This window comes from Malaclemys terrapin, chromosome 2 (genome assembly GCF_027887155.1).
Source record: "Malaclemys terrapin pileata isolate rMalTer1 chromosome 2, rMalTer1.hap1, whole genome shotgun sequence".
NCBI lineage: Eukaryota > Metazoa > Chordata > Testudines > Emydidae > Malaclemys > Malaclemys terrapin.
In genome coordinates this window covers 43,511,367-43,583,455 of record NC_071506.1, presented here as the reverse complement: position 1 = coordinate 43,583,455, position 72,089 = coordinate 43,511,367, and positions in this window count along the sequence as shown.

Genomic DNA, 72,089 nt, shown 5'->3' with positions numbered 1-72,089 from the left:
CCCCCTTTTAGCATAGCACTGCTTGGAGTGGGTACTTCTATACAGATTCTATGAAAAACCAAGATCCATGTGGGTTCCGTAGTGGCGCCAACAATAATGAGGGGTTATTTGGTCAGCACGAGTGAGGAGGGACCACCACCGGTGGGGGAAAATAAGGGCAAAAGTAGCAAAATGTCCAGCAAGATGACCAGCACATTAAAGACAGATTTCTTAATCTGTTTAGCCAGTAAATACCAAAGATCTTTTAAAATCTTGTTAGTTCTCTCTTCCTCCACCTTAATGCTTCCACAAGTAGCATACCCAGGCATACAGTACACTATAACAAATGCAGAGTGTTAACAAAGATACTGCCATGTCCTCCAAGCACTTCCTTAAAACACTCTGTCAAGGCTGCTTCCCCACTTTGAACTTTAGGGTACAAATGTGGGGGCCTGCATGAAAACTTCTAAGCTTAACTACCAGCTTAGATCTGGTCCGCTGCCACGACTCTCAAAATGCTAATTCCCTTCCCTGGGTAGCCTTGAGAGACTCTTCACCAATTCCCTGGTGAATACAGATCCAAACCCCTTGGATCTTAAAACAAGGAGAAATTAACCATCCCCCTCCTTTCTCCCACCAACTCCTGGTGGATCAAGATCCAATCCCCTTGGATCTAAAAACAAGGAAAAAATCAATCAGGTTCTTAAAAAGAAGGCTTTTAATTAAAGAAAAAGGTAAAAATCATCTCTGTAAAATCAGGAGGGAAAATAACTTTACAGGGTAATCAAACTTAAAGAACCCAGAGGAATCCCCTCTAGCCTTAGGTTCAAAGTTACAGCAAACAGAGATAAACACTCTAGCAAAAAGGTACATTTACAAGTTGAGAAAACAAAGATAAAAACTAACACGCCTTGCCTGGCTGTTTACTTACAAGTTTGAAATATGAGAGACTTGTTCAGAAAGATTTGGAGAGCCTGGATTGATGTCTGGTCCCTCTCAGTCCCAAGAGCGAACAACCCCCAAAACAAAGAGCACAAACAAAAGCCTTCCTTCCCCCCCACCACCAAGATTTGAAAGTATCTTGTCCCCTTATTGGTCCTTTGGGTCAGATGTCAGCCAGATTACCTAAGCTTCTTAACCCTTTACCGGTAAAAGGATTTTGGAGTCTCTGGCCAGGAGGGATTTTATAGTACTGTACACAGGAGGGCTGTTCCCCTTCCCTTTATAGTTATGACACACTCCTCTGCCCTGATGCCTACAAAAACAAACAAACAAACAAAAAACCCTCAACAATAGTCAGTCAGCTTCTGTGCTGTGACTACTGCTTATCGTGGTACTGGGCTTCTCATTGTATTGTAGCAATCAATTTGTGCTACAGGAAGCTGCAGAACAATCTGAGTACAACACAATTTAATGGAGGCCAGGCAGTGATACCATCATGCTGTCACATTTAACGAGAATAACAAATTCAGTGCAACTTCATGGAGCATCGTTGTGCTGCTAACACTTTAATAATGGCTCCTACCAAGCCTGTGAGGATCCAGGGGTAAATCTGCTGACAGAAGAGAGAGATGAAGAAGTGGGAAATACAGTTTTTCTTTTAAAACAAACATGTTTTCTCATAATCATAACCAAGGAAGGAGGCAAGATTATTCAAGCCAACAGGTGTATATGGAGTGCACTTTACTTCAAGTGTTTATACTGTACTTTGTGACTGAAAAATATGCTGAGCATAGCAAGGCCATAATACGCTGCTTGATTCATGTCATTTGAAAGGGAAGTGAAGACCTATGGGATGCAAGATTATCAACCCGAGGCTATTTTTTGCAAACAGCTGACACTTTGTGCAATGTACTCCAATGCAAAGGCACAAAGTTTGCTCTTCCGAAATATTTTATGGGCCACAAAGGACAAACCATCTTTGCCAAGATGGATAAACAGTGGTCAAGGAGGGGCTGAACTCTATCAAGAGGCAGGGAAGTCATCCAAAGCATAATATCAGTTTAGTAGCAAAATTTTAACAAGGGGCTCCGGGGAGCCCCTGAAAATCCCCACCAGACCATCCCTGTCATGGAGTCCTGAAGTAATGTCATGTAGCTACAACCAAGAAGCCAAAGCCAAGACTCAGAGGTGTCACTAAAACTTCAATGTCCATCAGCACATCAGGGCACTGTGTCACAGAGCCACATAGTACTTATTTCCCAAGGGCCCTGCCCTGCAGCCCTTCCCCTCAATCCCTTCTCAGACAAGTCACGTAATGACATCAATGGGAGTTTTCCTGTGTGAGGACTGACAGTAAAATTCAAACCAGTACCAAGTACCCACAAGGGGCAATATCTCCTATATCAACCCCGCATATGCTCTACATCAAAGCTGATATGAGGACGTTGGGCCTTGTGCAGACACTGTGCACAGGAATGAATCTCACTCTGTGTCAGTTCCTATAGGTGATTCTCCCCACATGTTGTAAGATCTATACAGCCAATCTGGGCTGTATAGATCTTGAAACTGCAGTTGCTTGCTAGAGGAGAGCACAGATCATATCACAGCGGGGTCGAAGGCTGCCAGACCTAGCAATCAGAGCCAGAGTCTGCAATCAAGACAGAAGTCAGCCAGGTCAGGATACTGGGAGGTCAGAAACAGGAGATAAACTGGAGGTCAGGAACCACAAGTTGGATGCCAGGAGTCAAGCTGAGTTGGGATTCCAGGAAATCGAGCTGGGGGAGCAAGAAGCACAAGGCCCACAGTTCAAAGCAGGGTGAAGCCCAGTTGCTCAGAGATCTTCTTGTTCCTGCTTCAGTAGGGCCAGCTGGCCAATCAGCCGCTCTGGGACTCTAGCAATTTGACCTTTTTGGTGGAGCCTCTCACTGGGCCCGTGCTTTGTGGGTCCCAGGTAAGTTATTGTCAGTAGGCTGCCAGGTGGAAGGTTGGTGCAGCTGTTCCCATGACCCTTATGGGCCTGGGTTTGAGACCTATGGATCATGACAGACTATAGAAATAAATGGAGATCTTTGTTTGCTTTAGGCAGAGTTGTGTTGTATTTGATTTATACCAGTTTAGTAACTTTCACCCAGAAAGCTATTGAGGGACCCCAGTGCAAGAAAGGAGAGAAGAACCGTGACATTTATATCACTTTTACAAATAACATCACGTAATTGCCACAGTTTTAGAGCCACTGCAGTGCACCAGCAGCTTTACATCATTCTGACTTAATGCACAGACAACAGACAAGTTTCAGCACAAGCAGCACCTGTCTCTGCAATTCCTCTTATGCTTCCTCAGACTCGGTGATCATACACCTTACATTGCATCTGGGCGATAGTTAGTTCAAATCAAGCTGTTTCCATCCATACCAATGTATTTCCCAGGGACTAACTACTTACAGCCCCTTTGGTCCTGCAATCACTTTAAACTCCACAGAGCAGAGTTTTCAAGCTGTATTTTACCCATTTAATGCTGTAGGGCTTTAATTGCATGAAAACAGGTGTTCTGCTCAGATTCATCCCCCAAATAACTAAACTACAATTGTTAAAACCTACATTAAAAAGACACGATTAGCATATTGCACAATACAGTTTTAAAAACAGTAAGACGGAGCCTTGAAGCTGAACAGAGTGGGAGCTGAACATTTTCAAATCTACAAACCAATATATTAACAGAACATGAACTAAAAGAGAAATCTGATTACACCAAATTGCCAGCCAGATGCCAAGAATACTATCATCATAGTTAACAAACATTTACTAACTTCACACCTTTGCTCTAAAAGCCATTCTATTTTTTAAAAAAATCTATTTTTTCCTCCAACTGCAGTGTCTAACTGGCACAACCAGGATGCAAGTTGTGTTACTAGCAAGCTAGACTTCCTAACATGCCAAATTCTCCTAGCACAGGCAAGGCATTAAAATATCCATGAAACAATTTTGGCACATTGAACAGAGTTCCCAGAAGATCATGAGCCATATTAATCAGAAACTACCACAACCCAGCCAGGCCTGGGCACACAATTGTGTAGCACATTTTTATCTTCTTTTAAAAAATATGGATTGTGCATCCAAACCAAGTTATGTTCTTTCACTTGGTCTAGAACTGGATAGTGAAGAGGATAGGGTAAAGGGCAAAAGACAAAAATCCCCATCTCAACCCTGATACTGCATAAGTGTCTCGCACTCTGCATAAGTCTCAATGTTTTCTGATAAGAGCAGCATCTTCAGAAAGGCAAGTCATGATGCCTGTGTACCACAAAAATATATCAGACATCTACAGAATTAAATTTCTATATTGTGGCCTTAGGTAGCCACAATAATTTCCTAATGTGCAACTGGAGCACAACCACTGCAATACCTTTGACAGGGAGTAGCCTGTCCTCTATTCTGTATAGGTTCTTATATCATGCCCATCACTTTAGTATCTGCTCCCCTACCAAAGAGACAGTTTGGAACATGAAGGTGGGCTATGGCTGTGGCTCCTCCCACCCACTTGGGGAATTCAAGTGCTACAGGAAGAAAGTCTGCATGGAATTCAAGGACTGCAATTGGTCTATGCCCCAGCAGTTTGTTTCACAAAAACGGTAACAAAACAGTGATTTTACTAGAAGAGTAAATTATGTTTAAACACTACATTTGTGTCATTGGAGCAGTTTCTGTAGATTTTGGATTCTGATAAACTAGCTATTTGATTGTACTAGGTCCTTTGGAGCAAGTCACGCTCCAAATAGTAATGATGCTTTTACTTATAAATGACAAAGAGCCTCTGGCTTATTTTTTAACCACACATTAAGTTTTGGCAGAAGGTAGATTTTATGCTGTTTTATACCAACCACCTGTAAGGTATTATTAAAACATAATAGAAGATGGCTTCTCTTCCTGGTTCTAATGCATTTTCTTTGGATGATATGTAAACCTCAAAATTATCTGCAGCTCTATGTCTGTTTTTATTATGGTTGAAATGACCCTTATTATTTGTATAGTTCTGTCTCTCTCAACCTTCAGGAAATTCTAAAAGAGCCTCCATAGACAGGCAAATACTACATGTGTGTGATAGTGGGCATGATTCCTGAATAGTGGCTTTTTCTCGGAGCTCCTGTAAGAATTCTCTCATTTGAAGAGACTCAGTTACAAATCAATGCCACAGATTCACTTTCTGCTTAAATATCAAATTCACCTGATATGTGAAGGACTCATACCATAACCACTAGTGCATAGTGTGATGTGTATGGATTTAGCATTTAGTGGATTTGGAAACAATAGAGTAGTTAATATTCATCTGAGTGGTCATTTATTTTGGTAATATACCGAGCTTACCCTAACTAAATATTACATTTCTTATGATGACATTTACTCTTCTTTTAATACTTTATATTATATCCCTCCAAAGCATAACCTGTTCAGTAGACCTTTAAGCACGCTAACTTTTGTCTGGATTAATTTATGAAGTCTATATTATGTGCATAAAATCTAGAATCCAAAATTCAGTGATTAAAAAGATCACAGCAAATATTGACACTGAAGATGATCACCCTAAATCCACAGCAGTTTTCCCTGTTGTGGACATAAAACAATGTTCTATTCAGGTTTTAAAAGAAATTCTGGCACATCTCAAGCTGAGGAGGTTATATTCCATGGTCTATAGATGAATAAGTGGGGCAGGGCTGCAATTTGTCCCTGTGTTCTCACCCCGAGAGATGGTGCCTCTTTGTCAGGACTGAAGCATATAAGTAGACTGACATGGGGACACTTAAATTGCTGCTGTCCATGTTAGACATCTGTGTCACTAAACAGAGAATTTCAGCTTCCATTCTGACACCTTTCGAAAGGAATAAATTCATTTTTAAGAGAGTCATGCACAGGTTTAATTAGATTGTTCCAATTCTAAATACAGTAAAAAAAAAACAAAATCACATTCATAATTTGAACTGCAATTATTACATGACAAAGATCAGTGCAGACCAGTTTCCTGTTTCCCAGGGATATAGCTACATACTAATATGCACTGAGCAGAGTCAGTAGCATTGAAATCAGAGTATCTCTGCCATTGTATCTAGTCAGAAATTATATATTCGACTGTCTGGGGAAATGTTACACACAGTTATGGGGCATAGTTTTTAAAAGAACACCACCTGGAAAACAAAGGAAAACACTATGGCCACCCCACTCATTTGGAATAACTGTTGTGATGGTTCCCCCCCCCCCTTTGGGGTGCCACCTGGAACTGGGGTACCACTGAGCCAGCCTGACCCAACAGCCTGGGCTCCCTTTCACCCTGTAATGCTGTGACAAGCTGCAGACACGCTCCTGGTCTCACACTTTCACCTGCACACAAGTAGGGACACACTCAGATGCAGAAACACAAAGACAATGAAATCAGCTCTGCATGGGAAGGCTCAGCTAAGGAATTGTCCAGTACTCAAGTGCACACCCCCTCTAAAGAGTAAACCCAAAATTGTACCATCTTCCACTGCACAGAAAACTGTACAGCGTACGCGCATGAAATTCACCCCCCTCCCTCAAAGTGGAGCGGAATATACACAGCTTTCTGCCCCAAATTATGATTTCCACACACACCGGTTTTAGACAAAACAATAACAAGTCTATTAACTACAAGTCTATTAACTATTAAGTGATTATAAGGGATAGTAAACAGATCAAAGCAGATTACCTAACAAATAAAACAAAAACACAATCTAAGCTTAATATTATATAACGGTTATAAGTAGCAAATTTTTCTCACCCTAAATGTTGTTTTAGGCAGATTGCAGAGCTTCTTAAAGGCAAACTGCACTTGCTTGCAGCTTAAAACTCCAGTTATTCCTTTCACAGGCTAGATAACTCACTAGCCTGGGTTCCGCCCTTCCCCCCTGGTTTTTGTATCTCAGATGCTTCCAGTGTCTTCTTTCTTGGGTGGAGAGTCAGTGAAGAACGGCCCACGATGATGTCACTCCCCTGCCTTAAATAGCATTTGTATATGGCGGGAACCCTTTGTCTCCCAGTTTGATTCCCATCCCCGGTCAGTGGAAAAACACTAGCATTATGATGGAGTCCAGGACCAGGTGACTTGGCCATCTGTCCCTATAAGATCAGAACAGATATAACTTGGAGGCTGTTTGCAGCATCCCCAGGAAAGCTTCCCCGGAAGGCTCCCTGGTGGGAGGTTGGCATCTTCAAAGACCTATATAGTTTTCCCTAATGGCCCTTCCTAGCTAGCCATTCAGACTGATTGCATTCTGTCTAGTGGGCATTCCCCAGGTGTAAACACATTTGTAATAGATGCATAGACAATATTCCTAACTTCGGATACAAAAATTATACATGCATACAAATAGGATAATCATATTCAGTAAACTATAACCTTTTCAGTGATATCTGACATGACCTATCTAGTACAAAATATATCATAGTTATGCCATAATTATATCACAACAATATCTCTATGAAGAATATGGGGTGAAGTGTCACAACTGTAACAGCACAGGAGCATATTCAGCCAGCCAAAGCATCTAAACCAGGGGTTCTCAGACTTTTGTACTGGTGACCCCTTTCACACAGCAAGCTTCGGAGTGTGACCCCCCCTTATACATTAAAAACACTTTTTTATATATTTAACACCATTATAAATGCTGGAGGCAAAGCAGGGTTTGGGGTGGAGGCTGACAGCTCACGATCCCCCCCATGTAATAATCTCATGATCCCCAACCCGCAGTTTGAGAACCTCTGATCTAAACTGTCTCATCCTTCTGGTTTTGAAAAGAAAGGATTGCTAGGCAATAGAAGAATATCTATAGCACAGGGAGTTGATTGGAGCCTAAGCAAAGCCTGCAAGCTCTTAAAAGCAAATATAAATATCTGGCTTTTTTGGGAAGAAGAGTGTGGGAAAAGTTCTAAACCTATTTTCAAGAGTGCTTGATAGCAGCTGTGTAATGTTACTTGGGCTTAACGTTGCCATATTATTGCCTCCCAAGAACTTGCAAGTATTAAACTATTCAGGTTGGTTTCAACATCCTAAGCCTTCCTAGGACCTGATCAGGTAATATAAGTAGGAGCCAACCAAGGAGATATGATTGGATCCATATCCAGCTTAGATTAGATTTAGGTGTAGATGCAAAAGCATCAAAATCTTACAAGCTGTTTCCATAAGCTCTTGAGTCAGACAGGCAGAAATTTTTGCAAGTTCTACTGAACTCAGGAGTTAGTGGCCACATTCAAAACAGAATTGAAAAACAGGCCCCTTCTGTTTTTTGCTTCCAACCTTAACCAAGTCCACACAGACAAGTTTATATCCAGGGATTCGAATCTGAAAGTTGAAGGTTTTCAGATTCAAAGTTTTGATTTTGAATCTTCTCCAGTTAAGGATCCCCCATTCCTAGTTCAATTGAAATAAATGACAAAACACCAATTGACTTTCAATGGGAGCAGGATTAGGCCCATAAGTAAGAGCTACTAAGCTTGTGAATATAGAAAGAACACTCTTCTCCCTCACTTGTTAGGCAATGGGAGCATATACTAACGAAAGGCAAAAAAGGAATAGGAACTTCAGAAATGTCTAAAGGTCTAGCTATAATTGTGTATCATGGTCTTGCCAGTTAAAAAGCATGAAGAAATACCTGGTTTCTGTGCTAAGCAAGAGCTTTTGGCTGAATCTGGCATTGGGTCATGAAAAGAGATTTTGAACTTCCAGTTTCCTTGCTGAAGAGGGTTTGTATTTTAATTTCCTATTACTCACTTTCAAGTTAAACACAGGCACACTCACCTTTGAATCTTGAAGATGTATTTTAATTGATTCTCTGAATATTTTAAGGTCAATTAATTCCATGGATGTTGCAAACACTGCATTTTCTTTATTCCAACTGCTGTTCTAATCATGTTCATTAACAGGATTACTTTTACCTGCCAGCTAATGTTTTACGTTACATTAATAAATCTTCTGTTTGCTATCTGAGCTGAGTGGACAAATAAAATGAATTACCCAATCCTATGATTTTCCACGAGTCTAGCACTATTCTATCATTAGAATGTCATTCTATCAAGGGAATGAACTAGATAAAGGTGACAAAATGAAAAATATATGCATATATTTTTATTTTAAAGTGTACTGTTAACACAACCCTTTCCTTGTTATAAGTCAACAAGGTTTTTGCTTGTGTTCTTTGTTGTGGTGGAAGCCTTATGGAATGTTTAGCTTTCATTGTTTATTATAGCTGTCAATCATTCATATATTGCACGTGTTTATGGACTTTATGTCCTATTCATATTTGTAGGAAACACCAACAAAGCGATCTAATAAGAAATACATCATGCCATCCTACTGATTGACTGGATAGACATATATTCTAGAAAGGCCAACTGCAAAAATAATTTGCACTTGTACTATTTCCATGTAGTTCTAATTTAATTTTTAAAAAGCTCTGAACTACTGCCAGCAGCACATGTGCACTGAAGATAAAATGTAACTGCAATTAATCCAATCCTTTTTGATTTAGTGTTAATTTAACCCAGTGGATTATGCTTTGCTTTACATGCAATTGTGTTGATCCTACTACATATCAGAGAGCCCCCAAATCAACCAAGCTGCAACCCAAAATTGGAATTAAAATGGTGAATCCCTTTCTCCTTCTCTGAAGCATCTATTCCTCCAAAGAAAGAAAGGCAAGTCATGAAGAGTGGCATCTTTAATACAAGGTTGATAAAATTGCATCTGAAAAACGTCAAGATAAGCAGGTGGGTGCAACAGAGCCTGCCAATAGACTCAACTGTGCATTGGTCAGTTACAGATTAAATACGTCAAAGTAAAAGGAGAAAATGGCATCATCAATATGCTCTGACACAAACTGTTAGTACAGTAAGCTCCCGATCCAGCAAACATTTATGCACATGCTTTACTGTGCGTAGTTCCTTGGAGCTCAATCGGAGTTACTCAGGATATTAAAGTTAAATACACCTCTACCCCGATAGAACGCGACCCAATATAGCATGAATTTCGGATATAACACGGTAAAGCATTGCTCCGGGGGGGCAGGGCTGCACACTCCGGCGGATCAAAGCAAGTTCGATATAACACGGTTTCACCTATAACGCGGTAAGATTTTTTGGCTCTCAAGGACAGTGTTCTATTGGGGTAGAGGTGTACATGCACTGGTTTTTGGGGCCTGACTACTGAGAATCCCCCTTTGTTTTCAAAATAATACTAAAAGGGTTCAAAATGATGAATTTTGTTGTAATGGCAACCAATGAGTTAAGAACTACTAGGACTAATTGTATAATACTTCCGTTCTAACACAATTCCTAAACTGCAGGACTAATTCAGATACTTGTTGTGGCCTATCTGATTAGTGTCTGGCTGCTTTATTTTCTGTTACACACAGCTTTCATTGCCATTTCAAGCATATAAGGTTTTCTGGGCATACGTCCCTTTATTATACTCCCATTATCAACATGTTTTGGCGTTTACGGGAAGGCCTAGATTCAGAAATGATGTCATTTGTTCACATGGACACCAAGTAAAGTTCAACTGTAGTTCAGGCTTAGTTAAGGATTCATTAATAGACACTTCACATAAAGTGCTACCATGTTCTCTTTCATATTTCTTCCCACCACCACCACCCTTTTTTTTTTTTTTTTTTTTTTGCAGCTGAGAATAATTAACTGTTCCTTTGTGAATGTCATTTGTTCTCAAGGAATTAAATGCCACCTTATTTCCCAGAACAAGGATTCAACTGTCATAATTATAGCTTCATTTCAGGAGAAAAAAAATCATAATTTATTACAGATTGTTGAGCATGTGCGATAGGTTTAAACCTCTTTGAAAGTAAATTGTGGCATGCCATGAAGGGCTTTTGCCATCACTGTAATTGATTTATAATTTTGCATTTAAAATTAACAACATTCACCCATTGTTCTTTTATTATGTAAGACTCTGGCAGGGAATTTAGAATTGCGTGTTCAATTCAGGTCACCACAGTACTGTTATGATAATAATAAATGTATACTAGTTTAAAAAATAAAAATGATACAGGAAGGGACACTGAGGCCAACCCCAGCACTAAAAAGATGAGCTTGAGATTGAAAACTGTTAAAAAACTAAATCTCTGTGGCCTTGAAAAAGGAGATTTAAGAGGGATTTATTTGAATTATATTAACTTTAAAACACAAAAATAACCAAGATTACTTTAATGTCACAGCCATGATTTAAAACCCCCCCAATAAAAGACAATTCAGAGTTAATGTGGAACTACTGGGACAAATTCTACACTCTTACACACCAATTTAAAGCCACAGTAATTCTGTGGCAAAATATAGCTGTGCAATTGTATCCTTCCTATAATTCCTAAACTTAGCCTGGGATTTCAGTTTCAGAAGATATCTTCACTTTGCCCTGAACAATCCTATAAAGTTACACACTGTTAAATGTCTAATGAATCCATCCTAGAAGTGGCTGTGTTTTTGTGGCAGCTACAATAATGTGGGCATAATTCTGATCTTCATTGCACTCGTGTATATCCAGAGTAACTCTATTTAGGTCGAACTGAATGTGCATGGAATGAAATGGATAGCTGAATCTGGGCCACTTATTACGCATGGTATTTATTTAATCATTTACAAGTACTGGCCTTGATTCTGACCTCAGCAGTTTTATACCAGCATGACTTCAATGGGTTTCACGCCTCAGTTACACCAATATAAGCGAAAACAGAATTAGTCCCCTTAACTATGGCCTGGTCTACACTACGAGTTTAGGTCGAATTTAGCAGCGTTAAATCGAATTAAGCCTGGACACGTCCACATGATGAAGCCCTTTTTTTCAACTTAAAGGGCTCTTTAAACTGGTATCTTTACTCCACCTCCGACAAGAGGATTAGCGCTGAAATCGGCCTTTCCGGGTCGGATTTGGGGTAGTGTGGACGGAATTCGACGGTATTGGCCTCTGGGAGCTATCCCACAGTGCTTCATTGTGGCTGCTCTGGACAGCACTCTCAACTCAGATGCACTGACCAGGTAGATAGGAAAAGCCCAGTGAACTTTTGAATTTCATTTCCTGTTTGCCCAGTGTGGAGAGCACAGGTGACCACGCAGAGCTCATCAGCACAGGAAACCATGATGGAGTCCCAGGATCACAAAAGAGCTCCAGCATGGACGGAACGGGAGGTACGGGATCTGCTCGCCATATGGGGAGACGAATCAGTGCTAGCTGAACTCCGCAGCAGTAAACGAAATGGCAAAATATTAGAAAAAGTCTCAAAGGCCATGAAGGACAGAGGCCATAACAGGGACACACAGCAGTGCCGCGTGAAAATTAAGGAGCTAAGGCAAGCCTACCACAAAGCCAGAGAGGCAAATGGAAGGTCTGGGGCAGAGCCGCATACATGCCACTTCTACGCGGAGCTGCATGACATGCTAGGGGGTGCAGCCACCACTACCCCAACCCTGTGCTTTGACTCTATCAATGGAGAATCACGCAACAGGGAAGTGGATTCGGGGTACGAGGAAGATGATGATGAAGACAATGAAGATAGCTCACAGCAAGGAAGCGGAGAAACCGGTTTCCCCAACAGCCAGGATATGTTTATCACCCTGGACCTGGAACCAGTAACCCCCGAACTCAGAGGCGTGTTCCCAGACCCTGAGGGTGCACAAGGGACCTTTGGTGAGTGTACCTTTGTAAATATTACACATGGTTTAAAAGCAAGCATGTTTAATGATTAATGATTAATTTGCCCTGGCAATCGCGGCCAGTACAGCTACTGGAAAAGTCTGTTAACGTGTATGGGGATGGAGCGGAAATCCTCCAGGGACATCTCCAGAAAGCTCTCCTTCATGTACTCCCAAAGCCTTTGCAAAAGGTTTCTGGGGAGGGCTGCTTTATCCCGTCCGCCATGGTAGGACACTTTACCACGCCAGGCCAGTAGCACGTAGTCTGGAATCATTGCATAACAAAGCATGGCAGCATATGGTCGCAGTGTTTGCTGGCGTGCAGACAACATCCATTCCTTATCTCTCTTGGTTATCCTCAGGAGAGTGATATCATTCACTGTCACCTGGTTGAAATGGGTGATTTTATTAAGAGGTGCCCGTTCCTGCTCGGCTGAACGGAAATATTCCCTGCTGTTAGCCACGCGGTGGGGGGGGAGGGGTGAAGTGAGCATCCCAGAGAATTGGGTGTGTGGGGGGAGGGGAGGTAGTTGGGTTTGTGCTGCATGTTAACCCGGAAACCACAGCCCCTCCTTTTACATTGCAAACCCATTTTAAATGGCCAACCCAATGGGTGCTTGGTATGGGAAACGAGGGCGCTGCTGTTTGAAACCATTCCCACATGTAATGAAGGTTAAAAAAGCCAAAAGACTGTGGCTTACCATGGCTGCCTGCAAGCCGAATTCTGTTGCCTGGCACTGCGTGAGTGATCTCTCACACCAAACCAGCAGGCCTTCAATATAAGAGGAAAAATGCGACCTTGTAACGAAAGCACATGTGCTGTGTAATGTGAACAGCAAAATTTAATGTGAAACAGTGTACCCATTGTTCTCTAAAATGTGTCTTTTTAACCACCTCTCCCTTCTCCTCCACCAGCTGCAAATGTTTCTCCTTCACAGAGGCTAGTGAAGATTAGAAGGAGAAAACAGCGGACTCGGGATGATATGTTCACGGAGCTCCAGATATCCTCCCACGCTGACAGAGCAGAATGCGTGGAGGTAGTCAATGTCAGAGTGCAGAAAAACACAATATGAACGAGAGGAGAGGTGGCAGGCTGAATCATGGGCTAAAGAGAGCAAGTGGCGGGCTGAAGAGGATTGGTGGCATCAGGTTGCTGACAGAAGGCAAGAGTCGATGCTCCGGCTGCTGGAGTATCAAACTGATATGCTCCAGCGTATGGTTGAGCTGCAGGAAAGGCAGCAGGAGCAGAGACCACCGTTACAGCCCCTGTGTAACCAACAGCCCTTCTCCCCAAGTTCCATAGCCTCCTCACCCAGACGCCCAAGAACGCGGTGGGGGGGCCTCTGGCCACCCAGCCACTCCACCCCAGATGATTGCCCAAGCATCAGAAGGCTGGCCTTCAATAAGAGTTAAAGTTTTAAACTGCAGCGTGTCCTTGTCCTTCACTCCTCCCTCACCCCTCCTGGGCTACCTTGGCAGTTATCCCCCTAGTTGTGTGATGAATTAATAAAAAATGCATGAATGTGAAGTAACAATGACTTTATTGCCTCTGCAAGCGGTGCTCGAAGAGGGGAGGGGAGGGAAGGGTGGTTAGCTTACAGGGAAGTAGAGTGAACCGGGGGGGGGATTTTAATCAAGGAGAAACAAACAGAAGTTTCACACCATAGCCTGGCCAGTCACAAAGCTGGTTTTCAAAGCTTCTCCGATGCGCACCGCGCCCTGCTGTACTCTTCTAACTGCCCTGGTCGCTGGCTGAGCGTAATCAGTGGCCAGGCGATTTGCCTCAACCTCCCACCCCACCATAAATGTCTTCCCCTTACTCTCACAGATATTGTGGAGTGCACAGAAAGCAGCAATAACAATGGGGATATTGGTTTCGCTGAGGTCTATCCGAGTCAGTAAACTGTGCCAGCGCACTTTTAAACATCCAAATGCACATTCTACCACCATTCTGCACTTGCTCAGCCTATAGTTGAACAGGTCCTGACTACTGTCCAGGCTGCCTGTGTACGGCTTCAAGAGCCATGGCATTAAGGGGTAGGCTGGGTCCCAAGGGATAATTATAAGCATTTCAACATCCGCAACGGTTATTTTCTGGTCCGGGAAGAAAGCCCCTTCCTCCAGCTTTTGAAACAGACCAGAGTTCCTGAAGACGCGAGCATCATGTACCTTTCCCAGCCATCCCACGTTGATGTTGGTGAAACGTCCCTTGTGATCCACCAGGGCTTGCAGCAGCATTGAAAAGTACCCTTTTTGGTTATGTACTTGGTGCCTTGGAGCTCCGGTGACAAGATAGGGATATGGGTTCCGTCTATCGCCCCACCACAGTTAGGGAATCCCATTGCAGCAAAGCCAACCACTATGACCTGCACGTTTCCCAGAGTCACTATCCTTGATATCACCAGGTCTTTGATTGCGTTGGCTGCTTGGATCACAGCAGCCCCCACAGTAGATTTGCCCACTCCAAATTGATTCCCGACTGACCGGTAGCTGTCTGGCGTTGCAAGCTTCCACAGGGCTATTGCCACTCGCTTCTCAACTGTGAGGGTTGCTCTCATCCTGGTATTCTGGCGCTTTAGGGCAGGGGAAAGCAAGTCACAAAGTTCCATGAAAGTGCCCTTACGCATGCGAAAGTTTCGCAGCCACTGGGAATCGTCCCACACCTGCAACACGATGCGGTCCCACCAGTCTGTGCTTGTTTCACAGGCCCAGAATCGGTGTTCCACGGCATGAACCTGCCCCAGTAACACCATGATTTGCACATTGCTGGGGCCCGTACTTTGGGAGAGGTCTATGTCCATGTCAATTTCTTCATCACTCTCGTCGCCACGCTGCAATCGCCTCCTCGCCTGTTTTTGCTTTGGCATGTTCTGGCTCTGCATATACTTCAGGACAATGCACATGGTGTTCATAGTGCTCATAATTGCCGCGGTGATCTGAGCTGGCTCCATGATCCCAGTGCTATGGTGTCTGGGCTGAAAAAAGGCGCGAAACTATTGTCTGACGGAGGGAGGGAGGGGCAAGTGACGACATCGCTTACAGGGAATTAAAATCAACAAAGGTGGCTGTGCATCAGGGAGAAACACAAACAACTGTCACACAGAATGCCCCCACCCCCAAAGATTGAACTCAAAACCCTGGGTTTAGCAGGCTGTTGATTTCATGGAGGGAGGGGGAAGCAAATGAATACAGAACAAATCTGGTCCATCTATCTTTTACATCTTAGGCTGGCAGCAGACGGTGCAGCATGACTGATAGCCATCGGCATCTTCTGGGTGCTTGGCAGAAAATGGTGCATTACGACTGCTAGCCATCATCGTCAAGATGGTGCAATAGGACTGCCGGCAGGACTGAGTCTCCAGGAGACAAAACATGTCTGCCCAGGCGCCTCTGACTGAACTCACTGAGGAGTATGATAATGATGGATACCAGTCGTAATACAGCATCTGCTGCCAAAAGGCAAGGAGCTGCTGCTGTATAGCAATACAGTGCCACGTCTGCCAGCACCCAGATAGCCGATGACGGCTACCAGTCATACTGCACCGTCTACTGCCAAAAGGCAATTAGCTGCTGCTGTGTAGCAATGCAGTACCACGTCTGCCGGCACCCAGATGACATATGGTGACGGTGAGCTGAGCTGAGCTGACCGGGCTCCATGCTTGCCGTGGTATGTCGTCTGCACAGGTAACCCAGGAAAAAAGTTGTGAAATGATTGTCTTCCGTTGCTCTCACGGGGGGAGGGGAGGGCTGACGACATGTACCCAGAGTCCCCTGCGACACTGTTTTTGCCTCATCAGGCATTGGGATCTCAACCCAGAATTCCAATGGGTGGCAGAGACTGCGGGAACTGTGGGATAGCTACCCACAGTGCAACGCTCCGGAAGTTGACGCTAGCCTCGGTACTGTGGACGCGGTCCACCGACTTAATGCACTTAGAGCATTTTATGTGGGGACACACACAATCGACTGTATAAAAACGATTTCTATAAAACCGGCTTCTATAAATTTGACCTAATTTCGTAGTGTAGACATACCCTAAGTATTCCTCACACACCTATATGAGTAGGGTGACATTAGCTCTGTTTTACAGATGGAGAAACTGAGCAAGAAAGATAAAGTTTGGTTTGCCAAAGGCTACAGAAGAAATATGGGATTAAAACTCAAGACCTATAGAAACCCACCTTTGGGCTCAGTCCTTTAGACCACTATGCCTTCCTAGGCCCAGGTCTACACTAGCGGGGGGGGTCGACCCAAGATATTCAACTTCAGCTATGTATATCTTAGGTCGACTTACCTGGCCGTGAGGACGGCGACGAGTCGACCGCTGCTGCTCCCCCGTCAACTCCGCTTCCGCCTCTCACAAGCTGGAGCTCTCAAGTCGACGGGGAGCGCGATCGGGGATCGATTTTATCGCGCCTACACTAGACGCGATAAATCGACCCCCGATAGATCGATCATTACCGGCTGATACAGCGGGTAGTGAAGACCTGCCATAAGGCAAGTACTCTCTCTATGCTATATAGAGTTTGCATACTAACGGAGGTACAAAAAGATTAGTTTGCTTATACATTGCCTTTAAAGGGGGTAAGCGCCTGACCCTCTTCCATAACATCTACAATTCTGAGAACATGAATCTTTTGGAATTCATCAGTTAATGGAAGCAGTCTACCAAAGCAGAGAGCCATCACTCCAGCTTGAAGCAAACAATGATCATTATTCAACCACTGGTCCCCCACCAAAAAAGAGCTTCTATTCTCCACTTCCTCTCTCTTCCCAGTGCCTGTGGTTGTCTAGTGCCTTGACAAAGCTTTCCACTTTCTGAGTACGCTTAGAACATTGGGGTTGCAGCATCATTAACAGTTTCATTATTTAAGGGAAAAAATAAGAAAATAAACCTGGTTTTGTATTTTACAGTTTTTCTTGCACACTGAAACAACAAAACAGACGATTTACCATCAGTACCGGTGTCTAGAAGGAAAGCCTAAAACTATAAAGTGAACCCCAGTTTTAGCAAACAAAGTTAAATGTTTAAACATAAAGAAAGCTCCATGGGCGATGGTGTCTCAAAAGGCACCTTTCCTGAGGCTGCTTGCTGCACATGGTGCGCATTCTGTACCATCGGTTAGGGGGCACACATTTACCCACCTAAAATGTACCAGAGGGGAGCGAGGCCATGCTACCAACTCCTCCACAACTCTCTTTTGTACAATTTGCCTGCCAGGTGTTTTGCTCAGAGGGCTGTGATTATGATTGGGCCTTGCACAAGTTGGGAGAGACTTCTTGTGTCCCATGCCACCTGCATATCCATATAAGAGCAAATCTCATTCTACCCCTTGGTATGAAGGAGTAGAGTAAATAGAGCAACATATATTTAGAACACGATCTTGTCTTTGGTAACCCAGGGAGGGGGGAGGGAACAAGAGAAGGATGTGGTCCTGCACTGACCACAATAAACTTTTCCACAACCTACAGTAGATGGAAGAAGAAATTGTGCATTCCTGATGCTGAAGGAATGTATGTCGGAACCTGAAACTGTTGAGAAATTGTTTAAAAAGACAGTTCATGCTAGTGAAAATATCATCATGTAATGCTGGCAAGGTCAGTGTCAACTTGGATTACCTGCCATGCAAGTGCCAACCATACATGATTTATTTGCCTTGGGCTAGTCTAACTTACGTTTCCAACTTTCCAAAGACTTTCTTTTGTGTGAATTATACAAGACAAGCATAATGTAGTTTATATTGTATAGGCATTGATTTTAGAGACTGGAATCTGACATTGCTCTGAACCTCTTCATCACATTAGAAGAGTTCAGGAAGTATTTCCTTTGATTTCCTTCACATATGTAAACCATGCACAGCTTTTCTTCATTCATCTAATCCACCTATACAGCAGAATGTCCTTTCACATACTGGAAAATCTACAGCTGCCTTATCAAAGTTACATCAGGCTGAGAAAGCCAATTCCAGTCAGTACCCTTGCTTTCATTCGCCATTCCCTCCACTGTGTGCTTCTGGGAGTGTTGGGTGTCTCTTGCACAGGGGGTGTAAGTTAAAGTGCGTGTAGAGAGAGGGAACTTGGGGGGAGGGGGAAGAAAGGAAGGGGGGATAATCTTTCCTGTTTACAAGCAAGTAGTTTGATCACACCCCCACACAGCTGCCAGAGATGCCAATCATGGAAACAGGCACCCACAGCTGCAACCAATAGAGAAAATATAGCCTGCCACAAAGGCAAGAGTACAGAGAAGGAAGGGGAGGCAGAAAGGCCTGGGACAGCTGAGGGGTAACAGCCCTGCACCAGGTTACCTTCAAGAAAGAAGCCAAGAGATTGTGGGCCCCTTACTGAATAGGGGAGGCAACCTAGTGACAGAGGATGTGGAAAAATCTAAATGTACTCAATGCTTTTTTCGTCTCTGTCTTCACGAACAAGGTCAGCTCCCATTCTACTGCACCGGGCAGCACAGTATGGGGAGGAGGTGACCAGCCCTCTGTGGAGAAAGAAGTGGTTCAGGACGGATGAGCAAAGTCCATGGGGCGGGATGCACTGCACTGCATCCGAGGGTGCTAAAGGAGTTGGCAGATGTGATTGCAGAGTCATTGGCCATTATCTTTGAAAACTCATGGCGATCGGGGGAGGTCCTGGATGACTGGAAAAAGGCTAATGTAGTGCCCATCTTTAAAAAAGGGAAGAAGGAAGATCCGGGGAACTACCTTACCTCTGTCCCTGGAAAAATCATGGAGCAGGTCCTCAAGGAATCAATTTTGAAGCACTTCAAGGAGAGGAAAGTGATCAGGAACAGTCAGCATGGATTCACCAAGGGCAAGTCATGCCTGACTAACCTAATTGCCTTCTATGATGAGATAACTGGCTCTCTGGATGAGGGGAAAGCAGTGGATGTGTTATTCCTTGACTTTAGCAAAGCTTTTGATATGGTCTCGCACAGTATTCTTGCCAGCAAGTTAAAGACATATGGGCTGGATGAATGGACTATAAGGTGGATAGAAAGCTGGCTAGATCGTCGGGCTCAACGGGTAGTGATCAATGGCTCCGTGTCTAGTTGGCAGCCGGTATCAAGCAGAGTGCCCCAAGGGTCGGTCCTGGGGCCGGTTTTGTTCAATATCTTCATTAATGATCTGGAGGATGGCGTGGATTGCACCCTCAGCAAGTTTGCAGATGACACTAAACTGGGAGGAGTGGTAGATACGCTGGAGGGTAGGGATAGGATACAGAGGGACTTAGACAAATTAGAGGATTGGGCCAAAAGAAATCTGATGAGGTTCAACGACGACAAGTGCAGAGTCCTGCACTTAGGAAGAAAGAATTCCATGCACTGCTAAGACTAGGGACCGAGTGGCTAGGCAGCAGTTCTGCAGAAAAGGACCTAGAGGTTACGGTGGACGAGAAGCTGGATATGAGTCAACAGTGTGCCCTTGTTGCCAACAAGGCTAATGGCATTTTGGGCTGTATAAGTAGGAGTATTGCCAGAAGATCGAGGGACATGATCATTCCCCTCTATTTGGCATTGGTGAAACCTCATCTGGAGTACTGTGTCCAGTTTGGGGCCCCACACTACAAGAAGGATGTGGAAAAACTGGAAAGAATCCAGCAGAGGGCAACAAAAATGATTAGGAGGCTGGAGCACATGATTTATGAGGAGAGACTGAGGGAACTAGGATTATTTAGTCTGCAGAAGAGAAGAATGAGGGGGGATTTGAAGCTGTTTTCAACTACCTGAAAGAGGGTTCCAAAGAGGATGGATCTAGACTGTTCTCAATGGTACAAGATGATAGAACAAGGAGTAATGGTCTCAAGTTGCAGTGGGGGAGGTTTAGGTTGGATATTAGGAAAAACTTTTTCACTAGGAGGGTGGTGAAGCACTGGAATGGGTTACCTAGGGAGATGGTGGAATCTCCTTCCTTAGAGGTTTTTAAGGTCAGGCTTAAAGCCCTGGCTGGGATGATTTAGTTGGCAAATAGGTCCTGTTTTGAGCAGGGGGTTGGACTAGATGACCTCCTGAGGTCCCTTCCAACCCTGATATTCTATGATTCTATGATTGCAGGAGATGGAAAGCCCTAAAACTGAAGGGCTGATAGACTTAATTGGAGGAGAGAGTCCAGGAAATGTCCTGACTGAGAAACAAACTAAGGAGGCTCAGTCAGGAGAAGCAAAGACCCCTCCAAAGACCACACTGAGAGATGATGACAGTCACTTTTGGGGCTCCTTCACCATTGCAGAATTGCCTCAGTGAAGGGCTGCCTTGACTCACCTGTAGCATGCCTTCTATGGCAAGGCACTTCCTTCACCTCACTGAGCTCAGTGTTTTGCCCTCTGGCCTTGTGGGGGCCTGGTGTAAATCAGTCCCACTCCAGAGTTTTATTCCTCACTTGAGGGTTATTTTTTCCCAGTATTTTACAAGGCGGGCTTCAAGGTAGCCCAAGTAGCCCTCTTCAGACAAACCAAAGAAACAAATTCATAACACAGAAAGGGTATTCCTCTCTCTGCCCCCTGTCTGGGTTGGTGCCTTGTTATGCTTGTGATGCCAGTCATTCCCAAAGTCAGTCAGGAGCGCTAGAACAATTTGTATAGTGGGGGTATGGAAAGCCATTGAACCAAAACTGTAAACCCTGTATAACCCAGTTCAAGTCAGAGAGTGTGGCAGTACTTCCCACACCCCTAGTTCCAGCACCTATAAAGTGAGTTAGCTTGGTTGCTTTTCCCTAGAGGGAGGAAATCTACCTTCCATCTAGGAGAAGGTGCAGGAGATGCTCTCCTCTGTTTGTAGCCTGCTGCAACTTGTCTCCTCATATCTGTCTCTCTCACACCAGAAGAGGAGTTTTTAAAGGTCACAGGCAGCTCTTAATTAGGCTTAGGAGTCCCTAGTTGGCCTGAGGTAACCTTTCAGCTCCTGGGGAAAAGGTCTTTTACCATTCTAGGGCTGACTCACCTCTCCTCCACCCTCTCTTACAGCTCTCACCATCACACCTGTCCTTGTTATTATTTCTGTTGTCCCCCTTACGTTCTTGTGTCATGGTCTCAGTGGATCTTCCCCATAGGCTTGGGGAGGGTCCTTTGGCTGTGGGAGGGCACAAGCCCACCCACTTCCCAGAACCCAACAGGACCGTCTCTTACAGCTCTCCAGTTTGACTTTGTCATATTTCTTTTTGACTAGCTGCCCCCCCCCCCCCACGCACCTGCTTAAAGCCCGAGAGCATCTAACGGCAGTTAGCTAAGCCAACTATTTCAAACTCTGCACTGATTTAAGTTTACTTTATCTTTTATGCCCATTTTCTAAACTAATTTTCATCCAGTGGATGTCACTACAGACTTTGTCCCGCTCCTATGCACGAACAAGGCAACCAGCAGAAGCTGGAAATCTGGAACAAAGCTATACACAGGGTTTGTACCCATTTCTTACAGTTCTCTGATCAACTACCATTCTTAGAGGACATATTTAGGAGTTGTTATTGAGGCTGATATTTTTGTCACTCATATTCTGGTGGTTTAGACACCTGGCTAGTTTTGCCTTCCACACAGTAATGGCACTAGCTCAGTAAATGTGGTTAGTAGCAGTTTCTAACATTTCGTTGACTATGGCATTCAGATACCATGGAGATCAATGTGTCAGAAGCATCTGAATAGAGAAGAAAATGATGCTGTGATTATAGCGAATTTTTAATGGTAGCAAACCAAAACAACATTTAAGTTCATTCTATGTCCATTGAGTATTATGAAGGGTGATGATACTCATTATAAACAGGACCAAAATCACCAACATATGTTAAGTAATATACAAAACTTATCAGGTAAAAATAGCTTTTAGCCACAACAAAGCTGGATGAGATTCAAACCAGAGACCTAAGAGTGAAAGGTTCTCTTTGTCCCATTACCAGTTGCCTGAGTCATCCAAGCCCTAATGCTCACATTTTTTGAGCTCTACTAATTTGATAAGAGTTTTATAATGGATTAGATTTATGAGGTTTTCACACTCTAAAATCAATTGCTATACAGTATAACAGACATAACAGAAGGGAGTATGTTTTATATCAGTTTTATGAACCATATTCTTTATTCTTTTATTTCACACAATTTTTTTGGCAACTTGTCATTCAACAAGGGATTTATTACTGATATTCCCTTTGTCTAGAGACACAATGTAGTATGATGGGACATTGGTTTTGCAGTGATCAGAAATTATCTTCCAGATAGCCATAAAAATTCATTTCAATTTGATCAACCTCAGGCAAAGGTTATCACCTACTCCAGCTTACGCTTATTTTAATAGTAACAAGTGACTTTTTTTAATCTTCAGTAATATGAAATTACTGTCATTTGAAAGAACTGTTTAGGTTCCTTGACCAGAAGAGGCATTTAACTGTGTCATGTGTGATGTATGACACATTTAATTGCTCTATGCAGCTATTCAAAAAGCATTCAGAAGTAATCATTTAGCATTAATATCCTGGGGCACTCTGAGGTCACAGTACATTAAAAACTAATTCAGACTGGTTCGAGAATGCATTTTTCATATACAGAGTAACAATTCTTTTAGGATAAAAGTGATAGTGGCTCTGCAGCATTCTGAGAGACAGGGTGATCTACATATCTGTCAGTGGTATTGTTGTAAAAGCAGCAAGTCAGACCTTTTTCTCATCATGACTCAAACTTGCGATGAATAAATATCATCATGTCTAAAATAGCTACTGTAGCAATTTGTTTTATAATGTATTTTTAACTCAAGACGTTTGGTTCTTCTTTTGTTATTTTCCCACAGATCAACCTGCCTGCCATCTTTTCCTGGACAGACCATCATCTAGTAATTCTAACTTGTCTGCAGGTAGTTGTGTGTGTTGAGTTTCCATACAGAAGAGCAAAAAAAAAAAAAAGACTTTTAGCCTAAAATGACATTTTAGATTATGGAATACAGCAAGAAAGCACAGAGATAATGCCGCTGAGGGAGCATTGTGTGTGTGTGTGTGTGGGTGGGTCTCCTCTGTACATAATGCAGCAATCTCTTGAGAACAGAATGCCAGCCCTTCTGCAGCAGGGAGGGGAACTCCCCTCCATTTAAGAGTGCAGTACACAGAAAAATCATAAGACACCAGCAACATGCACCAGAAAGTGCTGTTCAGTGTAGAACATATTCATAACCAATCCTGATGCAGCCACTTTATTATCCTCACACTCCACAAGAGATGTGCTGCCAGATCACAAATCAGGGCTCTAATTGGAAAAAGCAGTGGTGACACTCTTCCAAGTACATCCCACAAGCCACACCCCACCCACCTGAGATGCCAAAATGAGATGCCACTTGTAGCAAATTGTGGAAATCTTCAAAAAAAAAAAAAAGATCAAGCACACTCGGCTGGTATGACAGCCACGCTGACTAACATCAAGGATTGAACCAGGGACCGCAAATGCCAGAAAAGACGGTTACTCACCGTTGTAACTGTTGTTCTTCGAGATGTGTTGCTCATATCCATTCCATTAGGTGTGTGCGCGCCGCGTGCACGATCGTCGGAAGATTTTCTACCCTAGCAACACCGGCGGGTCGGCTGTGGAGCCCCCTAGAGTGGCGCCTTCATGGCGCTGAATATATACCCCAGCCGACCCGGCGCCCCCTCAGTTCCTTCTTGCCGGCTACTCCGACAGTGGGGACGGGGGGCGGGTTTGGAATGGATATGAGCAACACATCTCGAAGAACAACAGTTACAACGGTGAGTAACCGTCTTTTCTTCTTCGAGTGCTTGCTCATATCCATTCCATTAGGTGACTCCCAAGCCCAACTTAGGTGGTGGGGTCGGAGTGAGACATTGCTGTGTGCAAAACCGCTGATCCAAAAGCAGCATCGTCTCTGGACTGCTGCACTAGTGCACAGTGAGCTGTAAATGTGTGGACTGATGACCAAACCGCTGCTCTACAAATGTCCTGGATCGGAACTTGTGCCAGGAAAGCCGTCGAGGAAGCCTGGGCCCTCGTGGAGTGAGCGGTGAGGTGCGGTGCTGAGACACCTGCCAGGTCATAGCAAGTCCGGATGCAAGACGTAATCCAGGAGGATAGGCGTTGTGAGGAGACCGGTGAGCCTTTCATTCGGTCGGCCACTGCAACGAAGAGTTGCGTCGTCTTTCTAAAGTGCTTTGTGCGGTCAATATAGAAGGCCAGGGCCCTTCGTACGTCCAGGGAATGCAAACGTTGATCCTGGCGAGTGGCATGTGGTTTGGGATGAAAGACCGGGAGAAAGATGTCCTGGTTGATATGAAAAGGAGAAACCACCTTAGGGAGAAAGGCAGGATGTGGACGAAGCTGCACTTTATCCTTATGGAAAACTGTATAAGGGGGCTCGGATGTAAGCGCCCTGAGTTCAGAAACGCGCCTTGCTGAGGTGATGGCTACAAGGAAGGCTGTCTTCCAGGATAGGTACAAAAGTGAACAGGTGGCCAGTGGCTCGAATGGAGGACCTGTGAGCTTGGAGAGAACCAGGTTGAGGTCCCACGTCTGAACGGGCTGACGTTGTCGTGGGTACATCCGGTCTAAGCCCTTGAGGAATCTAACGACCATCGGGTTAGAGAATACCGAGGACGCGAGTTCCCCTGGGTGAAAGGCCGATATAGCGGCCAGGTGAACTCTAATTGAAGATATCGCCAACCCCTGCTGTTTTAGGGAGAGGAGATATTCCAAAATGAGAGGAATGGGTGCCTGCAACGGGGACATGGCTCGTTGTTCGCACCAACAGGAGAACCGCTTCCACTTGGCCAGGTACGTGGTGCGTGTTGAGGGCTTCCTACTGCTCAGCAGAATCTGTTGGACAGAGTGCGAGCATTGCTGCTCTGCCTGGGTGAACCATGGAGCAGCCACGCCGTGAGGTGGAGTGATTGCAGGTCGGGGTGACGCAGCCGGCCGTGGTCCTGAGAGATGAGATCCGGACACAACGGAAGCGGGATCGGTGTCTGAACCGAGAGTTCCAACAGTGTGGTGTACCAATGTTGTCTCGGCCACGCTGGAGCGACCAGAATTACCTGTGCCTGGTCTCTGCGCAATTTGAGCAGTACCTTGTGGACCAGAGGAAACGGAGGGAAGGCATAAAACAGGTGGTCTTTCCAGGGAAGGAGAAACGCATCCGAGAGGGAGCCCGGAGCTCGACCTTGTAGGGAGCAGAACACGTGGCACTTCCTGTTGTCTCGAGATGCAAACAGGTCTATCTGGGGAAACCCCCACTTTTGGAAGATGGAATGTATGATGTCCGGACGGATAGACCACTCGTGCGTCTGGAAGGACCTGCTGAGTCGGTCCGCTAGAGTGTTCTGGACTCCAGGGAGGAACGATGCCGTGAGATGGATTGAGTGGGCGATGCAGAAGTCCCACAGGCGAATGGCCTCTTGGCATAGAATTGACGAACGTGCTCCTCCTTGCTTGTTGATGTAAAACATGGCCGTGGTGTTGTCGATGAGAACTAACACACATCGGCCACGTAGGAGGTTGAGAAATGCCTGGCACGCCAGGCGCACAGCCATCAGTTCCCAAACATTGATGTGCAGGGCTAGCTGGGGTGCAGTCCACAGGCCCTGGGTATGGTGTTCGTTGAGATGGGCGCCCCAACCCAGAGATGAAGCGTCTGTGACCAGGTGCAGAGAGGGTTGTGGGGCATGAAATGGCATCCCCTCGCAGACCACATTGTGATCTAGCCACCAGGTGAGGGAGGTCAGGACCGAGATCGGGACCGTGACCACCATGTTCAGGCTGTCCCGATGTGGTCGATATATTGACGACACCCAGGTCTGGAGTGGGCGAAGCCGAAGTCTGGCATGCCTGGTTACGTACGTGCAGGAAGCCATGTGACCCAGCAGGGTAAGGCACGACCTCACCGTGGTAGTTGGGAACGCCTGGAGCCCTTGAATGAGGCTCGTGATGGTGCCAAATCGGTTGTCTGGCAGGATGGCTTGTGCACGTCTGGAGTCTAGAACTGCGCCTATGAATTCTATTCTCTGGGTAGGTTCTAGAGTGGATTTGTCCTTGTTGAGTAGGATGCCCAACTCGTTGAATGTGTGCACTATTATGTGGACGTGAGCTTGAACTTGCTCCTTGGTGCGACCGCGTACCAGCCAGTCGTCTAGGTACGGGAACACCTGTATCCCTTGCCGACGAAGGTACGCTGCCACGACAGCCATACATTTCGTGAACACTCTTGGGGCCGAGGATAGGCCGAAGGGAAGGACTGCAAATTGGTAGTGCACCGCGTTTACCACGAATCGCAGGAAGCGTCTGTGAGGTGGGTAAATTGAGATGTGAAAGTATGCGTCTTTCATGTCGAGGGCGGCGAACCAGTCTCCAGGATCGAGGGAAGGGATAATGGCCCCCAAAGAGACCATGCGGAACTTTAACTTTACTACGAATTTGTTGAGTCCGCGCAAGTCCAAGATGGGCCGCAGACCTCCTTTGGACTTGGGGATCAGGAAGTAACGGGAATAAAATCCCCTGCCCCTTAACTCTATCGGAACCTCCTCTATGGCCCCCATGGCCAGGAGCGTAGAAACCTCCTGTATAAGAAGTTGCTCGTGAGAAGGGTCCCTGAAGAGGGACGGGGAAGGGGGGTGGGAGGGGGGGATAGAAGAAAACTGGATAGGGTATCCCCTCTCCACCGTGCGGAGGACCCAACAGTCCAAAGTTATAAGGGACCAAGCGCGGTGAAAGTGGGAGAGACGATCCTGAAAGGAGGGGGCTGGATCCTGGGGGATGACTGGGGCGCCGTCCTCGACCGCACCTTCAAAAGTTCTGCATAGGCTTAGCGCAGGAGGCGCACTGCTTGAAGCCGGGAGCATTGGGCATGAGCCCGGCCCCGCGGCCGGGGGAGAAAGGGGGAGACGACCCCCTTAATCCCCTGAACTACTTAGAACAACTAGAACAACTTTTAAACTATTTAACTATTTAACTATAAACACTAGAACTATAACTATAACGAAAACTGTGATACAACAAACTAAGCTAGGGAGAGTGGAGAACAGCTAAGCAGCGCTCCACAGTTCCAACGACCGTCAGGGGCGGTAAGAAGGAACTGAGGGGGCGCCGGGTCGGCTGGGGTATATATTCAGCGCCATGAAGGCGCCACTCTAGGGGGCTCCACAGCCGACCCGCCGGTGTTGCTAGGGTAGAAAATCTTCCGACGATCGTGCACGCGGCGCGCACACACCTAATGGAATGGATATGAGCAAGCACTCGAAGAAGAAGGGTAAGTTTCTACAGCTTGAGCTAAAGAGCTAGCCACTTTGCCTGAGTGGGGTACCCCACAACCAAATCATACCAGCCACAAGCTGCATGCACCAGAGAGTTCTATTCAGTAGGCTAATAATGCTATTCAGGACTGGTCTACACTGGGGGGAGGAGGAATCGATCTAAGATATGCAACTTCAGCTACGCAAATAGCGTAGCTGAAGTCGAAGTATCTAAGATCGAATTACCTGGGGTCCACATGGCGCAGGATTGATGGCCGCGGCTCCCCCATCGACTGCACTACCGCCACTCGCTCTGGTGGAGTTCCGGAGTCGACGGTGAGCGCATTTGGGGATCGATATAATCGCATCTTAACGAGACGTGATATATCGATCCCGGATAAATCGATTGCTACCCGCCGATACGGCGGGTAGTGAAGACGTACCCTCAGTGTAACAGACTTACATCCTCTGTGTAACAGGCCCACGGAGGAACATGGTGGGACATAGTGCATGCTGACCAGTGGCTTACACAGACTCCTAGTGGCATGTTCTCTCTCACTGAGATTTGGATAACGCTCTTCTGCTGGGCTGGGTTAAGGCATAGGGCACAGCAGGCATATGCCTAAGGCAATAGCTCCCAGGGACTGACATCAGAATCTCTACTTTCATTTTTAGACATTGTTTCTAGCCCTTATGGTCGCAAAGAAAAGCTTGAAAATAAGAACCAAGTGTAACCAATGTAGTGATGTCTGCTTCAGTCAAGTCTGCAAACAGCCTCCAGCAGAGGAAGGAGCAGCAAACCTCAGAGGCAGGGAAGAAGCTTCCCGTCCTCTCACACAGCACCTGCCTGGCTGTTGCTGCTCTAGCAGTAGGACTGGCTGGTCAGGAGCTTTGAATCACTCATTGTGAGAGCTTAAATGCACCCTAGAGCAGTGGTCCTCAACCAGGGACCCCGGTGGGCCACGAGTAGATTTCAGGGGTCCACCAAGCAGTGCCAGCATTTGACTTGCTGGGGTCCAGGGCAGAAACCGAAGCCCCACTGCATGGGGCTGAAGCCTGGGGCCCTGAGCCCTGCCATCCAGGGCTGAAGCCAAAGCCTGAGCAATGTAGCTTTGTGGGGCATGGGGCCCCAGGCAATTGCCCTGCTTGCTACCCCCTAGTTCTGGCCCTGGTTTTTATATGCAGAAAAACAGTTGTTGTGGCACAGGTGGGCCGTGGTGTTTTTATATCATGTTTGGGGGAGGACAGCTCATAAAGAGAAAGGTTGAGAACCCCTGCCCTAGAGCTCCCCACCTCTCCACTGGCCTTTTGTGTCCACAGCTCCGATTGGGAAACAAAATGGTGGTCCCCTCCCAAGCACCCATCCCAGTCATGGCACCAAAATGAGGCACTACTTACAGTAGATTATACAGATCTGCGATAGTCCTTCTTTACTTACTTTCGTGAGCAGTGAAATAGTAAACAATGTAGGCATGTACATTACCATTATTGGCATCTGAGATACCCATTGAGCTGAATGGGGCAGTTTGTGCCTCTCAGAGCTAGCATTTCAGACATCACTGCATCAGGTTACTCATTTCACATTTTTAAGGTTCTCTCTGCAACCATAATGGCTAAAGACTGAAAGTAAATAAATAAACAAAAGTCAATGAAAGCTTGGGGTCTGGAGCACAAGATGGCAGCTTCAAAAAAAGCATCAGATCCCAGACCTGTTGTGACAAGACCCAATTTGGTGGCATAGCAGATAATCCCCAATGATAGCACTTCCCCTTCATGTCTAGCTGTTCTATAAGTGATCTTACATAGCCAATCCTTTTTCTAATATCGTTACTCTCTTGCATTAGGGAAAAGTGAACATTTTTATGTGGATGTCATTAAAAACATTGACTTTTAAAATGGCAGGGGTTTCTATGATCATTTTTTAGAGCAGAATTGCACTTCTTTAAAAAAACAAAAACAAAAAATGTTTCTTTTATAAACAATGTTGTAAGCTCTGCTACCCATCAAAACTTGTTAGGATAACTGAAACTGTTCAAGTCCTGCTGATGTTTACAGTACAATGCAAAATAGGTAAATATAGCCCATATGAATAAAACACTTTACATATCCATTGGGATACTATTAGATAGATGCTGTAGTCATGATACAGGAGTAATGTATCTAAAAGTTTGTTAAACAGTAAAGTAACTCTCTGTCCACAATCTCTTCTCTTGGTTAAATATGTATATATAGTTTTTATTTCATAGATAGGTATTCCCCTTTCGAGCCATTTCACTTTGTCATGCAATTATACAATGGGGGACACATTATCAATAGGTAGGTCCTTAGGAAAGTGTGTGGAAAAATATACAGCATCTCTGCAATGACCAATTTGCAGACATCAGGTAATTCAGATGTTGTTTTTTTTTAAATCAAAATTACCAACCGCCAGATCACACAACAAATTAATTAAATACCAAATTTTAATGTGAAATTACTGTTTTTAAGCAATCGCACCACAAAAAGGATTCTCATTTAACGTTTTCATACTAAAAAGGACTAAATTCTGGTCTCTGCATCACAGTTCAAAATACATATATGATTTGATGAAATATTTCAAAATTTTGAAATGTTTCCATTTCTCAGAGCTTCTGTTTTGTGTGACTTTTCATGACTTTTCCTGAGAGCACATTTGATTTTTTTTTTTTTTTTTTTTTTTTTACTAAAATCCGGGTTTCTGTAAGAAACCACTTGTTTCACTAAACGAAAAGTCAATGATTCCAAAAATGATTTCAGAAAAAATTTCAGTTAAAAAAGTCATAGAAAATTTTGTGAAAAATTGAAGATTTCAATTATGGTCAACAATTTTCCTGAAAAGTTCGATTTTTTAAAAAGGTCATGCACACACACAATGCAAAAATGTTGACCAGCTCTAATTACAATACATACATAAAAATCCTTTATGACTTTTAATATAGTATTCTCAATTCCTTTCATTTAATGGTTTAATGTATTGTTTTATGTAACTGGGGTTTTTCAGGAGTGGAATATTAATGATAATGATTAGGGAGGGAATATTAATGATAAGGGAGGGAATATTAATGATAATATTTTACAATCACATAGCTCCTGAACAGGTTACTACCTGAATATAAGGCAAACCATAACAAGTGAGAACAACAAACAACGGAAAGGAATGGAGGGGAATGGTTACAGACAGACTATGCAGTTAGGCCCTGATCCTGCAAATTCTTATGCATGTGCTTAACATTACTGCCATCAATCAGTATTTTCAAGATTAGGCCCCTAGACCCTAATAGCTTTGAAACCCATACTTAAAGCTAAACAGATGCTTAAATGGCCTTCCTTAGGTATGCTGAGGGCCTACACATCCCAAAGTACAGTAGGCTGACAGTACTGAATTTGAAGGAACATGACTCAAAATACATATTCTTCATAAAATCTGTTTACTGTTAAACAGATTTACAGACTGGCCTTTTATAAAAATGCCAGTTGCTGCACTTTAATACAAATTTTCCCCAGACTGTCGCAATCTCATCACTATAGCATCATGGAAAACAATAAAATGTGCCAAAGTAATCAGCATTTCCAGTCACAGAACCTGGCCTCAGGGTACCATGGAATTCTATGGGCTCTGCAATAGTTCTCTAGTCCATCTGACAATGGAGCAAGCTTTTAGGCTGATTCTGCTCCAATTGAACTCCCTGGCAAAGCTCCCAGTGAGTTTAATAAGAGCAGGATAATGAACCTTATATGCAGAATGGTGGGTCTGGTGGTGAATGAATTCTAATGGCTTATCTTCAAGTCTGACGCCTCCTTTCTCCTCCCCACTTCTGGGCTCAGCTGGGTATCGGTTCAGCTCCCAGCAGGGCAACTGGAGATTCCCCATCAACAGGGAACCCCAGCTGCCATGCTAGGACAGCTCTCTATCCCTTTTGCACTGCCAAAGTAGCACAAAGGGGATGAAGGCAGGGGTCACAATCTGTCCTTATTTGCTTAAAATGCAGTTCTACCCTGAAATGTAATTCAATAAAAGAGGAAACCTTGGCTCTCCACGTATATAGTACTTTATTTATGAGATTCCATGTAAAATGTGTTTAGTTTACACATACGATATCTTTCTAACTGGCAGCTCTGCAAATTCAACCTGTACTCAGTCAAGCTGTGTTATTTCTATCCTGTGCACTATCAGCAGTAACAAACATCCTCTAAGTCCAGCACTGCCTTTGGCTATCCCTGTGCAACCCCATTGGAAGCTACAGAACAAATAGGATATGGAATGAGTAGGACAAAATGTGAAACACTGTTTTGTCATTTGTACACTGTCTTCTTTCAAAGAAGACTCACGCTTTAAGCAAATCCTATCAAAATGTAAAGAAACTAATTAAAAATCTCCTGGGGTGGCATACTAGCCTCCCCACTTCTGAGTCCCAGTGATGGAACAAAGTCCTGCTCGACTGCATTTTAATTCAGTGACAGGAGAGATCCACCTTGAAAGCTCAGTGAAATAAAAAATCCTTAAGTTAAAGAAAGATAGAAGGAATAAAACTAGAAAAGTAGTGTAGACATTGTCCTATCTAGGCAATTACGGAAAGCATTCTCAGGCACAATTTTTAGTATGCTTAATAAGTTTCTTGCCCAACATTTGATATTCAGTTCAGGCAGTCCATAGTCAGAAAATACTATGCAGATAGCGTGATAACCTTTTACAGCGTAAAGGCAATGAGTTCAACGCCTGTTTGCTGCAGCTGGTGTTGCTCACCAGAGAGGACAAAATAGATAGGATTAGTTTGGATACACAGCAATTGTCTTTGCATTTACATAGCTCACTGTTTCCAAATGAGAAACTGGGTCCTACTTGCCATGTTTTGTAATTCGTTACTAAGCCTTTTCCAATGTGTGACTTTGAACTCACATAATGGAATGGAGCTGGAAGGGAGAGAATGATGGGAGCCTGTCAGGCCAAAGACATACACGTGCAGCTGGAAAGCAAGGGAGACAACACAGCCCCCTGCAGCTCTTCTCATGCGCACACGCCTGTTTATGAGGGTCTCTGCATGATCCTGCTCACCCCACGTCCTCTGGCTTCCCTCTCCCACCACAGGTGCTTCTGCATGTGTTGCAGTAGCCACTGAGATCTCTGCATCGGGGAAAGGCTAGGGACAAGATGCATAACAGAGTGTGAATAGAGTAGAGTCTCTGCAGGGCTTCACTACAGAGAGGCTGAACAGCTACTCTGTGGCCCTGATGTACCAGCCTGACTGCCCTCAGAATGGTCAAGGCCAAGCACAGCTCCCTTATAAATGATTCAGAAGCATCTATAGCGCTCACAAATATGGTCCTCAGACCATGCTAAGCATCATATAAGCAGAAACTGCACAAAGTTCCTTGCACTTTTTGGGAAATACTCTCCAATGCTGGCCAGGGGCACCTTCACTATGCATCACATGGTAGCTTTCCTATAGACCCACACTCAACAGAGTACAGGAATTACCATTATTTATACCATACCCAAAGATGTGTTTGATACCTCAGCAGCAAACAAAGTCCCTCCCTAATGAGCTTACAATTTAGAATTTAAAATATGACTCAAAGAATAAGGGAGTGAAACAACAAGGGGTAGGCTGGGGAAGGAGTCATATAAATAAGATCCTGCAATGGCTTCTGTACATGTCTGGGTAACTTTTTTATCAGCTTAATTTAATTAGTTCACTTCTTGCCTATAACTCTTTTCACTCGGGGCCTTAGCCTAACCAAAAACTGAATCCAGGTGTCAGAGGGCAACAGTCTATGCATTAATTCACTGCACCTTCTAGCCCCCATATAGATCCAATTTTAAGTGCAGGAGAACAAAATAAAATTTTCCGTGTTAAAAAACACACACAGGAATTGTATCACAAAGAGATCAGAACAGCAAATTTAATGACTTAATATTGTACAATATAAAATCATTCCAGTTGAATAACTTTTAATTTATTATAATACATAGATGCCAATTATGCCTGATTTATTAAGAGAAGTTCAGCTGTACCAAGGCCCTATGTTTGACTGGTTGCCATGGCATCAAGCTTTTACAAGGACATCTTAAGGATCATTAAAGTGTCAAGGTGACAAGTCTGACACACTGTGGATTTAATGATGGATGCTAATAATGTTACCTCTTCACATCACGAAACACCTAGGACTCAAGTTAGGTGGCATAAATTTTATAGATTTCTCTTTTTTATTTTAGATGTTATAAAAAGGAGGCCAGCTGAAGCTGGTGTAACTGAATACAGTATTATTCATCCTACATTCTGCTTGCTCTTATGTGTACTCCTGTCAGATTTCCTAATGATTGTAAAATCCAACTTACAACCATCCCACACTGGCTTGTGATTTTTCAGAACTCATAGGCTAACACACTATTGAGCTTGGCCAACACTTGGAAAAGTGGCCTCCAATGTGGGGCAGGAAGCGGTTTGGTGGTACTTTTCCCCCCTGTGAATCAGTAGCTAACCAATGCCCCAGCAAGTTATTGTGGGATGCAGTGATGCAGGAAACACTGTACACAGGAACTTTAAAATGAAGTTCCTGGCTTGTATTCATTAAAACCATCTTGAGGATATGCTCAATATCTAAAAAGGAATTGCATTCCAGCTGACAATAAGCACCACCAACTCATTTATCACAGGTCAGAGAACAACTTTTGGCTGGTAATGACTTCCAGCCACTTGTATAGACCTGTGCCCAATTCAGGTCAGTAACCCAGAATTGCCCAGTGTTTAAATGAACACTATCTGGCTGAAACTCATTAAAGGTCTGTTGGTGGCTGTGCAGTTCAGCGCATGCCTGGGCTTTAAGGAGGCATGCACAAGAACAACTGTGACACCCCCTGAAAAGGTGCATCCACCAATTGTTCCAACTGCTTCCCCTAGCCCTACCAACATTATCTTAGTCTTGTGTGAAAGGAGTGTCAGTCCATGCAGGCCCCAAGATCATCAAGGCACAGATTAGTTATGCCACTGCTTCAGTTAAGGCACACATGATGGAAACATAGAATTGGTTGTCATCAGCATACTGAAAGTACTGCAGCCCTTGTCTTCCCTAACCCTCCTCGCAGTTTCATATGAACATTGAATATGTGCAGAGGCACTATTTAGGGAGAGCAGTTGCACCTCTCCCATCCCTGTGCTTCATACCATGTGTTAATTTTAGGACTGATATGTATATCTCAATACCACCTGAGCTAGAGCTCAGCACCACCTCTGGCATTGGGAGGATGGGACCGAATGGCCTGGCGGGAAGGAGCAGGAATGGGGAGACAGGAGCGCATGGACACTAGGGAGAGCAGCCAGGTCCCACAGTCTCCTGAGAGGGAGGTTGATAGGAAAGGGGCCAGGATCCCAAAAGACCCAGAGGCAGCTCCGCTCTGTGCAAACAGGTCTCTCTCACCATTACCTGAGCCTGCAGCAGCACACACTCACCCAACTACCACCACCAGTCTGCCCCCACCCACCATAACGAGTCAGTTGTCAGGAGCCTCACCCCTGGAAGCAATCCCACCCAATACTGTAAGAGAAAGTCAGCAGGATCCAAGGGAAATTACACCCCTCACATGGATGCCTGTGGAGGACCAGGAAACTACACCCCTTACAGCCTAAGTGAACCTCACTGAAAGTTGCCCTCCCCCAAATACAATCTGAAATAGTGCCACTGGACAAGAAAGGTGACAATATCAACCCATGTGGCATCCCACACCAGAAACACTTGGGACAGAGGAACAATGGCCTACAGCTAACAGTTCTCTCACAAAGATAAAAAGAACCACTCAAAAGCAGATTTGCACTACCCCTGCCAGAGTTCGCAAGTAAGCCAACAAAATCCCATGGTCAGCTGTATCAATAGCAGGTGAGAGAGACAAAAGAATCAGCACAGACACTTTATCTCTATCCTAGGAGGAGATTATCAACTAATGCTACCAGGGCAGTTCTATCCTGTACCCATGCCTATAATCATATCAAGAAAACCTGGGGAAGTAAGAAATTGCCAGGGTTGCCATTCCACAACCTACAAATTACTAACATCAAGAGTTAGTATTTTTTAGCATGAGCCTCACAAAAGCTTCCTTAAAATCTGCTGGAGCTCTGCTCCACCAAAGGGAAACATTGACATTCTTGACCAAAAATGGACCCTATACCTCCCACTGGCCTTCAACAGCCAGGAAGGACAAGCATCCAACTTGCAGGTTGTAGTATTAAGCTTCCCCAGCACCTGTATAACTTCCATGAGTGATACCAGCTGAAACTCAAAAAGAGACCATGACCCCACTACTTCTCCTTAGAGCAGTGGTTCCCAAACTTGTTCCGCTGCTTGCGCAGGGAAAGCCCCTGGCGGGCTGGGCCAGTTTGTTTACCTGCCGTGACACAGGTTCGGCCGATCGCGGCTCCCAGTGGCCGCGGTTCGCTGCTCTAGGTCAATGGGAGCTGCTGGTAGCGACGGCCAGTACATCCCTCAGCCCGCGCTGCTTCCAGCAGCTCCCATTGACCTGGAGCAGCTAACCATGGCCACTGGGAGCTGCGATTGGCCAAACCTGCGGACGCGGCAGGTAAACAAACTGGCCCAGCCTGCCAGGGGCTTTCCCTGCACAAGCGGCAGAACAAGTTTGGGAACCATTGCCTTAGAGGCTGAAATTCTGGCCCCATCGAAGTCAATGGCAAAACTCCCACTGACTTCATTCAATGGAGTCAGGATTTCAGCAAGGGTGTTTAGTATCACCCCTCTCGCATTCACAGAGCATGACTGTTTGCCCCATGCACAGGTGTACAAGTTCCCTATGCCCTTTGCTTCCTTGAACACTTGCAGAGGAGAAGCCAGGATCTTGCCCAGGTTGTGTATTAATAGGATACTCACAACCTGATCAGGCTTCAGAAGTTACTATGGTAGAGACACAAAAGGACAAATGAGGAAATTCAAAGCTGAGATTCATGTGCTCAGCCTATTGTGCTCAGATAGTACAGAAGTAACAGAGCAATGCAATGTGACACACGCTGTGTTCAGTTCACAAGAAATAGATACAGAGGCCAGAGTGTCCATGCTAACTTTTGAATTCCCTGGTGTTTCTTCCCCATTGTGCATATAATCAGTCCCCTTCTGATGTATGCATTAAACTCCTGACACCCCAGTTTGCATTGATGAAAGTTATATACATCCCATTGAAAAGATTTTTCTCCTCTCTGTCTATAGTGTGTTCATTGTTCAACTCTGTATTCAACCAAACTCTCAAATAGCCAGTGAAATGGAGTTCTAGCAGGGCTCTCTGTATTTTACAACAGCATAAGAATTTTGCCAGATATTTCAGGCATGCTTGGAAGAAATCAAGGCGTTTAACCGTAATTTTAGTTTATTCCACTCATCACATCCCTTCAGAAATATATATGCCTCTCATGCTGGTCATGTATTTGGCTCCAGATTCAGTCATGCTCTTTGAAAGGTATTTTGCAATCTAAACCCTTTGTGTAACTATCATGTTAAAATGGAAGCCAGCACTAGCCATATTCTTCACCATGAATTTGTTTAGCGGCAAGAAGAGTGGGGTTTCTGAGGGACCAGGGTACATCTTTTATAAATGCAGCTGAGCAATTTTTTTTAATTCATTTGAACTTTTAAATGAATTCTCTTTGCAACACTTACATCCTTTCTGTGTTCATTTTCAACAAACATCTAAGCCAGGGGTCGGCAACCTTTCAGAAGTGGTGTGCCAAGTCTTCATTTATTCACTCTAATTTAAGGTTTCGCGTGCGAGTAATAACGTTTTTAGAAGTTCTTTCTATAAGTCTATAGTATATAACTAAACTATTGTATGTAAAGTAAGTAAGATTTTTTAAATGTTTAAGAAACTTCATTTAAAATTAAATTAAAATGCAGAGCCCCTCAGACCAGTGGCCAGGGCCCGGGCAGTGTGAGTGCCACTGAAAATCAGCTCGTGTGCTGCCTTCGGCACGTGTGCCATAGGTTGCCTACCCCTGATCTAAGCAATCAAGTTTATTAGCACAAATATTTTCCAAAAGAGAACTTCAAAAGCCCAGGTACAATTATTTGTGCCAAAAGTGCTTACCTGCTCACCGAATCATGCTACAGAAACAATGTGATTTAGGGTCATGTGATTTATGAGCTATCACAACTAATCACCACAACTAAAATTCTGAATGCTCAGTTAAACCACGGTGTAAAATATCAGAAAAGACATTCATCCAATAAATTGGGACAGAGAATAAGTCGGAGGAAATGGCAATTGTCTCCTGGATGTTCAGCAAACAGAAAGAGAGGCCAAATTTGTTGAACAAATTGTTTGTTAAGAATTATTCGCTCACCTCTACTTATCACCATCTTTGCCAAAAGCCTCCAAAGGCTCTCAGTGCTAGTAGATCAGCACTAAATGGATGCTTCATAGTGTAATGACTGAAGGAGGAGTAATAAAAATGTACTCATCTCTGTCAAAACTAATCTGTTAATAGGAAAGTTTGTGGCAAGCATTCTGTAATTCATATCTGTGGGGAAACAGATTCCCCATTTAGAGAAAATGGAGCAGTTTTTTCTTAAGCAGCGAGATGCCTATTGTGCAGGTAATTACAAGAAGGCCTATGTTGACCTGGCAATGAGGTAGTGTATCTAAATACCTGAAGAGAAGGAGAAAAACAGAAATGAAAGCTGAGGCCCCATCTGTTAGGCTGTAATGATTGGGCTATTTGAAGGCAGAAAGGTTTGTCTGAAGCAGCTGGTTTCTCTCCAAGTGACCTTTTAGCATTTCTGCTTTTGCCGTCTGACAGATGTGTCAACTCAATAATTTCAAAAGCCCCTGAGTAAATAACCAATTGTGAGCAAGGATGACCCAAAGCGATGACAAAATGGGTGCACACAGCACATTATAGAACATAATACCTATTGAAAGAACTAGGAACATTATCGAAGGGGAAAAACATTTTACTCTTTATTTTTGAGTAAATGGTTTTCCTGCCCACGGATCAGTTGTTTTCGAGGAAAAAAGGGATTGTGAAATGAATGGAAGGATATTGTGATGTGTTTGCCCTTGGAACACTTCTATAAGCTGGTTGCGGGACTCAGGTGGTGTCTCGGAGCTCAAAATGGACTCCTGCTCCCTCACTCAGCTCACAGCTGGGAAGAAAGACTGAAGGCCAAAGCTAATTGGCTTGGTGAATGATTGGGGAACTGCAGAGAAGTGATTGCAATCAGACCAGGTCTGATAGAGTTTAAAGTCTTCTAAAGAGTTTTCAAAGAAGTGATGCAGATGCTGCTTTTAACTCTAACTTGAAGGTGAATGTCAAAGCAATACTGAGACTACTGAGCGTGCTCTGTTTTGATAATGCACCAGAGATTCTGCTTTCGATTCACACCATTCTATAATACTTCTTCCACAGTGATATAGAGCAGTGGTTCTCAACCAGGGGTCTGGGGCCCCCTAGGGGGCCTCGAGCAAATTTCAGGGCGGCCTCCGAGTAGGACCAGCATTAGACTCGCTGGGGCCCAGGGCACAAAGCTGAAGCCCCATCACATGGGGCTGAAGCCCAGGTCCCTGAGCCCTGCCACCCGGGGCTGAAGCTGAAGCCTGAGCAATGTAGCTTCGTGGGGGGCCCTGTGGCATGGGGCCCCAGGCAATTGCTCTGCTTGCTACCCCCTAATGCTGGCCCTGGTTTTTATATGCAGAAAACCAGTTACTGTGGCACAGGTGGGCCGTGGATTTTTTATAGCATGTTGGGGGGGGGGAGGGGAGAGCGCCTCAGAAAGAAAAAGGTTGAGACTCCTGCTATAGAGAGGGTAAGAATCACATCTACTAAGTTTAGCCATATTTAGCATAGTTTCCATTTAAAACTAAAAGGGGCACACAGCTCACATACCCATTGCCAAATCAGTCCAGGCCTCATTGACAGGAGAGCAGTATTACAAAGAGAGGATTATAGCAATGTCAGTTAATGCTGGAAATGTAGCCAGGTCCATTTAGTCTTCCATTATGACATGGTCAAAAGTGTTAACCAAACAAATGCTCTCTCTATACCACTGTTAACAGGTAGAAGGTTTTAAAATCCCTTTTGGTCCAAGGAGACTAGCCTTGTGGCTAAAGTCCAATCAGTAATGGGAGTCAGGAGATCTGGACTCTGTTAAATCCTGGCTCTTCCATAGACCTCTATCAAATCCTCTGCTCACCTGTTTCCTCAGATGTAAGACAGGGAAATATTGTAAGCCTTATCTCAAAATGTTGCCGTGAAGCCTAACTCATTGATGTTAGTAATGTGCTTTATGGTCCTTGGAAAGCTCTCGGGTAAGTGTAAAGTATAATATATTTTCTTTAAAAATACTGTACCTGACCTAGATAGATTGAAACTCAAATTAAAAACCATTTAAGAAGTTTGAAGGTTGATCGTGTTGGTAGTGAAAACCCATCTTACAGATACTACAGAGCTGCTATAAGTAAGTATAATGTACCAAGTACGTTCGTATCAGATTAAGAATCACAAATGTCTGTACAGATACCAAGTCAAAATCTCACTTCACTGCCCATCAGAAATTACAAACACAAAGGTCCAATTCTCAGGTAAAATGTATTGGGTATGTAGGATATAAAATGTTTGTTTGTTTAAGAGGGCTTTGGGGATATTTAAAGATCAGGGTTAAGTTCCCTGGCAGAAAATTTAAAGATTTGAATTACAATATAACACTATAAATAGCAATCATTCCTGAAAGGACCCTGTTAGATTAAAAATTTATATCTATGCTCTTATATCATGCTCACCACCATGATATCTGAATGCTTTTATATATATGCTAAATCAGTAGCATTTAAACCCATTTTGCAGGTGCAAGGCAGTGGAGAACTGGACCTGCAAACAAAATTTTGGGGTGCAGGGTTTAAGTTAACAGAAATTTTTTCAAACCTTCAGAAAGATTCTTTTTCAAGTTGCCTCCAATTTTATCCTCAACTGGTTTGTCCATTTTGTGTACTGCATCTAATATGCCTCCAGCAATAGTTCACACACAGATCTGTCAACAGAACCTAGCTTTGATTATAGAAGGATAGTTTTTAAATCTAGACTCATAGAAATGTAGGGTTCGATGGAGCCTTGAGAGGCCATCCAGTCCAGCTCCTTGTGATAATGCAGGACCAAGTATATCTAGGTCATCCCTGATGGGTGTTTGTCAAACCTGTTCTTAAAAACCTCCAATAATGAGGATTCTCCAACCTTTCTTAGAAGCCTATTCCAGAGCTTAACTACCCTTATAGTTAGAAAGGTTTTCCTAATATCTAACCTACATCTCCCTTGCTGCAGATTAAGCCCATTGCTTCTTGTCATAACTTCAGTGCACACAGAGAACAATTGATCACCATCCTCTTTCTAACAGCCCTTAACAAATCTGAAGACTTATCAGGTTCCCCCCTCAGTCTTCTTTTCTCAAGACTATGTATGCCCAGTTTTTTAAACCTTTCCTCACAGGTTAGGTTATCTAAACGTTTTATCATTTTTGCTGCTCTCCTCTGGACACTCTCCAATTTGTCCACATCTTTTCTAATGTGTTGCACCCAGAACTGGATGCAGTGCCGAGTAGAGTGGGACAATTATCTCCTGTGTTTTGCATACAACACTCCTGTTAATATACTCCAGAATATTTGCTTTTTGCAACCGCATCACACTGTTAACTCATATTCTATTTGCGATCCACTATAACCCCCAGACCCTTTTCTGGTACTATTGCCTAGCCCAGGGGTGGCCAATCTGTGGCTCCAGAGCCACATGCGGCTCTTCAGAAGTTAATATGCAGCTCCTTGTATAGGCACCAACTCCGAGGCTGGAGCTACAGGCACCAACTTTTCAATGTGCTGGCGGGTGCTCAGTGCTCACCCGTGGCTCTGCCGCAGACCCTGCCCCCACTCCACCCTTTCCTGCCCCCACTCCACCCTTTCCTGCCCCCTCCCCTGACCCTGCCATGCCCTCACTCCTCCCCCAGAGCCTCCTACACACCACGAAACAGCTGATCAGGAGGTGTGGGGAAGGAGGGGGAGGCCCTGATCGGCAGGGCTGCCAGTGGGTGGCGGCACTGGGAGCAGGGTGGGGGAGTTTGTGGGGGGGCTGCTGACATATTACTGTGGCTCTTTGGCAATGCACATTGGTAAATTCTGGCTCCTTCTCAGGCTCAGGTTGGCTACCCCTGGATTAGCCTATTAAGTGTAAATTCCAAATCACAATCCTATAAGCAAGAGGCTATTTTTTCATTAAACATTCTAATGTCAAACACTTTGAGATAACATACATATAAAGTACAAAATTATACACTTTGGATCATGATGCCATGCTAATTAAATATTAACTTATTCTTTAGGATTCCATTACCTTGATCTGATCCTACTTCTGTAGCTGTCATCTTCATCCCCCATTCTGTGTTTCTTGTCCCTCAATGGGTAAAAATTATATTGTAATATTGTAGGGTCAAGGATCTGTTACTCAATTAAACTTTAAAGTACCATTCAAAACTATTGTGCCATAGAAATAATAAATAATAAGGATGAAAAACCATTTTGTGCAGACATAATGTAGTAAATAAGAAACTTTACAGTATTTGTTACATCATATTTTAATTTAGTTCATTTATACTCTAAGTTACTACTATATTTAGAACAGCAGTGTGTCTATCTCCATTAGGGATGTCACATAGGTTTTATAAAATCACATTATAAAATGTGGGTCAGTAACCACTGAGTCGTGTAATTTATCAAGACAATAGCTAGATGTAATGCTTGACATTAGTTGTTCTGTGATGCAATCTGCTGGTAACAATGCAACTCCCTCCATTACTGAGACACAAAGCACGTTTTTCACCAATAACTACAGTGTCAAGCCAAACCCCTCAGATTACCTTTTCAATCCTGAAGATATTATATGGGAAGAGGAGACAGAACAGTCACAATGTTTACAAGATCCCATCAACTCTGGGAAAAGGCAGTGGTTTCAGAATGGTTTATTTATTTCTTTTTCATTTATGCTTTAATTGTTTTTTTCCCCTTCTCTCCATTGTCTGAAACACCCTCTTACAATAGCTGGAAAACACACCTTTCTCTTCTTACCCATTGTATCCTTTTCCATCTAGCAAACACTGATGTTTGTGCTTGTGTTTTCTGTGGAGGTGAAATTAACCTGGTTGCTTTCACTTAAATGCTTCCATTTATATGGCACCTTGTTTGGGCAAAATAATTTTGTTTGTTCAGCAGTATGCAACGATGGAGCTGCGGTAACTCAGTGGGGCAGGTCCTATGTATGTACATGACAACATATTTCAGCACCTTGCAGGATTAAGCTCTTAATGGTCAACAGTATGAAAGTGGGCCACCTTTCAGATAAAATCTCATTACTAGGGTCTCTTTTATAAATTGTAAATAAAATTCAGTGTAGCTCACCACACAGGTATCAAAACGTGAAATCTCCCTGGAAATAATCACAGGCACTGAGCTCATCCAACACTTTGCTGAATCTCTCACTCACCCATTTATAAATCATCCATAATCCTCTGTTTTAAAGAAAAACTTCAATTGTTTTGTGCAGCCCAGCAACTGGGAAAGTTTGTAAGGTAAGAAACACTTCTCACCATGAATTAAAAAATTATTAACGCTAATGTTAAAATTATATAATACACAGGTTAAGGCAAGAGTGTCTGTACATCTGGGTGTAGTGCTTATATTATCCAACAGTATAAAATCTAGTTTAAATGTCATAAAAATAGATATAGTACATAATCTGCAATAACCCAAATTTAGGTGAATAAATTTAACTATACAGTTTAGATATTAGAATCCTAATACTCATTTACATCACTCATGAAAAATTATAGAGAGAGTTGGTTGTAGAAAGCAAATATAGGAATGAATGTAGATTGTCCATCAGTGATTGAGAATTTAGGACAGAAATACAATCGATCCAGGAAGTATGTCCGTTACTTTTCCGGCTTTGCTTCTCATTGGCGCTCCAGCTAATCTCTCCTGGTATTGCAGATACTACACCACTTAGGGAGTGTCTTCACTGCAACAGTTAGCTCAAGGTACTGCACTCAAGCTAGTCTAGCTCGAGTAAGAGTGAACACACCACAAAACAACACAGGAGTTACACAAAGTGATTTGATTTGCAGCACCAAGTGACTGGATTACCAGAGTGATTGAATTAGCTGATGATGAGTTGTAACTCAGGTTATTGCATCCCCACAGCACTACTAGCACAAACATCAGCATCACTCGAGCTTCAACCCATCCCCATCAACAGGCTAACTAGCTTGAGCTTAAAGCACCATTTCACTTGAGATAGACATTTTTGTGCATGGACAGGGGTCATAAGAACATAAGAATGGTCACCATGGGCCACTAGTCCATCTAGCCCAGTATTCTGTCTTCCAATAGAGACTGGTGCATATACTTCAGAGAAAGTGAACAGAACAGGGCAATTTATTGAGAGATCCATCCGGTTTTCTAGTCCTACCCTCTAGCACAGGGGTTCTCAAACTGGGGGTCGGGACCCCTCAGGGGGTTGTGAGGTTATTACATGGGGGGTTGCGAGCTGTCAACCTCCACCCAAGCCCCGCTTTGCCATCTGCATTTATAATGGTGTTAAATATATAAAAAAGAGTTTTTAATTTATAAGGGGGGGGGGTCACACTGAGAGGCTTGCTGTGTGAAAGGGCTCACCAGTAAAAAAGTTTAAGAACCACTGACCTAGCTCTCAAAGGTTTATGGACACCCAGGTCAAGTTAGGGGTAACACTCAATTTATAACTACTACTAACTGTGCTGTGAAGACACTCTCTAGAGAACAGCTTTCTCCATGGGAGGGATTATCTTTTTGTTATATGTTTGTACAGTGCCTAGCACAGTAGGGCTGGGGCCACTAGGAGCTACCAAGATAATAATGAATAAGCGGTTCAAGTTTTGAATGACAATTGGCATTTCAGTGCCCAGTGCTGGAACCAGCCATCTAGCTGGCAAAAAACAAACAAACAAAGAAAACCACTGCAACAGTGGTAATGAGAAAGACCAGTGCTGAGATTATAAACCAGTTTCCAAATCACTTTACTATTAACTTTAATATGTTTTTATAAAACTATACAGTTTAATCCAGAGCTGGACTCAAACTAAAACCTCAGGTCTGAACTCTCTCAAACTTTGTGGGAGTGGGTGTCAAAATCTGAATCTGGTCAGCCTTGGAGGGCACAATGTATGCTGCACCCTCCTAAAGTGTGGTGCAGTAGGCACACTCCCTATGCTCTGAAGAGCTCTGGAAGGAAAGTGGATTCTCTGAAGTACAGTGCTTCCCAAAGCTCCCCATGGGGCAGTCTCACTCCACAGCATTCTTGAGGTAGCCTTGGGCCTTAAAGTCACAATATGTTTTTACTTCACTTAAGCAATAATTGCAGAGGCAACTGCAGAAGAAATTAAATTAAATTATATCATGCTGGAATGATGAGGACCTTGAGACCTGCCATAGACTCATAGACTTTAAGGTTAGAAGGGACCATTATGATCATCTGGTCTGACCCCCTGCATGCTGCAGGCCACAAAGCCGTCCCTACCCCTTCCCTTGACTCTGCTGTTGAAGTCCCCAAATCCTGTGGCTTAGTGACTTCAATTGGCAGAGAACCCTCCTGCTAGCGATCCCTGCCCCATGCTGCGGAGGAAGGCGAAAAACCTCCAGGGCCTCAGCCAATCTACCCTGGAGGAAAATTCCTTCCCGACCCCAAATATGGCGATCAGTTAAACCCCGAGCATGTAGGCAAGAGTCTCCAGCCTGACCCTTGTTAGCCATTATACTATTTACCTGCCATGGCTCAGTATTCCTTGGTTAAAATCATGTTTTTCCATTAAACCATTCCCTCCATAAACTTATCTAACTTAATCTTAAAACCAGACAAGTCCTTCGCCCCCACCGTTTCCCTCGGAAGGCTGTTCCAATATTTCACCCCTCTGACGGTCAGAAACCTTCGTCTAATTTCAAGCCTAAACTTCCCCACGGCCAGTTTATATCCATATATCCAGAGTTTTATTTCCCTGAGGCACAAGCCCATGAGACCTTCAAGATTAATAGGGCCAGGCCTTAGAGTTTTCTGCTAAAACAGCAGAGTCATACTATTATTTTCTGTTCGGTATAAATTCCTTCTGGGTGTGGTGCTCTGTCCCACGTATTGTCACCGAGACCACTTAGAGATTAATGAGTCTGCTACAGCCTTAGCTAACAGCCATGTGGCTTTTAGCTCATGCAGTAGAGCAGTGGTCACCAACTGGTAGATCGCAATCGACTGGCCAATCATGGAGTCTCTAAGAGTCAATATCAGTCTCAGTCTTGGGTTGCCAACCCTCCTGCAGCCTAACCAGGAGATCGGCTGCTAACAGTCCAGTGGTGTAGCGGGGCTAAGGCAGGCTCCCTGCTTGCCCTGGCCATGCACCGCTCATGGAAGCGGCCAGCACGTCCGGCAGTGGCTCCTGGTGGGGGAATACGGGGTCTCCACATGCTGCCCTTGCCTACAGGCACCACCCCTGCAGCTCCCATTGGCCAGAAACGGGGAACTGCGGCCAATGGGAGCTGCAGGGGCAGTGCCTGCAGACGGAGGCAGCACACAGAGCCACCTGCCCTTCTCCCCCCTGGAATCGCTGCCGTACATGCCTGCTGCTTCCAGGAGCGGCATGGGGCCAGGGCAGGGAGCCTGCCTTAGCCCTGCTACACTGCTGCCGGGCCAGAGCCCACACCCCAAACCCCTCCTGCACCCCAACCCCCTGCCCCAGCCCTGAACCCCCTCCTACCCCCCCAACTGCTTGCATCAGCCCTGATCTCCCTGCACCCAAACTCCCTCCCAGAGCCCACACCCCACACCCCCTCTTTCACCCCAACCCCCAGCCTCCTCTTGCACCTGCACTCCACACCACCTCCTACACCCCAACCTCCTGCCCCAGCCCTGAGCGCCATCCTGCACCCAAACTCCCTCCCAGAGCCCGCACCCTGAACCCCCTCTTGCAACCCAACCTCCTGCCCCAGGCTCAGCCCGGAGCCCTTCCCACACTCCAAACCCCTTGGCCCTAGCCCAGAGCCCGCACCCAACTCCCTGTTCTAGCCTGGTGAAAGTGAGTGAGGGTGGGGAAGACTAAGCGATGGAGGGAGGGGGGATGGAGTGAGTGGGGCATGGCCTCAGAGAAGCAGCGGGGCAGGGGGCAGGACAAGGACTTGCCCCTTAGAGTCACATAGAACTTTGAAGAATATATTTATGTTGCCTGTTGCAGCTGAGTTTAGAAACCAAAGAATGAAGTTAAGCTAGTTTCAGACACTGATGATGATGCAAGGGCAACGAGCACTTGATCAATGTGCTGCACCTTTTTTAATCCCTGAAAGCTGCCACAATGCCACACAGACCCTAACCCATCTTCATTATAAAGCCTCAAGTGTCTGGTACTTTATACTAGGGCAGAAGAACTCATCCATAATTATAACATTATGGGTGCATATTTTTCTTTATCCTGCTCTTTAATAACATGCTTGAAATAACTCTTCTTGAAAATCATGGATTTTTTTTTCATTACACTCAACTGTATGTCATAAAAATGAAGTTTCACAATGAATTACAAAGCATTTGGGAGCTGGCATTCAATAGCTTCATGTCAGGAAAAGCCTTATAAAAGAGAGTCATTTAGCAAGAAAGCAATATGTTTTCCATTTCACTCCAGTCTTTACAATACAGGTTAGGTTTACCCTGTTTGTTTCCCTAACAGGAACCCTGGATTCCAAGAATTCTTCCTAGCCCTCTGTGCAACTACAATCGTCTCATTGAAGTGAACTGGAGCTGCTATATCCAGATTGCTACTCCTAAGGTCAGACGGAGAGTCAAAAGCAATGGGAGCCTCACCTTTCTGCTAGGAGAAAGGGACTAAGGATGTGTTCAAACTGAGTTCCCTTTTATGGTGGCATCTTTCAACATCGGCCAGCTAGGCCAGCCTATAGCAAAGTTTTATTATAAGTAAGGCTATGATTTTCTCATGGATATTTTTAGTAAAAGTCAGGGGCAATTAACAAAAATTCAGGAAAGCCATGACCTGTCCCTGACTTTTACTAAAAACATCCCTGACAAAATGGGGAGGAAGGAAAGTCTAACACCCTGCCCCATTGCATGCAGGAGCAGGGAGCTGCAGCCCACCACCCCTTCCCAGTGGCTGGGAGCTGGGAGGGACCCCTGACCGCAGGGCTAGGAGCTGGGGGTGGGGTCCCCCACCACCTGCGATGATTGGAAACTGTGGGGTTCCTCCGCTGTCAGCTGGGGCTGGGATCTGTGAGGTCTCCCGCTGGTGGCTGCAGCTGGTGATCTCCAAGGGATCCCCCTGCCCTGACAGGCTGGGAGCTGGCGTGGGGTCCCATGCCAACGTGCAGGACTGGGGAGCCAGGTTGGCTGGGAGCTGTGGGGTGGTCCTCCACTGCTGCCGTGGCTGGACTGCTGCAGGCCCCCAATGTCACAGAGGTCTCAGAAGTCATGGAAACCGTTACTTCTGCAACCTCCGTGACATGCTCGTAGCCTTAATTATAAGTTATGATAGATAGATTGAGTAAGCTGAAGGACCTGTTGGACTTCCATATAAAATTCCAGGTCTGAAGGACTTCAGTCTGATAACAGAAGAGAAATACATTATACTACCTTCAAGGAGAGCTTGATTTTGTTCTCATTAGGGTGTTTTTCTCCTAATCTAAAACAAGTCATTCAGACCAAAAGTACAGTGTTACTAACCTTTGTGCATGGAAAAAAAAATACTTCCAGCTGCTAAACTAGGGTGACCAGACAGCAAGTGTGAAAAATTGGGACAGGGGGTGGAGGGTAATAGGAGCCTATATAAGAAAAAGACCCAAAAATCGGGACTGTCCCTATAAAATCAGGACATCTGGTCACCCTATGCTGAACACACAAAATGAATCCACTGTTATTGCTCATGTAATCAGTTTCTGGAGCCTTCACTTTAAATATAATTTTGTCAGTAGAGATGGCCAAAACATGATTGTTTTAAGTAATCACCACTATTTTCATACTATGGGCCAGGTCATCAGGTATGCTGAGCAGTGCTCAGTGCATCTGAAGAGGAATGAAGGGCACACTTAGCTTTTTCCTATCTTTCTCATATACTGGGCTTAGCCTGGGGCTGGTTCAGTTATAGTGGCCCCACAGCTTCTCTTATTAGAGCTGGCAGTAACCAGCCACCTGGAGCTGTTCTTCCAGTTCAGAATTTCTAGAGGACAACATGTCTTAGCCACGCTACCTCCTCCTCCCCACAATACTCCAGGGGGAACAGGTGGCACCACGTCAACTATGGCAGCTCTTCATCACCCAGAGATTCTCCTGCGCAAAGAGAACCCTAAGCTGCTGTTTAATATTAGTTTCCCATCTCCTTTGCCCACAGAGCAGGCTGAAAGAACAGATTGAAGTCAAGGATCAGGTCTGTCTCTCTAGCTTTGGATGATGTAAAATTCACCATGTTCCTATTGTATGAATCCTTCCAAAATGTAGATACACAAACACAATGAGTTTCTAAGGATATTGTTCTATGAATTCCCTTTTCTGTTACCATTCTATCGAAGAAGACCAGATGATGTGTCTATTTTTCCCCCAGAAGCCATTCATCTAGTTTATCTCATTGCATTAAAAAAAAAAAAAAAAAAAGTGCACATATTCTCCGTCACCTCCCATGCCTGCCAACTTGATCTTTCTCTATTTTTTAAACCTAGTCCTACATAAAGACTGTGCATTCTGTCTTTCTCACTCCCTCTCCTCACAGTCAGGCCCAGCTCATCTCTGTGCTCTCCTGCTCCACTGAACCCGCTGGAGGTGGCCAGCATTGTAAATTAGACTATTTACTTTCAAATTTCTTTTATCCTGTCAATTCTCTAAAGTTTCTCCTGGCTTTTTATGGCCAACTATTGATAACCATGCTACACCTTGAGCCAGACACCATCCTGGATTAAATAAACCATACACGGGATTTAGAAGACATTGTTCCACAAACCATCAGTTCCTCTAGAGCAATTTCACTACAGGGCTGTATAAACAAACAATAGTTGCATACTGAAGTGAAGAGAGAGAACACTCCGTGCAAAATGCAAGGTTAGCAAAGACAAAGACAGTGGCCAGAACCAGCAAAACAGAAGGTAGGTAAGGCAAGCTCATTTCTGTGACTTTACACCATTAGCGTCTCCAGTGACGAACAAAAGACAGCTTTCATGCTAAAATGTAAGCACACCGAATGCAGGCATATTCCCTGACAGGCAGGGTATTCAGAATCAGAGAAGTACAACAGGACAATCTATTTACAGTGAAAAACTTCAGACTGGGAATGCAATCAAAGGAAACATTGCCATATTTCATCCCAGAGGCAGCTGCAGTCCAGTACTAGGTGAAATGGATTCCTAGATAGTATGTAGTTTATAAAGCATTTTCAGAGCTTTCTGGATAAAAATCTTTGCAGAAATCTGAGCTCATTATTATTAACTGGGCTATGACCTAGCTATCTGAGAGACCACTTTTCTGTACCTGTTTATATCATATCTATCTATCTTAGATACTTCTAGGCCACCCATCACCATAGTATCCAGGTGTGTCTTGGTCATGATTTTAGAGAGACAAAGATAAATTGATATATTTTCATCCTCTGACAGACGACCTAAACTCCTTCAAGAATTTCTACTACAACTTCTGCAACCACCACTCATCCATCAAACTCTCTCCCCCCGTCATGGGATTCACTCACCATTGGAATGCCTCCTCCTGGCTGTTCTGGGGATTAGCCTCTTCCAGGTGTGGTGCCCCCTTCTTGTTCACACACCTTGCTCTCTCTCTCTCTCTCTCTCTCTCTCACACACACACACACACACACACACACACACACACACTCAGGGTGCTCTATCTTCATGACTTGGCTGCTTCATCTTCGTGGCATGGCCCTCCAGCCAGGTCACTATGTGTTTTCCCACTTCCAGGGTATCAAGGTCTCTCTATACAAACTCAGTCATCCCATTCACTGTCCAGACTGTGCCACTTCCCCAGTGGCTGGTAAGGGAACCCTGGCTTGCCCTTTACTCTGGGATCCAGCCCAGGGACCCTCTTATCAGCAGCCAATGTCTGCAATGTCCCACCTTGCTGGCACTTCCCTGAGCCTTTTCCCAGTCCACCAATGTTCTGGATAAACTCTTCCTTCAGGACCTGGATCCCCTGGGGTTGTTACTCTCCCCCTGCATTTTCTTCCTTCCCACTCTAACATCCAGAGAGTGGTTTCAGGCTTCCTCACTGCAGTTTTTTTCTGCTGTCAACTTCCTGGCTTTATAGCTCTACCTGTTCTTTCTCCACTGGGTTCCATTATCAATCTGGGGTTACTTAGGCCGCCTAATTCCCCTCAGGTGTGGCCTGATTAATTGGCCCCTTCTCAGCCTTATTAACTGGGTTACTTTCTACGCTAATGTTGAGTAAACACCCCAGCACACTCCCACCCCAGCATCAACTTCCTAGACACCACAATCAGCTTCAGCAACAGAACCCTACAGACAACTACATACAAAATACTCACAGATCCCCACATTTACTTTCACAGATCCAGTAATCACCCCAAACACACCAAGAAACCTGTTATCTACAGCCAGGCACTCAGATACCACAGAAGATGCTCTGAGGAGAAAGTCAGGGGATACAGCTTAACATACTTAAAACTGTTTTCACCAACCAAGGAAACTCCACCAAAGAAATAGATTGCATCATGGAGCATGCCACCTAAATACCCTGAGAGAACCTATGTCAGGAAGAAAAGAAAAAAAAAAACTCCAACCACATACTCCTAGTTGTCTCCTACCAAACTACATTGGAACCCATATGGGGTATCATTAAACTATTACAGCCTATACAAAAAGCCAACCACATCCTGAAAGAAATCTTTCCCACACCCTGTCTTCTAGCCTTCAAATCACCCCCAACCTTACCAAGCTCATAATCAGAAGCAAGTTCCTCACAAAACTGGACCCCTCAACTGAAAGCGGCACCAGACCCTGCCATAACAACAAATGCAAAACCTGCAGACCTAGCTCCACCACTATGAGGATCAATACCCGCACCTTCAAAAGATGCGCCTGGGAGCTTAAATTCATAACTTAGACACTACAACTCACGGACTCAGTAAAGTCACTGGATTTATGACTCATTATAACAATCTATAACCCACTAACCCTCCTTTATCCTATGACTGTAGAGGTGTTAATTGCCCACTTCACCTTGAATGGTCTCTTACAACATGTTAAATCCTTTTGCAAAACAATCTGCTCCACCATTTACCTGTTTCACTAAGTACCTTTCCCAGACCTGAAGAAGAACTCTGTGTAGCTTGAAAGCTTGTCTCCCTCACCAACAGAAATTGGTCCAATAAAAAATATTACCTCACCCACCTTGTCTCCAATATCCTTGTCTCCAACACTGCAAACATCTCTTGCCTATATCCTTTCCCTGATGGTGCACTTTTGTTGGCTGGGCTCTGTTTGCAGGTTGAGAGGATTAGGAGCAATGTTGCTTGTTAGATTTGGATGTGTAACAAATATGTGATATTCATTATGTAAACAGTCCTCAGATATCATAGTGAGCAGTGCTCAGCAATTTTCTATAGTAATCAGTTAAAAGTAAAGTCATATTCCATACTCTATGCATTGTACCCATCACCACAGTAATGGTATCTAGGTATCAATCTTATCAGAGAGAGAGAGAGAGAGAGATTTTCAGAAATGTTGCACAATTGTAACTTCAAACACTTAGAAAATAAGTAAATGGCTCTCTGAATAAAGATCGAGTTATGACAGATGCCTGATGTAATCAAGTAGTAAGGTTATTAAAAGCAATATGTAAAAAGATTAATATTTTATTTAAAATAAAAGGCCACCATTTTAAGCAGGCTGACTATTTTGCAAAATTCTAGTTAATTTAAGACTTCAATTAATGTATATGGCTCTCATATTTCACTATTGTATTACAGTACAGCTTTATTTAAGGCTGTAATAATTCTGTTTAGAATTCATCCAATACTGATTCCAAGAAGTACTGTATGTTTTTAATCAAATAAATACACTAGTGCATTATTGTTATTATTATAGTAATTAATTTCATGCCCATCATGTAAGTACTTCGGTGCCTTAAACAAAAATTAAAACACTAGAAATAGTTTCCCCTCCCCCCCATCTTATTGTTTTAATAGCTTCAAATACACCGAGCTGAAATATCACAACATTTTTAAGGTGGGTATTTTAAATACTTTTAGTGTTTTAAGGCTTGATTTTCAGAAGAGAAATACATCTGATTCAGACACTGGAAACCTGCACAAAGCTGTGGGGAATCTCAGGAGAATGGGGCTCTGGGTTGGGTAATGCGTGTGGGCTTCCAGAGCTCATAAACCAGCCATCATTTTTATATTGAATCGTACCCTTGTGGATTGCAGAATGCTATGGTAAAAATTATTGCATAAAGTCTATTTTTGAGTAATGTATGTCTGTGTCTAATAAACATCTCCTCTAGATAAATATAGTTGGGATACTAATAAAAGCAGCACTATGAAGAACAGAGAAACAATGTATCCAAATCTATTAAAAACCTTCAGAAGACAGAAAGCTTTTTGAAGGAAGACAGTTAGCTGCTCTTTTTTTGTTTTTTGTTTTTTTTTTAAGAAGCCCTTCTCTGAGTTGAAGAGGACAAGTGACTATAAAAATGTAAGCAGTCAACCCCCGGCTGAGAAATAAAAATAGAAAAAGGGCCATTAGGCCCAGAGATGTCATCTGTGTCCCTCTTCTATATGTCTGTGCAGGGGATGTGAGGCAAGGAAAAAAAGCAGTGAACTGGCTCACCTCCCTGCACAAAAGTATATTATGTTATCATACCATCTGTTTTTCAGTCAATACTATGGTTTCTTACCCCTCAGTGCCTAGAAATTGTCTTTGCAAAGTAGGTTATAACATGGACGTTGAGTCAGTATTTTGTTTTAATGTTCATGGCTAAACGAGCAAAAAGGAATAGTGCTAAATTCACTGAAATTGTAACAAAATAATAGTAAAGAATCATCAGTATGTTTGATGTGTGTCTGAGGTCTTGCGATAGCCCCATCACTGTAGCATCTGAGTGCTGTTCAAGCTCTGATGCTGCAAGTGGACCCCTCTGAGGTTTGTCCATGTGGATCTGGTTGTAGGATGGGGCTGTAGACCCATTTACATATATAAATGGTTCTCAGCCTCTTCTGTTCTGAAATCCCTTTTTCCCTGCCACAATACCACTCTCATCCAGATGCGACCTTCACTCATTTAGCATTATGGGAAGGGAAAGGTAGTCACAACCTCCTGAGATCTGTTTGTAACTCCAGGTTCAGAACCCCCTGTCATATAGACATTCTTCTGGTGTGTTCCTTCACTAGACGCATCAGTTTATTTTTGTCTATAAAGTCTGGACACACTCCCAGCACCATTTGTAATGGTTTTGTTCCCCTTGTAACCTTTTCAGGATGTATAAGTGTAATATTTAAGATTATGCCTTGAAAAAAAACTGTACTCTGAAAATGGACAGAGGTTTCTGAGTGGAAATCAAGTAACATCTTTCTCCAGTTTTCCCAACATACCTGGCTGAAAACAAACACATATCTACATATACTTACACTCATCTCAAAGAAATAATATTTCTGGGAAACCCTGAAAGTGGTCAGAGAAAATGATTTTCTCCCAACTCCCAATGTACAAGCTCCTCCTCTAATTGGCTGAAAGACTACAACACACCTGGAAAAACATCACAAGCCACTGCCAATTTTATCCAATGGTAGTTTCAGTTTGAGAAAGGGAAAATAACAGATTTTATACTAATAGGTTCTGTAGTACAAATTAAGTTGCTCATAAAAAAAATTATAGTCATAAGAATGAACAAATGAGCAACCATTAATAAAAAGGAAGGCAATCTGAAGTATTACAGGGTTCTAAAGGTCAGGAAATTTTCACATAAAAAGAAATTATTTTATTTAAAATATTTATTTATAACGGGGGTTAAGTACAAAATAAAAAAATTTGATCAAATAAAAATATATCTTACCCAAAAATACAATGGAAAATAGAGTATATAAAGGAAGTTTGTACACTCAGTTCTCATGTTAAAGAGCATGGAAATATTGGGGGAAACAATAATTAGTGAAAGAACCTATAAAAATGTGTATGTAACTTCAGTCATTTTCCTGTTTACATTTCATCTGATCTATGATCAAATGCAAAAAAATGCATTTTCCATTTAAGTTAAGTTTACAGATTGCTTTGAGACAGGTTGGTGACAATGGAGGGATAGCTCAGTGGTTTGAGCATTGGTCTGCTAAACCTAGAGTTGTGAGTTCAATCCTTAAGGGGTCCATTTAGGGATCTGGGAAAAAAAAATCTGTCTGGGGATTGGTCCTGCTTTGAGCAGGGGGTTGGACTAGATGACCTCTTAAGGTCCCTTCTAACCCTGATATTCTATGAAAGGTAATAGGAACAGATATAAAAGTAACTGAAACAGACTAAGCCCCTGATCTTCCTCCAACTGACCTCAATCTAGCCCACGTAAACTAGCTTCCTAAGTTGGGCAGTGGCCTGTATTGGATGACACAGTTAACTGTGAAATAACCCCATAGAGAACCAGCATGCAATGTTATACCATTATATCAAATTTTATTGGATGGAATTTAGTTGTCACTAGGTTAGCCTTTTGTTTTTGATCTTAAGAGTCACAAGGGAAAGGATTCCTTAACCCAACAATGGTTAGTCAAACCTTTCCACTGGTCCAGCATAGGTCTTGAACTCAGAAAGCAAACATGATTCCCAGCAGTTATCTGGGTCTCAGATGATTGCTGTAGCTTGCAAGGCTTTGTCACAAAATAAAAAATAAAAAAAATAAAAAAAAATATCACTGACTGTCCCTTACTTTCTTTTCATTTTTAAACTGACTTCCTTCATCTCCCTCAGGTCAGCACCCTCAGACCCAAAAAGAGCTCTTTAGATAATTGATACTATACAGTGAAAATCCTATTAAGTATAGACTTTTCCTTAAATTCCTGGCTCCCATGTCATGTAAAAAAGTGGAAGTGGACAGAAATAGTGATTTTGCATTGTGGTGTATCTGTAACTCTTCAGCCCATGATGGTGCCTCAGCATGAAGACAAAGCACTGGGGTCCCCATAGAAATGGGGATGCATGGCTGGTTAGAGGAGCAAGCATTATATGCAGCATGCTCCCATGGAAAGAGGGCTGAAAAACTGTCCGAATAGTAAATTCTGGATAGACCGTTTTGCCCCCAGCAGTAGAGATAGATCTGCATAGTCCCACTGGGGGAGCGAATGGCTGCAAATTAAAATAAATAAAAATAATAAAACGTGTTGCCAGGGAAGTTGGAAATGGGAGGGCAAACCAAGGACAACTGCTCTGTGGGTCTGCTTGAGGATTTGTAAAGTTTGGGCCTGTGTCCCCTTTTGCAAAGCTGCCATTCCTGCCTACCCAAAAAGATAAATTGGTAGAATAAAAGTGTATTGCCTTAGATTAAGTAATGTCGCTCTGCGGCTTCTGTGCAGAAAGTTGAAATAAGGCTCTGAAATAGTAAGGCCAAAATTCTCCAAAGTTATGAATGATTTTGGATGCCAAACTTGAGACAACTTAAAGTGGCCTGGTTTTTAGAGTGGGGAATAAGCACTTTCTTAAAATCAGGCTCCTTTAAGATGTCTAAAGTTGCGCACCCAAAAACTGAGGTAGCCAAAATCACTTAAAAAAAATTATGGCCTAAATATTTAGGGCCATGTATTGCCCAAAATTTGCATGTATCTAGGGGTGAAAGTCACTTAAGGGACTTACCAGTACGCAGGCGGCCGGAGTCCTGAGCAAGGTGGGGGGCAAAGGGCAGGGCTGGGGCCAGACTCCCCCAGCCAGCCCTTCAGCACTGCCAGGCCTGGCGGCGATTTAAAGGGCCCGGGGCTCCCGGCTGCCGCCACAGCTACCACAGCAGTGACCGGAGCTCCAGACCCTTTAAATTGCCACTGGAGCCCCCATGGTAGTGGCGGCGGCGGGGCCGGGAGCCCCGGGGCTCTGGCGGCAATTTAAAGGGCAAGAGGCTCCAGCCGCTGCCAGGAGCCCCAGGCCTTTTAAATTGCCGGGCCCTGGGGAAGCTGTCCCTTTTGACCCCCCTCATCAGAGGCCCTGCCGGTATGGTCGAATGTGTACCGGACCGGCTTACTTTTACCTCTGCATGTATCACTTCCGGCGACATTCACTGGAGTTAGAGCTTCATGTGTGAGCCAAGGACACTATGAGGTACTTGCTGACTGAAATCCCTCTAGCTACTAGGGATTTGTTCAGTTCACATTATGTTAATGAGCAATTTCTATTAGTTTTCGCAGACATACTGGAAATATCCAGATTGTACAATTCATTTTGTGGCCTCTCTTGAAAGAGTAATTCAAACACTATTGCTGGACAAACTATTCATTCCAAGTAGTTTATTCAATAAATTTTTTTCTGTTCATGAAGCTTCCTTGAACAGATTTTGAAATTACAAATTTGTTATTCAGAATTGTTCAATGAATTTATGAACACTTTACACAAACATTTCAGCCTATGGGTTGAGTTGCACATAAAATATTCACTTTGGCTATTTGACCATTCTTTACTATAGTTGGTGTCTGATTGGTCAGCTAGGTCACAAGGATTTTGTTTCAAGGTGGATGACAAATTTTTACAAACAGAAATCAAAGTGATGTCAAGTTAGCCATGAAGACATTTCCAACATAAGCCTTCTCACAGACAAATATTCATATCAGTATGTCTGGATCTCAGAGACTGAACATTTTTTTTTAAAAAATCTCTTGTATAAATGTACATGGAAAACCATCTACGCAAGTTTGCAGGTTTTTAGAAAACAGATGTTTTCTTAAAAAAAAAATGCATTCACCCAGATCAGTATGTGAATATGTGGCATTTACGGAAAAATGCTACAGGATTTCATAGGGAATTCGATTATTTCTATAAATCTTTTGTATCATCCTACAGAATTTAACAGAAAATTAAATCATTGCTATAGTTGTCTGTTGGAAGGTTTTAAAAAAACTATATAAATGATCTCATTCCCTATTACATTCTACAGGGCTTTAGACTAATTTCTATAGAACACTATCAGTTTCACCCCATCAGATCCTTAGGACATTTTCACAGAGGTCTTTCTCCAGGTGAAATCCAAAGTCAAAGAGAGACACTCAAGCATTTGTTCACTGTTTTTACCTTTCTCCTTTCACCCTACAGTAGTGATCAGTAGGAATTTGGTTTTAAGAATGCCATTAGAGATTATTTATTTCAAAAATGTTTTCCAAGGTAGGAAATAATTTCACACCCTTTTGAACTTGCAGGCAAAAAAGTGTTACATCTTGTGGAACTGCCCATTAAAGTAACATGTAACCTTACTCATCTGCCATGCCACTAAAATGCCTGGCAGAATCCACGTTGTCTTAGCAAGATAGAGATTGAGCATGAATCTAATTTAGGAAGTTAACTACTTTATGGATCTGGATAAAGTGTTCATTTGAAATATTTAATAATAACAAATTTATGTATTTATTTGTATTACAGCGCCTAGGAGCTCTAGTCATGAACCAGGACCTGATTGTGCTAGGTGACATACAGACCAAAAAGACAATCCTGCCTCAAAACTTACTATGTAAATATATGACAAGAAACAAAGATGGAGTCAGACAGATTGGATTACATGGAAACAATGAGAAATGTTGGTCAAAATGATAGGCAGTGGTATCAGTGCAGCAGCTGCCTAATTGCTGTCAAGATTTTTGTAGGCATCATGATAAAGGAGAGTTTTACAGAGGGTTTTGATAAAGGAAATTAGTTTTGTGGATGTTGATGAGGAGCTCCTACCAAGCGTGAGGGGCAGCATGGGAGAAAGCACAAGGTGCTTATTTGAAAATGGAATGAGGGATATGTTTGAAGATGACTTAAATCATATCAGGAACATTGTTTGGGCAAATACCTTAAGAAATAAGAATGTTGCAGTTAATATCAACATACAAAACTCTCCATACTGTTTATTTACCTTTATATAGATACAGTCATAGCTATAACTTATGTGAAGCAATCACAGTAGTTGTTTTCAGCACATGAGCTGCTTGTTCGTTTGTGTTTTGTTTTTGTTGAATCTCTAAGAGAAACTAATGAGTTTCCAGAAGAGGTCTGAATGCTTTGGGGCTGAGTGTGATTTAAAACTGGCAGTAAAAGAAAAGAAGACAGGGAAGGTAGTTGGTTAATTGACCTTTATTGTGCCTTCTGGTTCATTTAGAAATGGAAATTAAATTAACATGATAATTCAGTCCTACTGTGTTAAGACTGCTATAAACCCATTACATTTTATGGCCATTGATTTAGCATTTTTTTCTATTAACTGGGTTTAATTTTCAATATTGTCATGCAGGTTCTGAAAAGTGGTTCATTCACTCTGGTTCTTTTAAGTTACCAATGTGTAGCTGTTTTATGATAGTAGCTTAATTATTGAAGAGCACAGGCCCTAACCATCAAAATGCATGTAGTAATTTTGAAACTGACTCTATACAAAGTACATGGGAAACTAGGAAAACCCAGAAATAGATGGGTGTAAGGTCAGGCTGAGTTTTACTAAGGAATGTAACTGAACCTATCACCCACAAATATATGACATTGAAATTTAGCATCAAAGGAACAAAGGGGGAAAAAAAATCTCTTCCCCTCCCCCCGCCTAGGAGCCACTGCCAGAGGGGTGTGCCGGTCACTTTGGAAGCTGCCCCCTGGCCCTTCCCAACCCCCTGCCCCAGCCTAGAGCCCGCACCCAGCACCCAAACTCCCTCCCTGAGCCCAACCCCCACCCCCTCCTGCAACCCAACCTCCACCACAGGGTCTGAGTCTTCCACCACCTCCTTCCCCGTCATGTTGAGGTTCTGGGCCACCCTTTTAAGGAGGTCCTGGTGGGCTTTCATGTCCATTGCCGGAAGTGATGTGGTAGAAGTGATGAGGAAGAAGACGAGGGTTGAGGTGGGATGGAGTCTTCCTGCTCCTCCAGTTCCCTGGTGACTTGCTCAGGGACATCCATCGTCGCCGCAGCTGGTGGTACGGGAGCTGCCATCATTGGCTTCTCTGACCTTGTGCTTGATACGGGAGGCCCAGGGTCTGAACCCGATGGTGGGTCCTTGGGAGCCCTGTACTGATCAGGGGCAACGGATGTCATGGAAGGAGGGGCATGGGCAATGGAGATCACTGATGCTGCCCTGGAACCATGCCCTTTTCCTTGGTGGTAGGCCCAAGGTATCCGAAAGGGCCATTGTACTGGTCCCTGCCACTGGGGAGGCCAGGACACCATCAGTACCTAGGGATCCTCCACCTTATGGTGCCAAGACCGGTGCCGGGATCTTGACCGGTATCAGCTGCATCGGGACACATACAACTCCGCTTCTGACTCTGATGAATAGTCCAAGCCTGACCAGGGAGGGGCGGATCCCGACAGTGCCAGGGAGCAGTACCGCGGCAATGGGGAATGGCGCCGCATCATGGTCAGCTTGCCCTGGTGCCGGATAGGAGGTGCCGCCATCAGTGCCGCAGATGGTGCCAGAAGTGGTGCAGCAGCCGGTTCTTGTGCCGCAGCCAGGTCTCATGCCGCCTGCACCTAAGCTGGTGCACAGGAATAGGATGCTGGGGACTATGCCATCATGGCAATTAAGTCCCGTGTGGCCTCAAAAGTGTCTGGTGTGGAGGGGAGGTCCAGGTCCTCCTCCAACACTTCCCGGACCAGAGAGTCCACCAATACTGGACTCGACAGACCCTTCTTCGAAGTAGGAGTCGATGGTGCCAGGACCAACGCACCAGCCTTCTGGTGTCCCAACATGGGACACACCACGCTGGAGTCCTGTCTGCTCTTCTTGGTCACAGAGCAGCCCCATTCTGCCTTCTTCTTATGCGGCACCGGGGATTGTGATTGGTGCTGCACCAATGAGCTGGCCTTCCGCACAGGGGAATGGTGCCAATACTCCTTATATGGATCCTTCCTCAGTGTCGAGATGACCCGCATCAAGGCCGGTGCGCTGTGCACGGAGGCTGCCTGTACCAGCTCTTGAGCCAGTTGGGGCTGGAGAGCGGACTCCATCAAGAGGAGCTTGCGGCAATAGTCTCTCTCCCTCTTAGTTCTGGGCTTGAAGCCTCTGCAGATGGTGCACTTGTCTTGCAATTGACCCCCTCCCAGGCACTTTAGACAAGCGGTGTGCGGATCCCCTCTGGTCATAGGCTTACTGCCCCTATCGCACAGCTTGACCCCCTGGGGCCGTGACATGCCCCGGCAATGGGGAAAAATATCGGGTTGGAAGAAACCCCCCAACTTAAATGTACTAACGAACTAACTGACTGACTAACTAAGATGAAGGATAACAACTATATACATGGAAAACCACTAGGAAGCACTTGCTAAAGCAAGAGACCAGTTGCTCCAATGACCATCACTGACAGTTAGAAGGAACTGAGCAGGCAGTGAGTCGGCAGGGATCTATATACACTGCCAGGGGGCTCCACAGCCGACCAGATGGGTACCGCTAGGGTAAAAACTTCCGACAACCATGCACGTGACACACGCACACATCTGTTGGAATGGACACGAGCAATCACTCGAAGAAGAACTAGTGGCTCCCAGTCCTGTGACTTAGGGTATGTTTTAACTTTGAGCTGAAGGTGTAAATTCCAGTTTGAGGAGACATACTTGCACTAGCTCTGATCAAGCTAATGAGCTAAAAGTAGAGTGTAGCCATGGCAGTACACGCAGGATTCACCGCTCCAAGTACATACCCATCCTAGGTGCTACGCATGTACCGAAGAGAATAAGCGTTTCCTGCCACTCACACCGCCACAGCTATGTTCTATTTTTAGTGCACTACCTCAACCAAAGCTAGTGCAGGTATGTCTCCTCAAGCTGGAATTTATTCCTCCAGCTCAAAGAATAGGCAAACCCTAAGTCACAGGGCTAGGAGTCACTAGATTTGGGTTCTATTCCCAGCTCTGCTACTGCACCGTGTCTCTTAAAATGAACAGTAGTGAGAGCTTCAGTGAATCCTATTCCACACAAATATGTAAAACTCTTCCATCTCCAGAGGGCACTGTATGTTACTGAAGTATTGCTGCATCAGAATCCATTTGCAGAGGGATGACAATTCTAAGATCATCATTTGCCCCTCAGACATTGAAGAAACAATTCAATGGAAGAATGATTGTGTGACTATGGAGTCCACATACTCATGTTTAATTTGAACACTTTATGTTACTTTTACTTCTGACCTATCCTTCATTGTTTTAAGAGGTAAATTCTTCCTTACATGTGTAAGCAGGGTCTGAATGAGCTGTCCCCTGACATCTAGTGATAAGCGGGAGGGCGGGCGGGAGACTTCAGGAACGGACTGTGTTTGCATAGACACACTTCCTCTGCTTAGATGCACAGCATGATGGAGCTGCTTTGCCAAAAAGATCACTTTTGGCTGGTGTTGGACTACAAATCATTGGCAATACCAGGAAAGATGATTTGGAGTGCCATTGAGAAGGAAAGTCGGGAAAAATACTTCTCTGATGGATTGTCAATCCTAAATTTTCAATTACTGAGGGACAATCTACACTCATTGTTTTATTTGCTTTCCACAAGCTACTCTTAACATACCCTTTTATGAGTGATGTACCCAAATATTTTGATGCTAATATCTAAAATGTATCCTTAAATTTATTAACCTTAATTTGGGATATTTCAGATTATATTCTATATGTATTTTATTACTTTTAAACCAAACTTTGTACTTTTAAGCATTATACCCAGATATATGGAAACTCGTTCCTTAACTTGTGTATTAGATAATTTTAGCATTAACTTTAATAAAAATTTTGAGTGCAGGGACAATTAAATTTTGTTAACCTTTCTGAATGAGTAAAGGGGAGCAAAACTGTACTTAGCCTGCCCTGGTTGAGGGTCACCCTAAACTGAACCTCACTCACTAAGCAGGTGATAGGGATGCCAAATCCCAATGGAGGAGAGAAGGGGTGGGGATAGGTGTTCCTACCTGGCAGAATGACTTCTGCCCAAAGAGTCCTAGACACCATTTGACCTTCCCCTCTTCAGTGTTTAAAGCCAGAGCCGATTAGACTCAATTAAGAGTCATTGTTTCTGTTCAGTGATTACCAAAATTGAATCACAAGCAAGCAGGTTTCGGAGCTACACCTTAGACCTGTTGTAGGGATACTGGTGAAGTGAAAGACAATGCAGAGGCTGTACAGGCAGTGAGGTTCCCTGCTACCCAGTGAAATTACTAACAGCTGAAATCATTAACGACCTGGGTTGAGCGATGGAACCTCAGAACATGGCATTACAGAAGTGGCATTGAGTGTCCAACAGTGGTAGCCCATGACCCATGGCAGCAAGCAACCAGCGGCAGCAGAGAGAGGCAACAGCAAACAGCCAGTTACAGAGGCACACGGCAATCAGAGAGACATTGCTCGATGCCCCCCTTTTCTGGAGTGGGAGGGGAACCCCTGTGAACAAATGACTGAATTTGGCATCTTCGCTAACCAAGAACAGACAACTCTGAGGGGGTGCAATGGAGGGAGAGGGGAATGATGTGTCAGAGACATACATTTGTTAAACTTTCAAACCTCAAGGTGGGAAACTGAAGCAAAGGACACTGCCTAACCTACTGTGGGGGTGGGTTTTGCTTATGGTTGCATGCTTTTGAATGTGGTTGTGGTGTTTTCCCAAACTAATGCTTGGTTCTCTTTCCCTTTTAATAACTGTTCTCTTTTGTTATACACAGACTCAGTGCTTGCAGTTGGGAAGTATTGCCTCTTAGAAGTACCCCAGGGTGGTGTTAAGTTTTCCCAGATTACTGGGTGGGGGCTCAAGCCAGTTATGTTTTGTATTGTTAAGAGGAACCCCTAGACACTGAACCCAGCCCTTGTTGCTGCCAACTCCACCTGCCAGAAGGGTTGCTAACACATCAATGCAAAATTCATATTATGAGTATCCTGTTTGGTATAACTTTTCCAATGATAACATTGCTCTACAGCCAAAATGCTTCTGAAATAAATGTAGTCAAACTTTACTAATTCTGGGTCAATGAGAATGAAAATGATGCTTAAAATTGTTGATTGGCTCTAATTTTCAAGATATGCTATTGGGTCAGTATATACGACCCTTGACTTGGGAATGGCGGAGGATAAGTGAGTTATAAAGGGAAGGGATCTCAATTTAAACCAGAAATGTCTAAAATACATCTTTGACTGGATCTATGAATAAATCTATGACTGGGTTTGGACAGTACTTGCTTTTTAGGCAAAACAATGAATGATGCAATCTGAAGCTGATATTGCATCATACATGATATGAATTGCATCACGTTATTCCTAGAAGTCATGGATGATGCAATCATAATGAAGCTTACATCCCCATGTCCATCAAAAGGATCTTGTCCCATTCTTCTTCATGGAAGGTGATCTTGTAGCCTGCAACAACATCGATGGTGTGATGGCAGCCCTCGACATCGTTCACGATCCAGATGAGTGGAGACTGTTCATTGATTCATCGAAGACGAGTCTTAAAGCTGTTTTACTGCATAATGGCAATGTTTTGCCATCAATTCCAGTTGGTCATGCAGTCCATATGAAGGAAACCTATGACAACATGAAACAACTTTTGAGGTGCATAAACTATGACCAACATCAGTGGCAGCTTTGTGGCCATTTGAAGGTTGTTGCTCTCTTGCTTGGTCTGCAGACTGGATACACAAAGTACTGCTGTTTTCTCGGCGAATGGGATAGTCGTGCAAGAGATTCCCACTACATCAAGAAAGATTGGCCACTCCGACAGTCATTGGAGCCTGGGAGGAAAAGTGGTTCAGCATCCACCACTTGTTGAATCAAGGAAGATTTTGTTACCACCCTTCCACATCAAGCTGGGGCTGATGAAGAACTTTGTCAAGGCCATTGACAAAACACAAGCAGCTTTCAAGTACCTCCATGGAAAATTTCCAAGGTGAAGTGAAGCTAAGATAAAGAAAGGTGTCTTTTTTTGGTCCTCAGATTCGTGAACTTCTTCAAGATGATGCATTTGACCATGCACTGCGTGGCAAGGAAAAGACGGCATGGAAAACCTTCAAGTTAGTGGCAATAAATTTTCTCGGAAACAACAAGGCAGACAACTACAGGTTGTTGGTGGAAAAGCTCCTCAAGGCATACAAAAGCCTTGGTTGCAACATGTCACTAAAGATACATTTTTTGCACTCTCATCTAGATTTTTTTCCACCGAAGTGCGGAGCAGTGAGCGACGAGCACGGCGAGCGATTTCACCAGGACATTGCAACAATGGAGAAACGCTATCAGGGCAAATGGAGCCCATCAATGCTTGCAGACTATTGCTGGACAGTGACAAGAGATGCTCCATTTAATGAATACATTAGACAAGCCAAGAAGCGCCGAGTAGACACTGAATAGGACTAAAAACTATGTACATAATAGTTTTTTGCCTTTTGTTTCATAATAAATTTTATTTGTATAGCCCTTTTGCTGATTTTTAAAGTGTTCCATAAACAGGACAGGTGAAATATTATCATGTAAAGCAACCATAAACACATGAAAAGACCTAGGTTTACAATTTATGATTAAAACTCTACTATCTACACAATATACATAGACATAAAATGTAAAAACTTAAATATCTTAGAAACAGTAGCCAATCAGTTGTTTTAATTGTCATATTTGAATTCAGCACATCAAAATACATAATAAATAGCACATTTTATCTCTGAAGCAGACGACTTCTCAAAAATTGTAGACCAGTGTAACATAAAATGGCTGTTCACCACTAGTTTCCCTTAATAAAATGTTCCCCTGCACACTAAAGTAACTTGAGCAATATCTAAGTGTATGGACAATAGGTTACCTCAATCACACAAGAATTAAGGGGAACGTGATACTGACACAAATCCTAGTGCCTGCCAGCCAGTAAAAATACAACCGGTCTGAATTGTTTTCAAAGCCTAGAGGCACATGCTGAACTCCCCATGCACCAACAATGTTCTAATATGACACGACGCTCCTTAACACATCAGAGTTAGCAGCAAATAGAGGAATAAGATTGTTTCATGCCATTGTTGGCAATAAACACCGTCTGTGTTAATTACACTTTATGTTTGATAGTCATCATTCAGTCAATATTTACTGCACTGTAGTCTCGTCACAAATGACTTAATACAAATAGCCTACATACAAATAATAAACCTGGGAATAGCAGGAAGTTCCAAATAGCGGCTGCCAAAAAAACATGTTATATCATATAGCCACAAAAGGCCACGCTGTAACTCCAGTAACCTCACAGAGTTTACACTAAGCTAGAATTTGGGCCAGTGTGTTGTATTGGGATGAGATTGTTATCTGTTTGCTTGCTGTGTGACTGCTTGATTGAAGTTTATAGTGTGGGTCATTTGGGTGGCTGTGCGCTGAGCCTAGCGGCATGCTAGTCAAGGCTGAGAGCTTTCTAATGAGGTTCTATAACCTGCCATCCTTTGATTCCTAATCGCTTTAGGATCCCTTCACAAGGGGGAAGGGTTAACTCAGGGAGAACAAGGATTTAAAAACCCAGCTTGTAAGCGAGCAGAGAAGATAGCAAAAAGGAGCAGCAAACGAGGGAGTTTTGTGAGGGACTTTAGAGAGGGAACACCTAATAAACAGTGATACCTAATAAACAGCCTCTAAACGTAGGCCACTAACCCACAACCACCCACCCACCCCAAAATACACACACAACAAAAAAATCAGCAAGAGTAAAAAATAATTCAGGCAGAAGTCCAGTAGCAGAGTGGAGACTATCCAGTTTATGCACTGAATGCAGCATGTATGATTATCTGCCTTGTGGGCAGGTGACATGTGTGTGCATTCAATGCAAGCAGATCATGGCCCTCAGAGACTGCGTATGGGCATACATTGTCAGTTAGCAGCTTCCATGCCCAAAAGAAAGTTAGTGGCAGAACTGATACCCAAATGGAAAACCAGTTTTTGGAAGTTCGTGCTTATTGGAAGAATGTTCTCAGATGCATAGTTGAAACCATAGTTTTTCTTGCTAAGCATGGCCTGCCATTCCGTGGCTCAGATGAGACTGTTGAATCAAAACACAATGGCAATTACCTTGGCATTCTAGAGCTAATCGCCACGTTCGACCCTTTCCTAGCACAGCACATCAACGAAGACACAAATCGTGAAAAAGGCCATACATCATATCTATCAAAGACTATAAGCCTGCAGTGCAATGAATTCATCACAAAGACGACGCTATTAGCCATTGTAGAGGAGATCAAAGATGTGGGATATTTTTCATTGTCCGTCAACTCAAGACCGGATGTGTCACATGTAGATCAGGTATCAGAGGGGTAGCTGTGTAAGTCTGGATCTGTAAAAAGCAACAGAGAGTCCTGTGGCACCTTTAAGACTAACAGATGTATTGGAGCACAAGCTTTCGTGGGTGAATACCCACTTCATCAGATGCATGTAATGGAAATTTCCAGAATCAGATCAGCTGTAGATTTGTAGATCATCTGACAGTCATCTTGCATTATGTGCTACCCAGCGGACCAGTTGAGCATTTCATGACCCTCATAAACATCATCAGCCACACAGGGGAGAAACTTGCCTCGTACTGACTCGATTTCCTCACCGAAAATGAGATTGACATCAGCCTTTGTCATGGCCAAAGTTATGACAATGCAAGTAATATGAGTGGCACTGGCAAATATTCAGGGATGCTGGCGAAGATAAAAGAGCACAATGCTTTGGTTCATTATATTCAATGGGCTGCACATTTACTCAACTTTGTTGGCCAGTCTGCTGTGGATTGTTGTGTTGAACCAATTTCCTTTTTTGGATTTGTCCCAGAGTTGTACAATTTTTTCTCTGCATCAACCAGTTGTTGAATGATTCTTAGACATTCACTACCAAAGGAATGCCCAGTTCCCAAATCACTCTCAGGGACACAGTGGAGTGCCAATGCTGCAGCTGTGAATGCAGTTGTTCTGGGATACACCAACATCCTTGAAGCACTATAGAGCATCAAGGATGATGAATCTCAAAAATCAGCAACAAGAAAAGATGTGAAGATCCTGAGTGATGCAATCCACACTTTGGAAACTGGTATTTTGTGTGAGGTCTGGAATGATATACTTCAGCCATTCAGCAGGTGCAGTCTAAGCTAGCAAAGTGCTCCAATTGACCTTTCCACTGCTGTAAGCCTAATGAGGAGTCTTGGAACTGTTCTTCAACAAATGCGGGATAGTTTTGATGAGTATGAAATTCAGGGGGCTTCAAGGACTGCTAACCATAAGTATAAGTCAGTCAAACGCCACAAAAGACATTTGCAATGATGCAAATGCCCCCTCATTCAGTGACAAAGAGGCCTTCAGAGTTAATACCTTCATCATAATCATCGACAAACTGAAGAGTTCGTTAGACCATTGGATCGAGGCTTACGAAAATATTGACAAAACCTTTAGTGTACTGACAATTTTTTTGCTTAACATTGCAAGTTCCGAAGTCACTGAAGGTATCAAATGTCTGTATCAGAAGTACCCAGAAGATCTCCCAGTTGATTTTACTAAAGAATTTCTTCCATTTGTTGAATTCACATCACTCTCAGAGAGAGAAAAAAGATGATGAAAGCAAATCTATTTGGATGTACCAAGTTATCACTGAATCCAATGTGATAGAATGTTTCCCAAATGTTGAAAGTGCCTTACGGCTGTATTTGTCACTAATGATCACTAACTGTAGGTGGAGAACGTTCCTTCTCTTTTCTAAGAAGGGTCAAAAATGTCCTCTGATCCTCCATGACTCAAGAGCATCTCAGTGCTTTGTCCCTCTTGAGAATTGAGAATGAAATCATCAGGTCTTTGAATTATGACGACATCATTCATGACTTTGCCACAGCTAAAGCTGGGGGTGGGGGAATTGTTTGAAGAACTACATGCAGTGAGAGTAGAATAAATGTGTTAATTTTACATAAATAATATGTAAATATATATGTAGATAAATGTTTGATGACTTCATAATTTTTTTGCAATATGTAATTCATACTTAGGCCCTTCCCGCCCATTAGGCTTAGGCCCCTCATAACCTTAATCCAGCCCTGCTAGCAAGTCCACAATCCACAGATCCACTGACCATCAACACAGCAGGCTACTGTTGCTACCACACCCCAGAGGCTGCAGTACTGGACACAGTTATTTTGTGTTATAGCTACAGGAAGGAAGATTCTATCCCATAAATTCCCTTGTACAAAGTTAGCATTTATGGGGGACAAGACTTTAGCCCCAAACTTGTATGTTTTTATCAACTCCATACCACTTTATTATTCTTACATTGTCTTTAAGCTTCCTTGTCTTTGTGGGTTTAAACCAGGCAACTAATAATATGGTGTCTATTTGTGGTTTAATTCTAACATCTATTACAAAATATTATACCAACACAGCATTTGGATGTCCCAATGACTGTTGCAGATGGGCTTTGGGACATAATCCACTTATAATACCCTGCTGTTCATCTGTCTAAAACCAAAGACCAGAAAACATGGTCTAAAGGGTCTAAGCGAAAGAAAGAAAGAATCTAAAGGGAGTGAGAGAAACCACCAAGAGAGATTTCATTTCAATTCAATCCAGATTGATGCTGCCCAAAGCAGTTACCAGCAGTTTATAGCGGTTCTGAGGCCTTTGTGAACACCATTGGTGGCTTCAATGACATTTCTAGCGTGCAGTTTTCCACATCACGTTTGGCATCCTTGTTAGGCCTTGTCTACACTACGAGAGTAGTTCGATTTTACTTAAATCGAATTTTTGGAATCGATATTGCAAAGTCGAACGTGTGTGTCCACACTAAGGACAGTAATTCGACTTTGTGAGTCCACACTAACGGGGAAAGCGTCGACATTGGAAGTGGTGCACTGTGGTCAGCTATCCCACAGTTCCCGGAGTCCCCGCTGCCCATTGGAATTCTGGGTGGAGCCGCAAATGCCTTCTGGGTAAAAAAAAGGTGTCCAGGGTGCTTTTGGGTAACTGTCGTCATCCGTCCATCACTCCCGCCCTCCCTCCCTGAAAGCGCCGGCGGGAAATCAGTTCGCGCACTTTTCTAGTCAGTGACAGCGCGGACGCCACAGCACTGCGAGCATGGAGCCTGCTGCAACCATCACTGCAGTTGTGGCCGCTCTCAACGCCTCGCAACTTATCATACACCTTTCCCTGAGGCAGATGCAGAAAAGTCAGGCGAGGAGGCTACGTCAACGCGGTGATGGCCTGAAGTCTGAGAGTAGCACAGACCTCTCAGAAAGCAGGGGACCCAGCGCCGAGAACATCACGGTGGCAATGGGTCATGTTGATGCCGTGGAAAGGAGATTCTGGGCACGGGAAACAAGCACTGAGTGGTGGGACCGCATAGTGCTGCAGGTCTGGGATGAATCCCAGTGGCTGCGAAACTTTCGCATGCGGAAGGGAACTTTCCTGGAACTTTGTGAGTTGCTGTCCCCTGCCCTGAAGCGCAATGACACCCGGATGCGAGCAGCCCTGACTGTCCAGAAGCGAGTGGCCATAGCCCTGTGGAAGCTTGCAACGCCAGACAGCTACCGGTCAGTCGCGAACCAGTTTGGGGTGGGCAAATCTACCGTGGGGGTTGTTGTGATGCAAGTAGCCAAGGCAATCGTTGATGTACTGCTGCCAAAGGTAGTGACCCTGGGAAACGTGGAGGCGATCATAGATGGCTTCGCAGCGATGGGATTCCCAAACTGCGGTGGGGCCATAGATGGAACTCACATCCCTATCCTGGCACCGGAACACCAGGCCAGCCAGTACATTAACAGAAAGGGCTACTTTTCCATGGTGCTGCAAGCACTGGTGGACCACAGGGGACGTTTTACCAACATCTACGTGGGATGGCCGGGCAAGGTTCATGACGCTCGTGTTTTCAGGAACTCTGGTCTGTTTAGACGGCTGCAGCAAGGTATTTACTTCCCGGACCACAAAATAACTCTTGGGGATGTGGAGATGCCTATAGTCATCCTCGGGGACCCAGCCTACCCGCTAATGCCCTGGCTCATGAAGCCCTATACTGGCGCCCTGGACACTGAAAAAGAACTCTTCAACTACCGGCTGAGCAAGTGCAGAATGGTGGTGGAGTGTGCTTTTGGCCGTCTCAAGGGGAGATGGAGAAGCTTACTGACTCGCTGTGATCTCAGCGAAACCAATATCCCCATTGTTATTGCAGCTTGCTGTGTGCTCCACAATCTCTGTGAGAGCAAGGGGGAGACCTTTATGGCGGGGTGGGAGGTTGAGGAAAATAGCCTGGCTGCTGATTACTCACAGCCAGACAGCCGGGCGATTAGAAGAGACCAGCGGGAAGCGCTGTGCATCCGGGAGGCTTTGAAAGCAAAGTTCCTGAGTGAGCAGGGTAACCTGTGACTTTAAAGTTTGTGTATTGAGAAGCTAAACCTGCCCCCATTTCTTTGCCCAGTTAATGTTGACTATCCTATCCAGTTACATACCCCCTTCACCCCACTTCCAACACACATTTCAAAATAAAAATAGTTCTACTTTGTTAAAGCACACCGTTTTCTTTAATACTGTATTCGCGGGAATTTTTTAAAACTGGGACGCAGACTGTGGTGCGGAGCGGGTGTACTGTAGTGGCGCGAATGCAGCTTCTAAACTCAAGGATTGACAGGCTCCGCTGCGGTGGGATGGTTGTTTCAACGGAGCCTGTCACCCCTCCTGATAGGGACTGTGTGTATGGGGGGGTCTATGTGACTTTGTGGCAGGGGGAGGACGGTTACAGATCCCCTGCTGTGTGGCTCTGTGATCCTGCCTAAGGACCGCCGCTTAAGATCTGTAACTGCCCTCCCCTGCCACAAAGTCACAGAGCAACCCACCCCCCACCACATAACATGAAAACAACCTCCCAGACTAACCAGGGTAACTAGTCACTGCATCACTGCACTATGTATGTGCCCTGCTGCTGTGCCTGCCCCCGACTATATACCCTGCCAAAGGTGACTGTCCTGTCGAATTACCAACCCCCTATCCCCCCCTCCTGCAAAAGAACATGATGGAAACAGTAGTTAACAGAAACGTATTTTTTATTATC